We start from the raw sequence: 61,331 nt of genomic DNA, 5'->3' as shown, positions 1-61,331 counted from the left end.
TTGGTTTTTGTTTGTTTATTTTTTATGTCAAATGTGTTTTGGATTTGTATGAGGGTTATTTAACTTGAGTTTATTGGTTGTAAATATAAACGGTAGCTGTTGAGTTACTTTTTAAAAAATCATACCTATATTCTGTGCTATAAACCTCTGCATGTTATGGGCACAAACCTGCTGTTCCTATGTTCCAGAAGTGAGCACAGTAATAATAAGTACATGGATGGACTAAATATATTTGCATTGAATGTAGACCACCACCTTGATCATACTGTGTGTTTCTATATACGGGTGATTTTCTCACTTGCACAAATCTTGCAGCTGATCCATTTGTGTCTCTGTGTAATTATGGAGAACAGCAACAGCTGTGATGTATTAACATCTGAATAAATTCTCAATGTCATCGGCAATTACTGACACTTTATCCAGAATCATCCAGTTACTCTGAAATTCTTAAATGTATTGTTTCTCATACACAGTATATGTGAAGTAATTCCAGTGAACTGTAAGCATCGTTTTCAGTTGTTTTTCTTTTGGTGGATGTCGCCCGCCCCCGCCGCCCCCACACACACAAAAATGCAGTCTTAGTCTTTTGACCAAAAGTGATTTCTGAATTTACAATGAGATGTGAAGGCATTTTCTTTAGTTGTAAACTCTCTGTGAACTCTCGCTATGTTTTGTCTGTCTTTCTCTGCCTGAAGCACTGCACGCACTTCTTTGGCAAGTGTGTATTTTTGAGATAATAATGCCGTTCTCATGGGAATACCACCCATGTTTTAACTTTTTTTAAATATCAAAAGTAGAATTATTATAATAAAAATAAATGAATAAAAAAAATGGATATGAAACTGTACAAGTTGTGTTAGGGGTCTTGAGGGGTCTCTTTGTAGTCTTTCTATTTCAGACCTTACTTTAGCCAATGAAATACAGGAACACAATGCTACTACTAGTCATGTATGTGAGGTGTCGGACCAAAGACATTCCCTTTTTCATTTACATGTCAATTCACTGTCCCGCACACACACACATTACATGTGCACACACACACTACATGTACACACACAGCAAAACTTTAAGCATGGGAATCTATGGTTATAACGGAAGCAATGTTACAGAAGGGTATTCGGGCTAAGTGAAGAGTAAAAAATAATAAACGGCAACGGGTGGTGGTACTTGGATAATAATTTTCTGCATGAAATGTAGAGAAGTACTCTGTATGTAACCACGTTTCCTCCTTATGAAAATAATCTGTGGCACAACCTTTTTGAGGTCCTAATTCTTCTTGTTATATGTGCTAAAAGAGAGGATATCCTTGTTACTGAAGCCAATTCTAAAGTATAGTTTCACAGGGTCATCTAACTGCAGGCTTTTCATTGGTGGCGCGCACAGCAACAGGGAGTCAGGGAGACATGCTATTAACCAAATCTCCTACTTTAATCTTGAAATTTAACTCCACATTTAGACTTTATTCTCAAAATATTTGCACTTTATTCTTTACTATCTTGCAAACAAATGTAGAATCCAAGTACCACCACCCGTCGTCATTATTATATTTTTTTTCTTCACTTGGCCGTAATACTCTTCCGTACAATGTGTGTATATATATGTTCAACGCCACCTGTCTTTTCTTATTTAAATGAATTCTCATAAAGAAAACTTTTAAAAATGTCCTTTTTCCCTGAATGAGAAGTTTGAGCTGCTGCCTTTTTGAATTTGATAAATAACGTTTTTTTTTTTAAGTACGCTGTTGCCTTTCTCTTGAACATACCCAAAAAGCAGGATCAACATAAACACAACTCTAAAATATATATATATATTTATTGTTCATAGGGCTCTGACGCTATCCACCAACGTTTTCCTTCTAATTCTTCTTATGCCTCCAGTCTGTCACCATTTTTCTGTAACCTCGATTCGATCTCTTAAACCGAAAGCCAGAGTAGTTGGTCTAGTTCCAGCAGCTTTAATTGTCAGCTGATACAAATACCATCCTTGGCTTGGTCTTGTGCAAATAAGCAGAGAATGCCTTCTCTACTGAATGCTGTCGCTTTATCTCGCGATTGCGTTTTCATCTCGCTCGTGCGTGTAGCCTTACCAATACACTGCAAATTATTAAACAAGTCAAATTTGTCTTTGCAGCAGGAGGAGCAGTTGTGCATCAGGGGGAAATGCATGCAAAAGGACAACCTAAAAGTAAAGGAAAACTGGTCTGGTGACCATGTAAACAAAGCTTCATATAGACAGGCAGCTATGTTTTTCAGGGCAAGAACAAGAACCCGTCATTATTCATGGACAAGCTGAGGTAGTTGAATGTTCAGCCCAGACTGGTGACGTGAGATGGTGAAGTACATTTGAGTTCTCAGAGGACAGGGCACTGCTTTGACAGAGAACCAAGGGCCTAATTGCTGAAGTAATGCCTAGCTGTAAAGCAGAAGGCAGATGACTGAGAGCGAGATTCCAGGTGGGGCTTCCTGCACCCCGTGACAAAGTCGATGCTCACAAATGACCTATTCCTGAGGTATTCAGAAAAACGAGTCAAGAACAGTCCTAAAAGTTTTTTAAAAGTGTGCCTGATTGATAACTTTTACATTCCCTAAAGTAACTAATCAAATGGGTTATTTTTCAGTGTCTTTTCTTGCTCATCAGGCTTTATGGATCACAAAGCGCAAAGGTTAATACTACTGAGAGACTCAAAATGTTTGTCCTCATCAGGCATCTTTCTCAGCTAGGGGGCACTTGAGATCTGTGCATTGTGCCTTCTGGGTGAATCAGACCCCAGTCTTTGATGGTGGGGTTGTATGACCACAAAATACATCTCCATGTTAGACCCTTACAGGATCCTCAGAATAGTGCATAACATTGGGAGACATTTCTGTCTGGTCACTTGAACGGACTGCAGGGAATACTACTTTCGTTTTTGAAAGCATTTTATTCTATTTTGGAGATAATAAAATAGACTTTTGGCTCAGAAAACATGGGAAAAGAGGGACGACTACAACCAATTTTGATAAAGTCGTAAGTTCAAAGGAAAGTGTTTTGGCTTTGAAAAAGTATGGATGGGGGGTGACACACCCTAACCCTTAGGGGCGATGACAATTCTGCCTCCAGAACATTCCAATGATTCTCTTTTGATCGCACTTTAGTATAGCTTCTTGGAGTGGAGTAATTTACACTGATTTACAGGGTGATTTTGTACAGTCTGTACAAGAAACATTAGCTTATACCTAAAAATGTTATTTCAGTAGGTAGCATGTCTTGGATTTTAAATTCAGTAGGAAATATTCTCTCACACACACACACACAGCTGATTTAGGGTGTATTGGAAGCCTGTCTGGCCCTCAGGTAGGGGTTCACAGTCAGGTTCTACATTTACCCCCAGGGTTACAGACATGAAAGACAGTCCCAGTAAGCAAAATTACGTTAAAAAGATGTCTAAAATGAGATATTTTAGGTTCTAAAATGTAAGGTGAAAAGACGTCTTTTCCGGATGTTGAAGTCAGGTATATTTTCAGTTCTGAATGAAAGTTAGACATCTAATAAAATAACTAAAACTACAATTATATTCTCAGTAACGCTTACAGATTTTTAGTTTATTTTTATGACTGTGATATGTTGTTTATCAACCTTAGTCGCTCTGGACAAGTGCATCTGCTTAATGATCTAAATGTAATGTGTACATTTTACTACTTAAAAAATATATTATTCAAAACAAGCTGTTCAGTTACGTACTAGTCTGTGACTGCCAGGCAGCTCCATCTCCGTGGGTGCATAGGCCATGTTTTCCAGCTATTTGCTGAGGAGGGAACTGCCCCAATGAAATCGCAGGATTTTATAGCATAAATTATAACCGCACAAAGTAAATGCACTCAAATGTGCATTCAATCAACCTATTCTCCTCTTCCCATTTTTTATTACATTACAATTTACAGGAGCAATTAGGATTAAGGGCTTTGCTCAAAGGCACATTGGCAGATTTCTCACCTTGTCGGCCCGGGGATTCAAACCAGCAAACCTTTCGGTTACTCGCCCAACCCTCTTAACCCAGTTTCAACTGACCTGAGCCCTAGGACCATGCCCCAGAACTACCTGACATGATGACTCCTTGCTGTCCCCAGTCCACCTGACCGTGCTGCTGCTCCAGTTTCAACTGTTCTGCCTAATTATTATTCGACCATGCTGGTCATTTATGAACATTTGAACATCTTGGCCATGTTCTGTTATAATCTCCACCCGGCACAGCCAGAAGAGGACTGGCCACCCCACATAGCCTGGTTCCTCTCTAGGTTTCTTCCTAGGTTTTGGCCTTTCTAGGGAGTTTTTCCTAGCCACCGTGCTTCTACACCTGCATTGCTTGCTGTTTGGGGTTTTAGGCTGGGTTTCTGTATAGCACTTTGAGATATCAGCTGATGTACGAAGGGCTATATAAATACATTTGATTTGATTTAACCGCTAGTTTATCTGCTGCCCAATGAGTCTATCATGCCAGAAGGCTCACTTCTGCACGTGAGACTAGATCTGCTCAGTACAGACGACGCTAAAGCAAAAATAATCATACCAATCATGGGAGCCTGGGACCTAATAAACCATACACCTACATCCAACAAGAACTGAAGGACAGAGAGATACACTAGTTAGAACCTTCTCATGCCGGATCTGGTAGAACAAAAAAAACATGGCCAATTGTTTCCCCCTATGTTGTTAATCAGGTTCTACTGTAGGTGACAGGGCGACATGGATCACAAAGCATTATCAAGTTAATTAGCCAGCTACAGTCATTTTGATAAACATTGAGAAATAGTTTGGTAGATTTTTGGGGGGGTAAAATTAACCAGTTATCTACCCTTGATGAGCAGCTAGCTGGCCATATTTATTTATAAATCAATTTATAAATTGGGAGGTGCCGGAATAAAAAGTGAGAATGAGAGGGGTGTGAACTGGGGGGCTCTGAGGTACCGGAACGCATGAAAGCGTGTCGACATTAAGGGCAGACCTTACGGGGCCTGGCCTGCTCTACTGTACCTCCTTGCCCGTACTAATAAAATATTGAAATATTGATAATTTATTTGACCGAGACGAGCCCCGACAGAAAGATGCGTCAATCTCAGATAAAGCATCAGATCAAGCAAAACAGCGCCCCTCTGTCTCAGTATGTGTAGACCATGTATCTGATGCTGTCTGGACAAAAAGAGTATGGCATGTCATACTATTTCTGGCCAGACAGGATCAGATACATAGGCTACAAACAGTGGATTCAGAAAGTATTTAGACCCCTTGACTTTTTCCACATTTTGCTACGTTGCAGTCTTATTCTAAAATTGTTTTTTTTTTTAAGTGAAAACAGGTTTTTAGACATTTTTGCAAATGTATTAAAAATAAAAAACAGAAATACCTTATTTACGTAAGAATTCAGACCCTTTGCTATGAGATTTGAAACTTAGCTCAGGTGCATCCTGTTTCCTATTATCAACCTTGAGATATTATTACAACTTGATTGGAGTCCATCTGTGGTAAATTCAATTGATTGGGCATGATTTGGAAAGGCACACACCTGTCTATATAAGGTCCCACAGTTGACAGTGCATGTCAGAGCAAAAACCAAGCCATGAGGTCGAAGGAATTGTCCGTAAAGCTCCGAGACAGGATTGTGTCGAGTCACAGATCTGGGGAAGTGTACCAAAAAAATGTCTACAGCATTAAAGGTCCAGAGAACACAGTGTCCTCCATCATTCTTAAATGGAAGAAGTTTGGAATCACTAAGACTCTTCCTAGAGCTGGCTTCCCAGCCAAACTGATCAATCGGGGGAGAATGGCCTTGGTCAGAGGGGTGACCAAGAACCCTCTTTGGAGATGGAAGGAAGGACAACCATATCTGCTGCACTCCACCAATCAGGCCTTTATGGTAGAGTGGCTCGACAGAAGCCAGTCCTCAGTAAAAAGGCACGTGACAGCCTGTTGGAGTTTGGCAAAAGGCACCTAAAGACTCTCAGACCATGAGAAACAAGATTCTCTGGTCTGTTGAAATCAAGATTTAACTCTTTGGCCTGAATGCCAAGCATCACGTCTGGAGGAAACCTGGTACCATTCCTACTGTGAAGCATTGTGGTAGCAGCATCATGGGAGACTGGTCAGGATCAAGGGAAAGATAAACAGAGAAAAGTACACAGAGATCCTTGATGAAAACCTGCTCCAGAGCACTCAGGACCTCAGACTGGGGCCAAAGATTCACCTTCCAACAGGACAACGACCCTAAGCACACAGCCAAGACAACTCTGGAATGGCTTTGGGACAAGTCTCTGAATGTCCTTGAGTGGCCCAGCAGGAGCCTGGACGCTCCCCATCCAACCTGACATCACTTGAGAGGATCTTTGTTTTATTTTTATTATTTTTTCATTTTTAATTTCACCTTCATTTAACCAGGTAGGCAAGTTGAGAACAAGTTCTCATTTACAACTACGACCTGGCCAAGATAAAGCAAAGCAGTGCGACAAAAACAACAACAACAACGGAGTTACACATGAGATAAACAAATATACAGTCAATAACACAATAGAAAAATCTGTGTACAGTGTGTGCTAATGAAGTAAGGACATAAGGCAATAAATAGGCCATAGTGGCGAAGTAATTACCATTTAGCAATTAACACTGGAGTGATAGATGTGCAGATGAGGATGTGCAAGTATAAATACTGGTGTGCGAAAGAGCAGAAAAACAAATATGGGGATGAGGCAGGTAGTTGAATGGGCTATTTACAGATGGGCTGTGTACAGCAGTAAGCTGCTCTGACAGCTGATGAATAAAGTTAGTGAGGGAGATATAAGTCTCCAACTTCAGTGATTTTTGCAATTCGTTCCAATCTTTGACCAGTGAAATATACCTGCTGGAGCGCGTGCTATGGGTGGGTGCTGCTATGGTGACCAGTGAGTTGAGATAAGGCGGGCCATTACCCCGCATTTAAGAGCAGTTGGAGGCCATGGAAGGAGTGTTGTATGAAGCTCGTTTAGAGGTTTGTTAACACAGTGTCCAAAGAATGGCCAGATGTATACAGAATGATGGTGTCGTCTGCGTAGAGGTGGATCAAAGAATCACCCTCAGCATGAGCAACATCATTGATATATACAGAGAAAAGAGTCGGCCCGAGAATTGAACCCTGTGGCACCCCCATAGAGACTGCCAGAGACTAACAGGCCCTTCAATTTGACACACTGAACTCTATCTGAGAAGTAGTTGGTGTTCCAGGTGAGGCAGTCATTAGAAAAACCAAGGCTGTTGAGTCTGTCGATAAGAATACGGTGATTGACAGAGTCGAAAGCCTTGGCCAGGTCGATGAAGACGGCTGCACAGTACTGTCTTTTATCGATGGTGGTTGTGATATCGTTTAGGACCATGACCAGCTCGGAAACCGGATTGCATAGTGGAGAAGGTACGGTGGGATTCTAAATGGTCGGTGATCTGTTTGTTAACTTGGCTTTCAAAGACTTTAGAAAGGCAGGGCAGGATGGATATAGGTCTAGAGTGTCTCCCCCTTTGAAGATGGGGATGACCGTGTCCGATTTCCAATCTTTCGGAATCTCAGATGGGGGCTTGGGCCAGTTGCTGCGGGGGTTGCAGAGCTGTTGGCCGGGGTTGGGGTAGCCAGGTGGAAAGCATGGCCAGCCGTAGAGGAATGCTTATTGAAATTCTCGATTATTGTGGATTTATCGGTGGTGACAGTGTTTCCTAACCTCAGTGCAGTGGGCAGCTGGGAGGAGGTGCTCTTATTCTCCATGGACTTTACAGTGTCCCAAAGCTTTTTGGAATTGGTGCTGTAGGATACAACTTTCTGTTTGAAAAAGCTAGCCTTTGCTATCCTAACTAATTGTGTATATTGGTTCCTGACTTCCCTGAAATGTTGCATATCACTGGGACTATTTGATGCTAATGCAGTACACCACAGGATCTGCAAAGAAGAATGGGAAAAACTCCCCAAATGCAGGTGTGCCAAGCTTGTAGCATCATACCCAAGAAGACACGAGGCTGTAATCGCTGCCAAAGGTGCTTCAAAGTACTGAGTAAAGGGTCTGAATACTTATGTAAATATGATATTTCAGTCATTTAAAAAAATGTTTTTGCAGAAAAAAAATGTGTTTTTGCTTTGTCATTGTTGGGTATTGTGTGTAGATTGATGAGGGAAAAAATATAGTTAATACATTCTAGAATATTGCTGTAACGTTACAAAATGTGGAAAAGTCAAGGGGTCTGAAGACTTTCCAAATGCTCTGTATACTGAGACAGTGGGGCACTGTTTGGCCCGCACGGATACTTTCTCCGATGATGGTTTCAGCAGAGAGGAAGAGGCGAAGCGAGAGGGCTCACTCTTGCCAAAATCTGCTCAGAATACGCCCGGTGCGTTTTTATGGGCATATTATGTAGACCTAAGCTTGTTGCCGGCCTTCCTGCCTTTGGGACAACGACTCCCATTGTTTGGGCGGAGACATGAGCATCTCATCATTATATACAGATCTCTGGTTTTAGCTTCTTGCGAATTGGAAGGGAAATATCCAAATCTGAACCAATCATAGACGTCTATGTTTGGGCTAAATAAAGGCCGGTCCATCCTAATATTGAGTAGCACCCCCTTTTGTACAGCCTCAGTTTGTTGGGGATGGACTCTACAAGGTGTTGAAAGTGTACCACAGGGATGCTGGCCCATGTTGACTCCAATGCTTCCTACAGTTGTGTTAAGTTGGCTGGATGTCCTTTGGGTGGTGGACCATTCTTGATACACATGGGAAGCTGCTGAGCGTGGAAAAATCCAGCAGCAGCTGTTCTTGACACACTCAAACCATTGCCTGGCTACCATACCCCGTTCAAAGGCAGTTCAATCTTTTGTCTTGCCCAGTCACCCTCTGAATGGCACACATACACAATCCATGTTTCAATTGTCATGACATGAATAAGGGATCATAGCTTTTTCCTGGATTCACCTGGTCATTTTATGTCACGGAAAGAGCCGTTGTTCCTAATGTTTTGCACACTCAGTGTAGACGTCTATGTTTGGGTCAAATCAAGGCCAGTCCAGACCAAAAATGTACGTCCGTGGACGTTGGTATCGAAGCCGGACAGGACCAAAAAAAGACGTCCAAAATACGTCAGTGTCGCTCCGTGCGCACTTCTGCCCTCTGGTGCCCATGCTTTACATTGAAACGGGTCAGATGTAAAGCATTCTGCAGACACGAAAATCTAGTAGTGAGCAATCCATCCCTAACAATGATTTTGTTCCTCAGAGAACCCAGGGGATCCAAGGCTTTTCTCAATGGAAGATGGTTCTTCCATTGACATTTTAAGTTAATGCGTCAACAAGTCTGCAAAGTCGCACAAAACTGTTATGGACATTTAAGTTAATGACCACTTCAAGAACAAAATCTCTGCAGAGAGAAAGAAGGCAGGGATAGAAAATGTACACCCCATCCCTCAGTACTTTGGCAGGAGTTACACATAACCAGTGTCATGCCAACACAGCCATGAGAGAGACAGAGATGAAGCTCAAGAGTGGACTGTAAATGATCATGATAATATCAGAGATGGAAACTCATTAGTAAGTTTGCTTAACACGAGTAAAGTCCCCATGATATCATTTCCTTATTTTGTGGTCCTGACAGATGATATCATTTCAAATATATTACTGTCCCGTTTTTTTTATAATACAGTAATAAGGGTTATTTTTTTCTACTTGGGTATTTCTTTCCTTTTTAATATTTTTCTTTTCTGGCATACAAGGAAAAATACTCTTTTTTTGTAATCGATTGCTGATGACAGACTATTGTGTGTGTACGGGAACGCTTCTCGTTCTCTCCCACTGTTTTACGACAGTGTCCAGTAATTATCTTATTGCTGCTGAAACAATCTCAGTGGGCTCTTCAAACTCTTTTGATCTTCTCATTCAAACACACACATGCAAACCTGCAAATAGATTCTCTCTCTCACACACACACACACACACACACACACACACACACACACACAAGTTTGTGAAGCTTATTGCAAACCATTTGTACAATGACCAAGAATGGGCTAAAGTTACCCATTCAAATACACACCTATTAAATATCTAGAGCTGCTGCAATGTGGGTGAGGGAAATATAGACCCATAACAATAACAGTGGGTCCCGGGCACAAATAGCTTTCATGTCAAGGTGGTGATAAAGTCCAACCACCCGGAACACCCTCTGCTTGTAAACACGCCAACCGGCTGGCTAAACGTGTGAATATGTTTGTGTGTCCAGGCATGTATAGTGTGCTTGTGTTTATGCAGATGTGTGTGTCCAGGCATGTATTGTGTGCTTGTGTTTATCCAGTTGTGTGTCCAGGCATGTACATCTGTTTACTTGTGTTTACATTGTCTCCATGTGGTGTTGAGCAAGTGTCAGGGCATGGACAATGGTTTATCTTTGTGTGCTGTGTATCTACCTGCATTTCTCTCTCTCTCTCTCTCCACCGTCCTGAGCGAAGACGAGTTTGTAGATGTGTTCTTACGCTTTAGCATGGGGGTTATGTCATTCTCTATTCACAGCATTCTGCGCTGTCTTTATAAGCGCAGACCGGAAAGACCTACATACGGTATATTAAGCTCTGTGCTCGTTTAGCCTGTTTCAACATGTAGCATGTTTAGGTCTGTCTAACCTGCCCCCCAAAAAATCGACACGCTCCAGTCATTTTATTCAATTGAGCTTCATTTCACTTTTATTTGACTGGGTCTGGTTGGCTTGGGCTACAGCAGTGGAAACTCTCCATTTATGTAAAGCTGGCTTCCTGATTTACGACTGGCGGTCCAACTTGGCCTGTGTGCGCTGACAGACAGTGTGCAGGAGAGGCACTGTCAGTGTGTGTATGTACAGTGGGGTTTGAAATTATTGACACCCTTTGATAAAGATTAACAATAATGTCTCTATAAAATAAAAAGTTGAAATACTGAGCTATATGGTATGCTCAAAACAGGGGAGACATTCTGTTAGTACAGTTGCTCAGAGAAAGAGACTTTGTTTAGCAAGTCATTTTCTTTCTTCAAAACTAATTTAGGGGTCAAGATTGACACCGCTAAAAGACTAAATAAAGTAGTTAAAAGTTCCATAATTCCAGCACACAATGACATCAAGCTTGTGAATCTACTTGTTGGAAGTATTTGCAGTTTGTTTTGGTTGTGTTTCAGATTATTTTGTGCTCAATAGAAATGAATGGTAAATCATGTATTGTGTGATTTTTGGAGTTACTTTTATTACAAATAAGAATATAATAGGTTTCTCACCATTACCAATAACAGGGGAGGTTAGCATGTTTGATATTTGACCCTCTATAACTTTCTCACTCATCGTTATTCACGATTCATTCAGGATAACAATGGTAGCATCCAAGTGTCTTCTGGTCATTGCGTGCTAGGAATATATGGGACCAAATACTCAACTTTTGACTACTTTGTTGATAAGAATCTTTAGGGGTGTCAATAATTTTGACACCTACCTTTTTGAGAGAAAAAAGATGACTTGTTAAACAAAATCTATTTCTCTGAGCAATTGTATGAGTATAAAGTCATTTTTTGCAGTCAATATAGCTCAGCATTTGAATGATTTATTTTATACAGTCATTATTGCTCGTCTTCATCAAGGGTGTCAATCATTTCGGACCCCCCTGTGTGTGTGTGTGCGTGCAGGGCCCACGTGTGAGGGGACACACAAACCTCTTGAAAGGCAGAGTCTAGATTTACGCCACCTTGTCCAAGCTGGTGAGTGTGATTTATGCTGTGCGTGCATGAGCCAGTAGTATGAGCACTGAAACAGCACATGTGCTCACTGTTTATATGGGCAGGGAATATGTCCTTGCTTTGTTGTTAAGTGTTGAGCACATGCCCTGGGCATATGTCTGCCCTTTGTGAGCCTACACCGCTTTGTGGGAATGAACATATTCCACACAATAACAGATTGAGTGCTAATGAACATGCAGAGCGTAAAGGATAGCCAAGCCTTCTCCCCGCTGGATGTATAATTCTCCACTGACCCCTGTTAAATGCGGTTTATCATCTCTCACTTGAACATGTGACAGTTATAACCAATTTTAAGGACAGCAGAGTTTAAGATGGCTGTTAAATGTCTCTACGTGTTCACAGCGGCTGTGGAAACAAGGCTACCGCTTGTGTCCTCTGTTGACTTTGACATTTCAGGTCATTTTCTCGACATAACACCTTGTATCTGAGCCAGCCCACTACACTGGAATACAGTGGCAACAAGCCTGCACAATACGACCATTGGCACTGTATTCATGTCACCAGCTCCCGGCTAAAAGCCATTAACGGTCTCAGGAACAATGCGGTTAAATGAACGTCCATAAATGTTTATTTAACATGTTTGGTATGTGTTGGGAGATGTTATGGAGAAATACGTGTAGGATCATTGTTTTCATCAGAGTTGGTTACTCAGGCGAGCTCATCTTGCAATGGTTTGGCTGCAATGGGTTTTATGTACACTCTGTGGCCAATATGCTACCTTCACGGAAGCTACCTCACATCAGCTCTTTGCCCGAGGGCCCGATGCATCAGCCGCCCCAGACGAGCTTTGACCCATAAATCTGTGTATATGTTCTAACTTCAAGCCACAGGTCTGCGCATAATCAAAGCAGTGTGAAGACCACTACCTAACTGCGAGTTAGGAGGGAGCGAGAGAGTGCAACTGTATTCTGACACGTGTGTACATAGATCCATGTTGTGTGCATCTGACGTGGATGTGGTAAATGTGTTTTTGATAGGGCTTGACTCCGTAACGCTTGTACAGTAGGAACTGACTGCAGAAGACTCAAGACTAGTAACGTTACGTACATACTGCTCGGATCGAAGTAAGGTAGTGTTGTGCGAGAGAGCCGAAACGGCTCATAGGAACTAGAGCCTATCTCCTTATTCTGTGGCGTGAGGTAGCTTGATGTGCAAGTACACCCCCTGGACAGGACGCTAGTCTATCGGAGCTTGGATCGAAGACTGCATCTGAATTTATCATTGACATAAAAGGGTTTTGGTTACAGTTGTACATGCATTCAAGCGTCAAATATGTATATTTGTGTGTGCGTGCGAAAAATAATATGCAATATATATGTAATGGATTTAGGCATGCTTGTGTGTTTCATGTCTTTTACTTTGTACTTCATTCACCTCGTGTCTTAACTCAAACCTCAGATTTAAAAAAGTTATTGACCGGCGCCAATGGTCCCAAATCCGGGAGTCCCGGGTCTACAGGCAGCCGATAATATTAAGAGAGAGCCTTCCTCTCGCTGTCTGGGTATTGTCTCTTCGTCTGTCTCTGTCTGTCATTCAATTTTACCATCAAGAATCTATTTAACGTCAAAGCAATGAGTTAGATATTATAGCATTATTCTCATCAGTCGAATCAAAACATGTGGCTTGGATTTACTTTGTTCACTTTTTTTTTAATCTGTTCTGGCCTGTTTGGTTCTGTCCTCCTCCTAGAACCATTCATTTCCTTCATTGGGTGTCCATGTCCCGGCCTTTTTGCCTCTTTCTCTATTTCCTGAATGATAGACACATTTACGTGCCACCATTTTGGCTCCAAAGTAATAACCGTCAACTGGGGCTGCTTTGAAAGTGAGACGGACATAGTCAGTTCTGTTTCACGGAATGTGTGTGTGCATGTATATACCTGAGTCTGGAGAGCTGGAAATTAGGCAGAGGCTGCTAGGTCCAGGAACCATGCTGGCTCTATTTAAATGGCTCTGCATGGAGACTATGGCAGTAGGCATGTGTCCATCTTGGCTCTAGCGCTTCACGTGTTTTATGTCTTTCCCTGCAGTGGAAAAAGAGCGAGCAGGGGACACAGGGAGGAAGAGAGAGTTACTATAATTGTCCGTTTGGACAATTCAAGCCCAACTTCTAGGGCAATGCCACCTCAGACTATTCAGCCTTCTTACCGGGGGGACATTTTTTTTTTTTACTTGAAGATTTGCAGAAAAATATTAGCAAAATGGTCATGGTGATAGCGAGAGAGTAAACCAGACAGGGAAATAGAGAAAGAAAAGGATGAGCACTCTTTTACAGGAACTGTGTGTCAATGCGTTGGTCTTGATTTATGACCTTTAAGTGTTTTGGCAAAGATGGAATATTGCTGTTATAGCCATAAAGTCACTTTTTGAATTTTTGAGAGAGAGAGTAGTGGGAGGGAGAAAACGGATAGAGCGGGTGGAGGGCAGACGAGCCTGCAAAGAGTCGGCACACTGAACGTGTGCTCGAGTCAAGATGATAAAGAAACTGGAACAAGCCTTTGAATTCATCCAAAATGTTACACTCCATGAGGGCATTTCATTGGACGGATGGTCCTAAAAATATTGACGGTTGCTTTTGAGCTTTGAAAAGAGCAGAGGCAGGGAAAGAGAAAAGGATAACAAATGACAGTGCGAGTGGACACAATATAAACGTCAATCTACGTTCTGCTGGTCAGTCGTTTTTCAAACTTCAGACAGCGGGTGCCATCAACTCTGTGGAAAGCATTGGGTGGGAGGAAGAGAGGAGGAATTTGGCTGGTAGGCTACAACGAGCTATGTCACCATCTGAAACCATAACATCCAGGCCTTTATTGATTCCATAACTTTGCCTTCCGGGTATAATCATTTTCTGATATGTGCAAATCAACTGTCCCACAAGCCAACATTCCATCTCTAGATTTTTGCTACCATGTAACTTTCTGGAATGGAGAAAGTATGAAAGGCCCACACCTGCCAGAGTTAGGACAAGTACATGAGGAACTGAGAACGGAGGATGAAAAGGAAGTGAAGTGAAATAATTGGTGAGCTACATATCTCACCGTTGCTGTCACTCCATTGCTCTGCCGTAACCTCAGCATAATGCAGGAAGGTCAAAGGGTAAAAAATTATAATTTAATAAAAAAGGGTAAAACATTTTTTTACAAAAAAATTCCCTATGACAATGACCTGTTAAAAAAGGGGGCTAAAGCTCCATGGCACATCAAAACGCCTCAGATTGCTGGACTTTATGGTAATTCGATTGAAGAAAATATATTTTACGATTGAAAAACAAATGTTTCTCTGTACGAGCCCCTGTTGATTTTGAGGTTATATTAGACAAGAAGGATGGTCTGATCAGATATCCACATCCTCAGCCTGAAGGGGACCAAAGTGTCAGTAACAATTGACATAAAACATAATATGTGAACTCCAGGTCTGCAACATGGGCACTCTACAGGTTCAGTGTGCCATATTGCCAGTAATAAAATGTTTGAGCTTCACTGCAATGGGAACAAAATGCATTCATAGACTGTGTCCATGGATGTGTTCATGGAAATTCGGTGACTGGCCGAGTAAACGTAAAGTATCTAAGTACTATTTTGCATCACGGGACGGGATTCATAACCCAAAGAGCGGCTTTCATCTTATAGCAATTTGTGTTTATGCAACAGCGCAAAGTTTGCAACTCATTTTTGCAGAACAACACCTTAAAAACATGAAACGATTGTCTATAGTTACTTTACTGTATTGTCTTAATATTTATTTGAACATCTTTTGGGATCTTTTTGTTCTGCCAGTGCCTGTTTCCCTTTAAGTTTTTGAAAAGCATCTATCTGAATTAAATATAAGTACTACATTGATTCTTTGCTAGGTTGCTAAGAACTTAAATGGGAATAGCTTTGTATCCATCATTGTTATTCATTGTCACCTTCTCTGCTTCTGTGTTGACCAACTTTCAAATGATTTATCAGGCCGGGACGGAATGTTGATGATGTCATTAAGATCTCGGGCAGTTCGCCGAACGCTGACTATAAACCACACTTGTCTTATTGTAACCTCTAGATGTGAATCTGTCCGCACTGTAAGATAGTAGACTGATTGGAAGTGTTTTCCCCATAGGGAATCATCAGCTGGGATGCTCAACCTTCGGAGTGCATCTATTGGGCAACTTAATCCTGGAACCACCTGACGAGGGTTAGTGGTGCGTCTGTCTCATAACTACCTTGCCTCTACACCGTCACCCACAGAGCAATGCACGGCTGAGTGCGTCTGGGATGGAGGAACCTGCAGGCCCTTGGGTCCCCCAGGGGCCATTCACAGCCTGGTAATGTGGAGATAAGACGGACTGGTTCCAATGTCAACAAGGCTACCGCCGAGAGAGACATATGTAAATGACATGTCAAACGAATGTGGAAATGACGGTGTCATATCGGACTACAGAGAGAACTGCAGAGTGATGAATTAGCAACTGGCGCTCTCGCCAGCAGGGGAGGAGACGGGAAGAGACTGTGTATAAATATAGACGCCTTCACCCTTTCTACAGAAGCTCAGGCGGGCCATTATAAACTCAACACTCGCACAGAGAGACGGGAAGCAAAAGAGAGGGAGAAAGAGACACACCTGGAAACCATTAACCTGACAGCTGCGTCTCCAAGGGGGAGGGACTTTGGGGGATGCGTGCAGTCATGTGTCCCCAATAAAAAGGTTTCCCTCCATGGCCAGATGTTTTGCACTGATGGGTTTAACAGCTGCTGTGAAATATGCATCGATAATGTAACACAGGCACACACTTAGCTAAAAAACAATGTGTGGGAGCTCACAATCAGACAACGGATATTAATTGATATATCTCAAACACATTCTACGATGCTGATTTCTAGGGTTTATCATTAGCTCACAATGAAAATACAAAACATCTGAAATGGATCGATGTTATTCGATAATTGCAACTACCTTTGCCCTACTTGGCAAAGGGTCCCATGTGGCTCAGTTAGTAGAGCATGGCATTTGCAATGCAAGGGTTGTGGGTTTGATTCCCACGGGGGACCAGTATGAAAATGTATACTCTCACTACTGTAAGTGGCTCTGGATAAGAGTGTCTGGTAAATGCTAAGAAAATTGCTTGGTGTTTTACCTACTACAATGTAGAGATGAAGTAGGCACATACACCCATTACAATGTAAAAAAAACAACATCTATATTCTTAATTCAATCACTGCTACGTGATAGCTACAGTATGTTTGGCCAAGGAAACGTCCTTGGATGGAGATACTTTGGCAGGGTTGTTTCTGTTGTGAGTGACGGCTACATAGTCTCAGGAGATGGTGCATGTCACAGTTAGAGGGAGTAAACCAGGAGTGAAATACTTTGCCTCTGGGTCAGTGGCATCCAGCAGCCTTTGCTCTCCACTACAGTGACGAACCAATAATATATGCTAGCTAGGCCACACAGAAACGCAAATACATGTATATGCCAATAAAAACACAAACACATTTACAGTTTGAACAAAGATATATACATGATCAAAACACATTCTCAAATGCTACATGCTCTCTAGCTTGCTATTAAATGCTTATTAATGAAACACACGGAAACACTTTTCCAAGGACACATTCTGTTATGTCTCTTACGAGACAAAATTCCTTTTTGGTCAAGTCGCTCATCAAAATTTGACCAACTTTAGGAGTGTATTTTCTGTTAATTATTTTTGTAATTTTTGTCGTTTACTTTTTGGCCAACAATACTGAAGTACCAGTACTGACTCATGCGCCCCCTCAGATGCAAATCGTTGTGGCATAGAGGTCGGCAAGTGTCAACAAGTGTCAAGTGTCAACAGAGATTGGTTGTGACCTACAGTAGCCACAATAGAGCTACTTATAAGGAGCTTGCTGTAACTCACCGGATTGGGTTCAATTCATCAGCTTCACATACAAGCACTGTGTGTTGCAACATCCCTAACAGTCAGGAACAGGAAACGACTTGTTAAGGGCCTTTCTATGTTCTGTTACTACTTCAGTGAAATTAGCATGTTCAAGTTTTTGGGACCAAAGTAACTGGTGGGACAAACACTAGGTGTAGGTGCATAATGAACATAGACAGGGTGAGGAGTGAAGGTAGAAGAGGAGTGCAGGTGGGAGAAAGGGTGAATTACAGTGGGGCAAAAAAAGTATTTAGTCAGCCACCAATTGTGCAAGTTCTCCCACTTAAAAAGATGGGAGAGGCCTGTCATTTTCATCATAGGTACACTTCAACTATGACAGACAAAATGAGAAAAAAATATATTTTTAATTAATTTCTTTGCAAATTATGGTGGAAAATAAGTATTTGGTCAATCACAAAAGTGTATCTCAATACTTTGTTAGATACCCTTTGTTGGCAATGACAGAGGTCAAACGTTTTCTGTAAGTCTTCACAACTGTTGCTGGTATTTTGACCCATTCCTCCATGCAGATCTCCTCTAGAGCAGTGATGTTTTGGGGCTGTTGCTGGGCAACACAGACTTTCAACTCCCTCCAAAGATTGTCTATGGGGTTGAGATCTGGAGACTGGCTAGGCCACTCCAGGACCTCGAAATGCTTCTTACGAAGCCACTCCTTTGTTGCCCGGGCGGTGTGTTTGGGATCATTGTCATGCTGAAAGACCCAGCCACGTTTCATCTTCAATGCCCTTGCTGATGGAAGGAGGTTTTCACTCAAAGTCTCACGATACATGGCCCCATTCATTCTTTCCTTTACACGGATCAGTCGTCCTGGTCCCTTTGCAGAAAAACAAAGCATGATGTTTCCACCCCCATGCTTCACAGTAGGTATGGTGTTCTTTGGATGCAACTCAGCATTCTTTGTCATCCAAACACGACGAGTTGAGTTTTTACCAAAAAGTTATATTTTGGTTTCATCTGACCATATGACATTCTCCCAATCTTCTTCTGGATCATCTAAATGCTCTCTAGCAAACTTCAGACGGGCCTGGACATGTACTGGCTTAAGCAAGGGGACACGTCTGGCACTGCAGGATTTGAGTCCCTGGCGGCGTAGTGTGTTACTGATGTTAGGCTTTGTTACTTTGGTCCCGGCTCTCTGCAGGTCATTCACTAGGTCCCCCCGTGTGGTTCTGGGATTTTTGCTCACCGTTCTTGTGATCATTTTGACCCCGCGGGGTGAGATCTTGCGTGGAGCCCCAGATCGAGGGAGATTATCAGTGGTCTTGTATGTCTTCCATTTCCTAATAATTGCTCCCCCAGTTGATTCTTCAAACCAAGCTGCTTACCTATTGCAGATTCAGTCTTCCCAGCCTGGTGTAGGTCTACAATTTTGTTTCTGGTGTCCTTTGACAGCTCTTTAGTCTTGGCCATAGTGGAGGTTGGAGTGTGACTGTTTGAGGTTATGGACAGGTGTCTTTTATACTGATAACAAGTTCAAACAGGTGCCATTAATACAGGTAACGAGTGGAGGACAGAGGAGCCTCTTAAAGAAGAAGTTACAGGTCTGTGAGAGCCAGAAATCTTGCTTGTTTGTAGGTGACCAAATACTTATTTTCCACCATAATTTGCAAATAAATTCATTAAAAATCCTACAATGTGATTTTCTGGATTTTTATTTCTCATTTTGTTTGTCATAGTTGAAGTGTACCTATGATGAAAATTACAGGCCTCTCTCATCTTTTTAAGTGGGAAAACTTGCACAATTGGTGGCTGACTAAATACTTTTTTGCCCCACTGTATATTATTTTAATGCCAGTGGGAGTTGGAGTGGGGCTCCAATACAAGCATGGTCCAACAGCACAGCTTCAATGGCCCTACTGTGTCTAACATCATGTTAACCCTGTCATTAGCTCCGAGTCAACAGCCAGGTAAACCATCCTCCTCCAAAGCACTGATGTTCAAAAAAGTTCAAATAAACGCTCCCCCTCTCTTGTCTCATTTTTCCTGCCCCAGCTCTGATATTTATTTAATGTTTCTGCATCCCTTGATTTACCCTCTCTCTCTCACAGCATTACTCAGATTCTTCAGTTCCTTTTTTCTGAATGGTCCGCTTTGAGTTTGTGAAGAAAAAAATCTCACTTTTCCTCTATTCCTTGTTACAATGGTGCCCTTTCAGGTCCCGGAGAGACAGAAATGTATTTTTCAAGGACATTTTTTCCAAATTTCCCTTTGCCAAAATGCCCAACCTCTGCCACCTTGTCTGTTTTATGACAATGATAGTCGCCAATTATTGCCCATACTGTATGTCATGTGAATAATATCTAGTGAGCTTTCCCAGAGTCTTAGTCAGCTGAAACATATTCCATTCCTGGCTTACATCCAATTGCGAAGACACGCCTAAATCAATGGGAAACTTTTACCCTTTAAGATGCTAATGAAATGCTTCCTCAAGAGCCAGTCCACTGACAAATCCATGCTCTGAGCTAGACCAGTTGCAAATTCCAGGGTGGCTTGGAGAGACGAGAGAAATTACCAGAGATCTTGAGCTTCTTAGGCAAAGACATGGATTTGAATCATAAATCCGAACCCTATCCCTATGGTGAGGTCATAGAATAGGTGCCTTAATAATGTGGTTTCTACACCAATATTAGTGTCCGGTTAGCGAAGCAGATACAGATGCAGGATCTTAATTTGATCACCCTGTTACAGGAGAACTTTCCTGCAATGCAGGAAATGTAACACTTGTAGTATATTTGAGGTTTACAAAGGCTTCAGAAGTTTGTAATTTCCACTTAGAAATTTGACTTGATTTCCCCTACGAAAAATGTATCAACCCTTACAAAAATGTCCGTTAATTATAATCAAAATAATATTTTTTTAAAAATTTGATTTAACTAGGCAAGTCATTGAAGAGCAAATTCTTATTTACAATGACGGCCTACAGGATTGCAGGATTATTTTCCTGCTGTAGCAAACTGGCTCCAATTAAGGTCCTACATCTGAAGCAAGGTATTATAGTATCTAATAGAAATGTTTGAAAAGGATATTCAGTAGGCCTGGCAAAGCCTAAAATCCAGTAAATCCAGTAGTTACCTCACAGTCTCGAGTTCTGTTGAACATTAATGCAAAAACCCAGTAAATCCAGTAGTGACTTCATAGTCTCTTGTTCTGTTGAACACGATGGCAAACAAATCACTGGTAAAAAGGATTCAGTCAGAGGGGAACTTAACACACTTGACACCATTCTAAAACTCAGTGAGTAGCCTTGGTGTAAGAGCTAGGCCCCTTTCAGACTGTCTGCTCTTTCTCTTACAGATGTAGGATCTTGGTTTCTTCCCTCTTTTCTTGCTGAGAATTTTACTGCACAGCAGGAAATGCAAAGTTGTAGTGTATTTCCTGTTTAAAAAAGCTTCGAAAGTTGGTAATTTCTACATACATTTTGTTGACTTGATTTGCCGTTTTCTTTATCAACACCTACAAAAACTTTCCATTAATTATAATCCACATAATAATTCACATGTCCTGCTGTATCAATCTGGCTCAAATTAAGATCCTACATCTGTAAAATCACAGATTATGACTTAAATATAGAGATGTTTTAACCCCACCACAGTGTGAATGTCTCAAGACTCACTTCTATTTGTAAAAGGACCATGTTTTCCTGCTCACTCCATGTTCCCTGTCCTCGAGGCTTTCATAGGAGAAAGAGCACCATATGCCAATTAAAAAAAACTCTGAATGAGAGAGATAGTGGCTTGTCTTGTAGTCTGCCTCCATGTCTCTCTCCCCCTCTCTCTTTCTCTCTCTCCCCCTTCGATCCCTCTCTGAGGAGTGATAGCTGTCTCAGTTTCTTGATGTTCTTCCAGTCCCTGCTCTGACTTCTGAAGATGGACAAAACAGAATTTTCCTACCAAACCCCCTCTTAGTGTAACATATGGGATTCACTGTTCAGTTTGGATTTCCATAGTAGGGAGCATCCCGATTGCCCCGTAAAATGTATACAGCACTTCTTGTGTGCATCTGTTTCTGTATCCAACAGTGTATTACGTGTGCAACAGCCAATCATTATAATTCAAGGCAAGTCTTCCATTTGTGAACAACAATCAGAATTCATGGTGACTTGAAGTCACAAAGCTCTACGATTGACTCTCACATCACAGCTGCTTGAAGCTTCAGGATGTGTGTGCAGGCAGTGTTTGTGTATGTGCACTCACATTCCGTTTACCTACCTGGAGCGGTGCAAGTTTGGATTGCGCCAGTGGAAAGTCTGAGTCGGGGACACAGCGGATGGAGCTTCCATCTCTATGTGTGGCCAGTAAGCTCTGACCCCTGAAAAGAGCCTGGGTATATCGGATCACAGAGGGCAGGCAGGTCACGTCTGTATGGCACGTGTGGACGGATATGTGGATGTTTTGTCAGTGCTTGCACAGGTGGGAGCCCATTTCTTTCAGAAAAGGGGTGCTACAATGAGTGTCCAGTAATGCAAACACAAAGTAGTGCTACAAGTACCAAACGACCAGCTCTAATATTTCGACTCGGCCTTAGAGACCAGTGGGCCATGAAGTCAATGGACTGACCCGCCATTGTGTCAATCAGCAATATTACTGCCCGTGAGTAGAGAGCTCGTAGAGAGCACGTAGAGAGCGCGTAGAGAGCGCGTAGGGAGAGGGTAGAGAGCGCTTGCCTGGTAAAGGAGTCCTACTATTAAGGGTTTCACGTGGGCTCAAGACAAGACAGCCAAGTCCTGATAGTACAGTGAAACAGAAAAGTAACACACATATAAAAATATAATCCTCTGTGACGTAAGGCATCCAGTCACTTGTTATTTACATGAGACCCCAATCCAGAAAACAGCATGGATGGCCATTATGCGATACGTGCTGAGAATACTTCAACAGATGGTACCAGTAAACCTTCTGAATATGAAACTCGCAACTATAAATTCCTTAAATGGTATGTGATAATGCATTTTTGAACTATGGGTAAACTCGTAGAGCCTGATACACCCGGCGTTATTACATTCCCTTCATGGTCACCTCACATTTGAGTGATTTCTGAAGAAGAAAAAAAAGTCACCTTCACCTATTGTTTGGGGGAACTGGATAAAAGCTTGTCCGGGGGAAGACAAGGTGAGCGCTACCATCAGTCCTGTGTCATGCCAACAGTAAAGCATCCTGAGTCCATTCATGTGTGGGGCTGCTTCTCAGCCAAGGGAGTGGGCTCACTCAGAATTTTGCCTAAGAACACAGCCATGAATAAAGAATGGTACTAACACATCCTCCGAGAGCAACTTCTCCCAACCATCCAGGAAGAGTTTGGTGATGAACAATGGCTTTTCCAGCATGATGGAGCACCTTGCCATAGGGCAAAACTGATAACTAAGTGGCTCGGGGAACAAAACATCGATATTTGGGTACATGGCCAGGAAACTCCCCAGACCTTAATCCCATTGAGAACTTGAGGTCAATCCTCAAGAGGCGGGTGGACAAACAAAAACCCACAAATTCTGACAAACTCCAAGTATTGATTATGCAAGAATGGGCTGCCATGTAGCCCAGAAGTGAATTGACAGCATGCCAGGGTGGATTGCAGAGGTCTTGAAAAAGAAGGGTCAACACTGCAAATATTGACTCTTTGCATCAACTTCATGTAATTGTCAATAAAAGCCGTTGACACTTATGAAATACTTGTATATACTTCAGTATTCCATAGTACATAGTAAATAACATAGTACATATCTAAAGACACTGAAGCAGCAAACTTTGTGACAATTTATGTAATTCTCAAAACTTTTGGCCACGACTGTACAGTATGTGTGGCCCAATGCCCATTGCATAAATATGTATGGCGTTAATGTGCCTGCCAATCATTGATGGGGCATCATGCTAATGGAATCATGCTCCTCCTGTATGTATTAGCATGGAAAACTGTAAAAACAGAGTGAGCTTAATTTACCATTGACCTGGAGGCTCTGTGATGTGGTTTTTGCGGGACGGGTGGAAGTGGCAGTTTCATGTGGCCTGAGACTCACTGCCATAGGTGAACAACGTCACAGAGGCACATCTATGACACCCCCAAGACGTCTAGGACTGCCGCCCCACTCAGAGTCAGCCACAGAGTCGCCTTTCAGTTACACTAGGCCACAAGCTTTCAGGCCACAAGCTCTATTCTGATGAATGGAAGTGAGACTGATCTAGGATCAGTAAGTTTATCTGTGCTAATGTCAAAAAAAGACCATGTTTTTCATGACGTTCATTTCTAAATCTCTAACCGTTCACCGTCCATGGTAGACTCACTGTAAAATGCAATGGAAGGATGCGTAGCACATGGTCCAATTGTGAAACTGTTCCATTACAGATGCTCTGATTATTTGGAGTAATACGGTCGTTGAAGTTGGAGACTTTTATTTCCCTCAACCAACTTTAAACATCAACTATCTGAGCAGCTAACCGAGCGCTGCAGCTACACATAGTCCATCTGTAAATAGCCCAGCCAATCTACCTACCTCATCCCCATACTGTTTTTATTTGATTTACTTTTCTGCTCTTTTGCACACCAGTATCTCTACTTGCACATCATCATCTGCTCATTTATCACTCCAGTGTTAATCTGCTAAATTGTAATCATTCGCTCCTCTGGCCTCTTTATAGCCTACCTCCTCATGCCTTTTGCACACACTGTATATAATACTTTCTTTTTTCTACTGTCATTGACTTGTTTATTGTTTACTCCTCCATGTGTAACTCTGTGTTGTTGTCTGTGTCACACTGCTTTGCTTTATCTTGGCCAGGTCGCAGTTGCAAATGAGAACTTGTTCTCAACTAGCCTACCTGGTTAAATAAAGGTGAAATAAAAATAATATGTAAAAAAAAAAATACTATGAATAAAGAGCACAAATGCTAGATGCAGATGTCATTGATGTGATAGACATGAACGCAGAGGTTGACGGACAACCACTGATAAACCAACAGGATGCTCTGTACAGCTCAGCCAGACACATTCATACAGGCCAGCCAGACACATTCATACAGGCCAGCCAGGACACATTCATACAGGCCAGCCAGACACATTCATACAGGCCAGCCAGGACACATTCATACAGGCCAGCCAGACACATTCATACAGGCCAGCCAGGACACATTCATACAGGCCAGCCAGGACACATTCATGCAGGCCAGCCAGACACATTCATACAGGCCAGCCAGACACATTCATACAGGCCAGCCAGGACACATTCATACAGGCCAGCCAGGACACATTCATACAGGCCAGCCAGACACATTCATACAGGCCAGCCAGGACACATTCATACAGGCCAGCCAGAACACATCCATACAGCTCAGCCAGACACATTCATACAGGCCAGCCAGGACACATTCATACAGGCCAGCCAGGACACATTCATACAGGCCAGCCAGACACATTCATACAGGCCAGCCAGACACATTCATACAGGCCAGCCAGACACATTCATACAGGCCAGCCAGACACATTCATACAGGCCAGCCAGGACACATTCATACAGGCCAGCCAGGACACATTCATACAGGCCAGCCAGACACATTCATACAGGCCAGCCAGACACATTCATACAGGCCAGCCAGACACATTCATACAGGCCAGCCAGACACATTCATACAGGCCAGCCAGACACATTCATACAGGCCAGCCAGACACATTCATACAGGCCAGCCAGGACACATTCATACAGGCCAGCCAGGACACATTCATACAGGCCAGCCAGACACATTCATACAGGCCAGCCAGACACATTCATACAGGCCAGCCAGGACACATTCATACAGGCCAGCCAGGACACATTCATACAGGCCAGCCAGGACACATTCATACAGGCCAGCCAGACACATTCATACAGGCCAGCCAGACACATTCATACAGGCCAGCCAGGACACATTCAAACAGGCCAGCCAGGACACATTCATACAGGCCAGCCAGGACACATTCATACAGGCCAGCCAGACACATTCATACAGGCCAGCCAGGACACATTCATACAGGCCAGCCAGACACATTCATACAGGCCAGCCAGACACATTCATACAGGCCAGCCAGGACACATTCATACAGGCCAGCCAGGACACATTCATACAGGCCAGCCAGACACATTCATACAGGCCAGCCAGACACATTCATACAGGCCAGCCAGACACATTCATACAGGCCAGCCAGGACACATTCATACAGGCCAGCCAGGACACATTCATACAGGCCAGCCAGGACACAGAGATTCAGGATTTCTCAAACCTCCTGAGCATACTGTCTTCAGTGCCTTACCTGCAGTCGATTGACACACCCTGTGGTCAACCACAGCAAAAACATTCAATGACACATTGCCCACAACAAGCCATGCTGAAAACTTCAAAAGATATGCACCCGATTAGTGTGAGTAACCTAAGTCCCTCTTTACATGCACCACGGCCGCCTTGTCTTACGGTCCAACCCTTCGAGTCTAAACAGAGGGGCTGTTTACAATGTGTTCGAATCGTTTCACTTGATTGATAGCCCTCGCCAATGGTGCTCACACATACGGTACATTCATCAAAAGCTGGCCAGGACAGCTGAACATGAAACGAGCGTAACAGACCCCCCCCCCCCCCACCCCCATCTCCTAAATTTTGCTTCTCTGTGACGAAGTAAAAACATGCAGGGTTTGGTTTTTGCCATTAACAGGACCCTGGGGAAATAGCCTGGAGGGAAACATGTTTTGAAAATACAGGAAACAGACTGGTAGTGAGGGTGAAAAAGAAAAGAAAAATACGTTTGGCTGCTGAAAATACTTAAGAGGACTACATCTGTGCATTAGTGGTGTATTAGCTGACCTGTTTTGACTATGAGCAGCACTGAGCGGATCTCTGTGCATTGCTGGAAAACATCAGGAGCACCTCTCCTTCCTTCCTCTGATCCCTGGCTCTTGAACTGGACGATTTCAGCTTGTGACGGTAGTCTGTTGAGGAAACTACACTGAACAAAAATATGCAACGCAACATGCAACAGTTTCAAAGATTTGCTGTTTAATCAGCTTCTTGATATGCCAAACCTGTCAGGTGGATGGATTCATTTGGCAAAGGAGAAATGCTCACGAACAGAGATGTAAACACGTTTGTGCAAAACATTTGAGAGAAGTAAGCTTTTTTTTGCACATGGGAACCTTTCTGGAATATTTTCTTTCAGCTCATGAAACATGGGACCAACACTTTACATGTTGTGTTTATATTTTTGTTCAGTATACTTCCGTTAGAAGTAGAGTTGAGCTGAACCAGAATGTATCCCTGTGTCCCTTCACTCAGCCACACAGCTGGCCATTTGTAGGTCAAATCATTGAGAAGAAAATTCATGATACAATTAAAGGTGCAGTTATAAAATGTGATTCCACACTATGTGATTAATGATAATTCCACACTATGAGGTTGAAATGACACTTTGAAAATGAGAAAATTATGATAATTCCCACATCATGATATCACAATGTGATGTGATTATAATAGACCAATGACTGTTCATCTCAGTAAGGGAGTGGGCTCTAGACCATCCTAACAACCAATCAGGGCTGTGTTTGTAAATATCTTCAAATTTGTGTCCTAATGTCCACATGATCAGACTGAGCATTTGAAGGGCCAAAGGAAGCTCAGGGAAATAAATGACAAAATATATATTTTGGAGTTATTTTCATTGAATAAACAAGTTTTGAGGGAGCGATTGCAATTGGCATGTTGACTGCAGGAATGTCCACCGGAGCTGTTGTCAAAGAATTTAATGTCAATTTCTCTATCATAATTCTCCAACTTCATTTGAGAGAATTTGGAAGTACGTCCAAAAGGAACACCTGTGCCGATGACATAACAGTGGTAGGCCTGATCACCAACAACAAGACAGCATATAGGGAAGAGGTCAGAGATCTGGCCGTGTGGTGCCAGGACAACAACCTCTTCCTCAACGTGATCAAGACAAAGGAGATGATTGTGGACTACAGGAAAAGGAGGACCGAGCACGCCCCCATTCTCATCGACGCGGCTGTAATGGAGCAGGTTGAGAGCTTCAAGTTCTATGGTGTTCACATCACCAAAAAACTAACATGGTCCAAGGACACCAAGACAGTCATGAAGAGGGCACGACAAAACCTATTCCCCATCAGGAGACTGAAAAGATTTGGCATGGGTCCTCAGATCCTCAAAAGGTTCTACAACTGCACCATTGAGAGCATCCTGGTTGCATCACTGCCTGGTATGGCAACTGCTCGGCCTCCGACTGCAAGGCACTACAGAGGGTAGTGCGTACGACCAAGTACATCACTGGGGCCAAGCTTTCTGTCATCCAGGACCTCTATACCAGGCGGTGTCAGAGGAAAAATTGTTGAAGACTTAGCAAACTATTCCCTCTGCTACCGCACAGCAAGCGGTACCGGAGTGCCAAGTCTAGGTCCAAGAGGCTTCTAAACAGCTTCTACCCCCAAGCCATAAGACTCCTGAACATTTAATCAAATCGCTACCCAGACCCCTCTTTTACGCTGCTGCTACTCTCTGTTTAATATCTATGCATAGTCACTTTCATAACTCTACCCACATGTATATATTACCTCAATTACCTCGACTAACCGGTGCCCCCCGCACATCGACTCTGTACCGATACCCCCTGTATATAGACTCGCTATTGTTATTTTACTGCTGCTCTTTAATTAGTTGTTACTTGATTTCTTCTTTATTTTTTAGGTATTTTTCTTAAAACCGCATTGTTGGTTAAGGGCTTGTAAGTAAGCATTTCACTGTAAGGTCTACTACTCCTGTTGTATTCGGTGCATGTGACAAATACAATTTGATTTGATACATTGATTTACAAAAAAGAAGGAAGGGAAATGCTCCAAGGTTGCAATAGTGGGTCTTTGTAGATAGAAGGTGCTCTTTGTTAAAAGAAAGGAGGACCAAGGCTCTCTTTATTATAATTCATTAAAATGCCTTTATTTGTATGGCATGTTCAATGGAACAGATTTTAATACTCCAATGCGTTTCGGCCGCATGGCCTTCGTCAGGGAGAACAAAGATAGTATTTTTTTCAACAAAGCATTTTCCAATCAAACCTGATTGAAGAGGGAATGGTTACAGAATAGTTAATAGTCAAGATTCATTGGTCAACACCTAGTAAACAATACCATACATTCAGAAGTGAAATAGATATGTCATCAAAATGCATATTAAGATAAAAAGTTTTCAAACGATTAGAAAATACAAACTAGTTTTGAATAGGAGTGGGCAAAATGGCGAGAGTAGGAGAGCACACTAGATCACAGCAAACATATATTGATTTATTACACATACAGTGATGATTTAAAAATGCCATTAGAAAGACTGCATGGGTGGTTTTTAAAAAGCCACGTGTTTCCTTTTTTCACACATTTAACAGATCCAGTTTTGTCATTGATAGTGACCATAAAGAAGTGTTGAGGACCAACCATCCGTTTGAGCTCAATAATAAACTTAATTGCCCCTAAGCCTGTATCACTAGGCCTAAAACGACTCAAACTTCTATCCCACGCCAAATATGCAGTGGCCTGTAAACATCTTCAGTACTTATAATCCATGGACTAAAAGGTGCCAATTCGACACATACTGAGTTTGATCCAATGGAATGAATATGCACACTATGAACCAAAATAGACTTAGTGCCATGTAAATTGTGTTTTTGTGACTACTTGTCACTCTTTGTCCCCATTATCGATGTACAAACATGGCTGGTGAATGGGTTGCCATGGTGACTCCAGAAAACTGACATGAATATCAAAGGAACATCTGTAACTCTTCTGGTACACTTGACACAGTATGCCTGTTATAAGCTTTTGAACAAAGGGCACTGCGTGCCTTCGATCAGCCTGATGCCTGTGCATTTGAAAAGGTCTTCAAATGACAGAGGATGGTGAATTATGTGAGGTAAGGGATCTGAAGTGAAACAATTGAAAAGCAGATGAAAGATGAAGAGGCCTGACCATGTAGACGCAAGAAAGGTCTGACCACCATGGCTACGTTTAGACAGGCAGTCCAGTTTAGATTTTTTTTTTATACACATTTTTCAGTAATACATTTTGACCAATCAGATCAGCTCTGAAAATGTGAAAAGATCTGATGCGATTGGTCAAACGACCAATTAGTGGGAAAAAAATATCAGAATTGGGCTGTTTGTGTTAAACGCAGCCCATGAATGATACTGTATAATGTATCCAGATGGAAAATGAGAAACATGGGTGTCATTCATCAGAGACCAATTAGAAAGTGAAGGATGACTGTCAGAGGATGATCATGTTGATAATGATCATGAGTGGTGGTATTGGATAATATTGATGATTAGGATAACAACAAAAAGACTGTATGATGATATTGAGGGGAAGATATGTTTATGCCTACTTTCTTTTCTAAATGATGGAACAAGGTGAATAGATGACAAATTGAGAAACGTGTTTTGTTAAGGAAATGTTGAACAGGTCACAACGAACACAATTTAGCTGTGCTACAGTAGCTCTTGCTTTTGTCACATGCTAACACGCTGGCAACGAGTTGTTGTTGTTTTCCCAAACATTGTCAACTCACTATCAGCACTTCATTCCTCATCTCTTGCCTCATCTATTGAGCTGTTTTCATCATTAAACAGAAATGTCACCTGCAAAGTTGAGCTTTTCTATCAGCTGTTCTATACTTGCATAAAGTATATCAATTGACTCAAATTAGACTTCTGTACCTGAGTGGGACGCCCAAATTAAATTACATTTAAATTAAATGTCCATTCCATCCTAAACTCAACCATAAATTGAGGTGAAACACCACGGGTTCCACTGGAACACACCTCTGACATAACCACTTTGATTGGCTGCCTGGCACCCTCTGGTGTTGTCAAAGATGATTGATTATATAGACGAGTGACCGCTCTAACAATGGAAATACATGTCCTCAAAGATGGAAGGCAGGCGGGAGGAGGTCAGATCAGGTGGGACTATTCTAGCCAATGAGAGGGCAGATACGCGTGTGAACAACAGTCACATCTCCGATATAAAGTTGTTTTTTTCTAAGTATCAGAAATGCCATATGCTTCCACTTATATCAGTGCATTCATAACAACCTAACCATTACAAAACTTATATTTGTTCAAATAAGCCTCATATAGCAAATGAGCAATTACATTTTTTCGTTGACCACATTCTAAGCTCTCATTGAACTCCACTTGTTTTCATGAGCAGATTTTGGGTGGAGTAAACCCTCTTGCTTTGCCTCTTCCTCTCTGGTTTTGTGTCCCAGGGTGCCCTTCGACCCCAGTCTTCAGTCTCTGTGAACTTGATGGGTCAGGCGAGGCGGGGAGGGTGGGCCAGGCGGGGAGCAGGAGGAGGAAGGATGGGAAAGAGACAAACACCCAAATACATTTCTAATTCAATTCAATTGATTGCTACAATTCAAAAATGTTAAAAAGGAATGACCCCTACCCTGGTAGATGGTTTTAACCACAACAGAATAGCTTGCCAATGGAGATCTTCAATTGTAGGCTACTCAGATAGCAAGGGAACATTTATCACATGGGAGTGGTAACAACAAGTGAGAAAAACGGCATCTCTAAAAACTAGAAGCTACTTTGGGGTGAGAATGTGGACGATACTGCAGGTGGGAAAGTATGGAGGACAATGATGAATGGATGGATGAAGAGTTGCACTATTGTCAAATTGAATTTGATTGGTCACATACACATATTTAGCAGATGTTATTGTGGGTGTAGTGAAATGCTTCTGTTCCTCTCTCCAACAGCGCAGTAGCATCTAACAATTCACAATAAAAACATAAATATAAAAGTATAAGAATGGAATTAAGAAATATATAAATATTAGGACAAGCATTGTTGGAGTAGCATTGACTAAAATATAGTAGAATAGAATACAGTATATACATATGAGATGAGTAAAGTAGTATGTAAACATTATTAAAGTGACTAGTGTTCCATTATTAAAGTGCCCAGATTCCATGTCTATGTATATAGGGCAGCAGCCTCTAAGGTGCTGGGTTGAGTATCCGTATGGTAGCCAGCTTGTGATTACTATTTAACAGTCTGATGGCCTTGAGATAGAAGCTGTTTTTCAGTCTCTCTGTCCCAGCTTTGATACACCTGTACTCAAATCAAATCAAATGGTATTGGTCACATACACATGGTTGCAGATGTTATTGTGAGTGTAGCGAAATGCTTATGCTTATGCTTCTAGATCCGACAGTTCAGCAGTATCTACAACAAAAACTAATATCTAACAAAACCTAATACACACAATCGAGTAAAGGAATGGGATAAGAATAATATAAATATATGGATGAGCAGTAACAGAGCGGCGAAGATGCAATAGATAGTGTAGTTTACTGTATACAGTATATACATATGAGATGAGTAATGCGAGATATGTAAACATTCTTAAAGTGGCATTATTAAAGTGACTAGTGTTCCATTTATTAAAGAGTACTGACCTCGCCTTCTGGATGATTGCGGGGTGAACAGGTAGTGGCTCGGGTGGTTGATGTCCTTCCTGTGACTTCGGGTGCTGTAGGTGTCCTTGAAAGCAGGCAGTGTGACCCCGGTGATGCGTTGGGCAGACCACGCCACCCTCTGGAGAGCCCTGCGGTTGTGGGCAGGGCAGTTACCATACCAGGCCATACAGTCTAACAGGATGCTCTCAATTTTGCATCTGTAAAAGTTTGTGAGGGTCTTAGGGGCCAAACCGAATTCCTTCAGCCTGTTGCGCCTTCTTCACCACACTGTCTGTGTGGGCGGATAATTTCAGATCGTCAGTGATGTGTACGCTGAGGAACTTGAAGCTTTCCGCCTTCTCCATTGTGGTCCCATCGATGTGGATAGGGGGGTGCTCCCTCTGCTGTTTCCTGAAGTCCACGATCAGCTCCTTTGTTTTGTTGACGTTGAGGGAGGGTTATTTTCCTGGCACCACTCCACCATGGCCCTCACCTCCTCCCTGTAGGCTGTCTCATCATTGTTGGTAATCAGGCCTATCACTGTTGTGTCATCTGCGAACTTGATGATTGAGTTGGAGACGTGCGTGGCCATGAACAGGGAGTACAGGAGGGGGCTGAGCACGCACCCTTGTGGGGCCCCTGTGTTGATGATTAGCGAAGTGGAGGTGTTGTTTCCTACCTTCACCACCTGGGGGCAGCCCGTCAGGAAGTCCAGGACCCAGTTGCACAGGGCGGGGTTCCGACCCAGGGCCCTGAGATTAATGATGAGCTTGGTGGGTACTATGGCATTGAACACTGACCTATAGTCAATGAACAGCATTATTACATAGGTATTCCTCTTGGGATAGGGCAGTGTGCAGTGCAATTGCATCATCTGTAGATCTATTGGGGCGGTAAGCAAATTGAAGTGGGTCTAGTTTGCCAGGTAAGGTAGAGTGGATCTGATCCTTAACTTGCCTCTCAAAGCACTTCATGATGACAGAAGTGAGTGCGGCGGTAAGGCCTATTGTGGGACTAAAGATGCGTTTCAATGGTTTCGGAGTTGGAAAAGAGGGTAGTCTACTATGCGAGGGTAGGGCTGGATACTAGCCCAGCTAGGGTGAGATACTTTTGTAAGACGAGAGTGCTTATAACAGAAGGAAGTTAGGGATGTGCTATGGGTTGGTAGATAGACGCTTCATGGTGCTATCTGTAAATGCCATCTGACTTGACTTTCCCATGAGCTTTTCATACATTTAACAATGCATCTATAAAATACATCAAGTTAGAGATGGCTTCCCCTTTTCTCACAACAGATATCAGACAATTCCATATTTTCACTTCCCAGAATCCCTCAATACCCCAAAAGCCTAAAACCGCATTTCATCCACAGCACAAATGTAATATATTACTGTTACTGTTTTTATTACGGCCATACAGGGTACAGAGAATACAGCGACGATGCATATTGCAAAAGTCTGAGAAAAATATGCACTCACAAGCCCTACATGCAAATATGGTGTCTGAAAAAACAAATATGACTGATATGTAACTGTATATTTTGTCAACTGTCAAAAAAAGGACAAAGGGAAGATAATGAGGAACGTCTCACTAACATCTCATAAAGCGTCTAAGGAGAGGACAAAGATGAGTTCAAAAGATATTGAGGATCGGTCCCAGTCGTTCAAAACATCAAACAATTCAGATGTTTTCCACCGAAATCCACCGCCCAAAAGGGACCCGTAAAGCACATAGAATTACATCAGAGAAAAAGAGGTAGAAGAGAGAAAGAGAGAGAAGTGAGAGAGAGAGAGGGAAAATTCTTGAAGTATGAGAAAATGTTACTTGCTCTCCTCCTCTCTCTCTCTCTCTCTCTCTCTCTCTCTCTCTCTTTCCTTCTCTCTCCCACTCTCCTATCCCCCCTCCCTTTCTCTTGGTCAGTCAAATCAGAGGTTTCCAAGAGCAGGGAGAGGGAGCTTTGGACTGACTGACAGACATTGGTCAGGGAGAGGGGTACAGTCTAGCCAGGTAAGCCTTATGCATTTGTATTTTCATTGCCAGTTCTTTAATTCTAAAATTAATATTGACAATAAATGCCTATCAATAAGAATAAATCAATAAATAATGAGTTATATTAATAAAAAGTAGAGCAGAGTACATTATTATCTGATCATCCTATATGTACATTTGTACAGTTGTAAGCGATGCATATTCGTGTAAGTACTGAATAATGGTTGTAAATATGTTATAGGTAGGATAGAATCCAAATGACCTTGGCCTGTAAACATTTTATATATATGTACTGAATTTCACAGTTTCTATGGAGACATCAATGGAAGATTGTGCGGGACTAGTACCAATATACAAAATAATGCAATCCCCATCCATTATACAATCCAAAACCAATACAATACCCTGGTGTATTGACAGGCATTTAAAAATATATATTTCATTGTACATTTTAATGTGTGTATGAGTGTGCTTTAATGTGAGAGAGCTAGAGAGGGGAGGGAGGTGGGTTGTGGGAAGATGGTGCAAAATCCCAAAAAGGACGCAAAGCAACTGGAAAACACTTGACAGTGCATTTGACACAGATTTCTGCAGACAGAAGTCCTATAAAATATATTGCTTTATTTTGTGACTATAGTGTTATTACCAGCTGTGACAGGTATTAATAAGGAAACTGTTGGCTGATGTCAGGATTTTGAGTCTACTACCGAGTTTCAGACCAGGATGGAAATCCCAGAGAGTTGGAAACAGCAGCTTCACTGTTAAAATCACCATTATACCTATCACTCAGAGAGATCGTAGTAGTAGCTGACTAAACTCAACTCCATAGTGAAGGACATTTCTGATGAACTCCACCAATGGAGTTGAGCAGTGACGAGGCATTATGGAATTCAGCTCCGGCTACATCGATTCGCCACCGTCAAATTCTGAAAATGATGAAATGCTTACCTTGTACCTACGTTTGTCCTCTGTAGTTTTGTGCCTTTCTTTGTTTTCTGAAATCCATACTTTTCCAATAAACGTTCATCAAATACAACCACAGACTGTTTGCTCCTTTCTGTTTCTCGAAGATGGCAACTCAGTGTGAATGTGCATGTGCCAATTTAACCTCAGATGATTTAGGCCTAGATTGTGTGATTTGATTTTGACAATGGGTATTTGGAGATCTTGGCATTTGCGCTGAGTTGCCATCTTTGATAAACAGAAACAAGCAAACAGTCTGTGGTTGTATTTGATGAACGTTTATTGAAAAAGTATGGATTTCAGCAAACAAAGAAAGGCACAAAACTACAGAGGACAAACATAGACACAAGGTAAGCGTTTCATAAATGAAATGTTTTGAAGTATTGACCTTGGGCCGATGTAGTCGGAGCTGAATTCCACAAAGCCTGGTCTCTGCTCAACTCTGTTGGTGGAGTTCATCAGAACTTCCTTCACCATGGAGTTGAGTTTAATCAACTAGCGCAGTAGCAACCCTCACCGTAGAACCTAGGTGCACTTCAGTGTTTTTTCCTCTGCCTAATCCTCTTCTTCCTACCTTCCTTCCTCCCTCCTTCTGTGATGTTAGCCATATGTTGTGACCGTGAGTAAGGCTGTTGTGAAGTTTTGGTATTCCCGTGCCAAAGATATTATACGATTGTAAACCCTGAGATTCATAGCCTCGTGGGATTGGAGGCAGTGTAGCTCTGAGGGACTGAGTGAATCTATCCCTGAGTGATGAGTGTCTGCGAGTCTCCTCATGCTGACAAGATACTTGCCCTCCGAGGGCCTCGATTTATGAGGTTTTTGCAGGCTGCCGAAAATGGAATAACCTGTTGTCGTTTCCCGCTGCTACTTTGTTTCCTATTCTCCTTTACTACCATTTCACCCCCTTCATTTTTTTGTCTCTATATATTTATCTTTATCCCTCGCTCAACTCTCTAGGTGCTATGACGTTATGCTGCACTTGAATGGTCCTGCATTCCCAGGTTGAGAAAGGCAGGGCCTGGTTTATGCATTGAGAGGAATGTAACTTGGGCTGTACTGTTTGTGCACATAGATCATTTGAACAGGATCCACTTTTGTGCTTATCAATTCTGGGGAATTGAACATAATACATAGTAAAGGTTACTGGACATACAGTAGGTCGAGGCATTAGGCTGGCGATAGGGCAGCCATGGCTTTCCTTATTGTGATACACAGAAGGTATGAAAATTGCCATTGCTGAGAGGACTGAGGATAGGCTGGTTAGGGTTCAGTCAGGTGAGAGAGGGAGGGATTGTGGGTACACTGTCTCTGGCCTACGTGGCACGGATTGAGACTCTGGTTCCAGTTCAGACCATTGCATCCAAACCCCCTACTGGAATGAGGATAGTGACCTTATTGGGTCCCACCGGTAAACCACATTATCCTGCATGGCTGTACATTGTCCAAACACAAGCCTAACCCACACCAACTGGGCCTTGGGATGAATCCCATCCTTATAATGGGCTGTTAGTGAATGGCAAACTGTTCAGAACCGGTCCGTGGTTCGACACGTGCCACAACCACGTTGCTGTAGGAAAATAGGAACGCTGGTCGCAGAGTATATTGAATTAGTCTTCAAGACAAACATGTTTTGACAGGGCCATAAACAACTACAATTACATTCCAGCTCATTATAGCCACGGTGAAAGTTGTTGTTCTTACATAAATTCAGGGGAATGTTTATTCTTAACTGTCTTGTTTCCTAGGGAAATTCTTTGAGTCTTTGAATATCCTCCACTTTGAGGCAACGGTTCTACAGATTCCCATGAATAAGACAACCTCTTGATAAGAAAACCCCTTGACCTGTAGGCACCGCCATAGCAGAGAGTTCATGCGTCTGCCCCGGCCTTTCCTTGAAAACTGTCATTTTTTGAAGTGATCTACTCTCAGTTTCTCATCAACCAACAAAGACAATTGCCCTTCCCCTCCACCTGAAGGCAGCTTCCAGCCAAAAATGCCTCTTGTCCCATCCTTCCTCATCCTGCTCCTCACCTGCCCTGCCCTCCTGACCCCATCAGCTTCCCAGGGCCTGCAGCCTGGGGGTCAAAGGGCACCCAGGGACACAAAGCCAGAGGGTGGTGGGCAGCCAATCAAAGTAGTGATCTCTGAGGCGTGTGTTCAGGGGGACTCCAGTCAGACCCAGGGCAAGGAACTGGACCTTGAGCCTGGTTCTGCTCTAGTCCTTACCCATCGGATCCGACTGGTTCCGGGGTCGTGCGCAGGCGGGTGTGAGGCCGAGTTTGCTGCTCTGCGAGACCGTCTGGAGAGGCTGGAGAAGGAGGTGTCATCATTGAGGGAGAAGTGTGGAGGCCCAGAGGGGGGCTGCTGCACGTCCCAGCAGAGTAAAGGTACAGTAGTACTGCTGCCAGGTGACTCACTGATCAACTGGGTCTGGTTTTGACCATCACACGGCATCACCTCATAGCTCCTCCCATCTCACTGAATCACCCAACTTTTTCTCATTTGAGCACACACACATACGCAGGTTGCACACACACACAGCTCTCACGTGAATATAACAAACTATCAACCACTTGCCTCAATAATGATCACATTTTGAACTGGCAGACTACCTCCATGCTCATATGATCTAACTAACCTGAGTAATGAGGACTCTGCTAACAGGCTCAACCAATCAAAGCAAGTATAGGACAAGGTCCAGCTCTAACTTGCTGCCCAATGTGATCTCAGACAATCCTCCTTATCTAGCTCTCCACCCTCCTCTCAATGCGGGACACTTTCAGCGGCAGCACCAATAGTGTATCCACTAATCAGTTCAAAATATCAATACGCTGTAGTGTCTTACCGCTTTACTCTGCGTCTGTCCGAACCACCTCTCTAGGTGCAGAGTGCTCCATCAAGCCGGAGGGAGACGAGTGTCCTAATGAGTGCAGTGACCAGGGACGCTGTGAAGACGGCAAGTGTGTCTGCTTCCCAGGGTTCAGTGGGCCCGACTGCAGTTTGTCTGACTGCCCCGGCAACTGCAATGACAAGGGGAAGTGTGTGAACGGCCAGTGTGTGTGCGACCCAGGTTTCACAGGGCCAGACTGCTCTTCTGAGTCCTGTCCTGGAAATTGTAACAACAAGGGGCGATGTGTGAATGGGCAGTGTGTGTGCGACTCAGGTTTCACGGGGCCAGACTGCTCTTCAGAGTCCTGTCCTGGAAATTGTAACAACAAGGGGCGATGTGTGAACGGGCAGTGTGTGTGCGACTCAGGTTTCACGGGGCCAGACTGCTCTTCAGAGTCCTGTCCTGGAAACTGTAACAACAAGGGGCGATGTGTGAACGGGCAGTGTGTGTGCGACCCAGGTTTCACAGGGCCAGACTGCTCCACCAAGGCATGTCCTGGAAACTGCAAAAACGGGGGGAAATGTGTGAACGGTAAGTGTGTGTGTGATAGCAGTTTTACAGGCCCAGACTGCTCCACCAAGTCCTGCCCTGGCAACTGCAGCAACCGTGGAAAGTGTGTGAACGGCCAATGTGTCTGCGATAGCGGCTTTACGGGGCCGGACTGTTCCGCCAAAGCATGTCCCAATAACTGCAGCAACAAGGGAAGGTGCGTGAACGGGAAGTGCGTGTGTGAAGTGGGCTTCAGCGGACAGGACTGCGCCGCTAAGGGCTGTCCCAATAACTGCAGCAACAAAGGGCGCTGCGTGAAGGGGAGGTGTGTGTGTCGCCGTGGTTTCGCCCCCCCGGACTGCAGCCAGTGTGAAGATGGGTTCACTGGAGCTGACTGTGGCACCGGTGAGTCATCCAAATATTCTCTATAAAACTCTCTCAAGGCTGCAATAGCCTTTTATATTGTCCAGTGAAAAGGAGTGCGTACTGTATTAGCCACAGGGCAGTGTTAATATATCATAGTGTGTGGAATATAGTATTCCCTTCTATCCAGTTCCACATACTGTTATATTTGCCATGCTATGCTTTCAAGTACCGTATGGACTTACAGTGTATGGACCACTACCATGTGTTGCAGCTTGAGACGCTGGGTAAAAGGGTAAATCCCTTTAGCTAATGCAAGGAAACATTGTATGGCATTGCTGGCTCGAATGACTGGAATTAAGCACAAAACCCCTCCCCTGTCTCTAGCCATGTCTGGTGTGTCCCAGCTCAACACCAAGGACATCACTGAATCCTCTGTTACCCTCTACTGGACACCACCTCCAGTCCAGTATGACACCTACCACGTCACCTTCGCCAGCCAGGTAACGACACCCGACACACCCTACTCACAATTTCTTAAGAGGTTGTGAGTTGTGAATCGGGGTCCTAACGAAAGCACAAAGTAAACTGAAATTGAGAAACAACTGTTAGACAACAGATGTACATTATTGGGGCAGTGACATATGTTTTGTTGGTTTTGGCTCTGTTCTCAAGCACTTTGGATTTGAAATGATACAATGACTATTGAGGTTAAAGTACAGACTGTCAGCTGTTATCCATTTCGTGTGAACCGTTTAGAAATGACAGCACTTTTTGTAGATAGTCCCCCCAATATTAGGGGATCAAAGGAATTGGGACAAATTCACTTATATACACACTAAACTTTTGACTACTTTAAGGCTGAGATCCCACTAACGGGATCGATATGGCAACAGCCAGTGAAAGTGCAGGGCGCCAAATTCAAAACAACAGAAATCTCATAATTACAATTCCTCACACATATAAGTATTTTACACCATTTTAAAGATAAACTTGTTGTTAATCCAACCACAGTGTCCGATTTCAAAAAGGCTTTACGACAAAAGCACACCAAACAATTATGTTAGGTCTGCACCTAGTCACAGAAGAACACAGCCATTTTTCCAGCCAAAGAGAGGAGTCACAAAAGCAGAAATAGGGATAAAATGAATCACTAAGCTTTGATGATCTTCATCAGATGACACTCATAGGACTTCATGTTACACAATACATGTATGTTTTGTTCGATAAAGTTCATATTTATATCCAAACATCTGAGTTTACATTGGCTCGTTATGTTCAGTAGTTCCAAAACATCCGGTGATTTTGCAGAGAGCCACATCAATTTACAGAAATACTCATCACAAATGTTGATGAAAATACAAGTGTTATGTATGGAACTTTAGATAAACTTCTCCTTAATGCAACTGCTGTGTCAGATTTCATAAAAGCTTTACCTAAAAAGCACACCATGCAATAATCTGAGTACAGCGCTCAGACAACAAAACAAGCCATACAGATATCCGCCATGTTGTGGAGTCAACAGAAGTCAGAAATAGGATTATAAATATTTGCTTACCTTTGATGATCTTCATCAGAATGCACTCCCAGGAATCCCAGTTCCACAATAAATGTTTGATTTGTTCGGTAAAGTCCATCATTTACATCCAAATACCTCCTTTTGGTTAGCGCGTTTAGTACACATTCCAAACTCACGACGGGCGGGCAAGTCCAGGCGAAAACTAACTCTTATGTGAGCGCGCATGACCAGCTCATGCCACTCTGGCAAACCTCTGACTCATTCAGCTCCCAATCCCCCCTCCTTCACAGTAGAAGCATCAAACAAGGTTCTAAAGACTGTTGACATCTAGTGGAAGCCTTAGGAAGTGCAATATGACCCCATAGAAACTGTATATTCGATAGGCAAAGAGTTGAAAAACTACAAACCTCAGATTTCCCACTTCCTGGTTGAATTTTTCTCAGGTTTTTGCCTGCCATATGAGCTCTGTTATACTCACAGACATCATTCAAACAGTTTTAGAACCTTCAGAGTGTTCTCTATCAAAATCAACTAATACTATGCATATATTCGCAACTTGGCCTGAGTAGTAGGCAGATTACTCTGGGAACCTTATTCATTCAAGCTAAACAATACTGCCCCCAGCCCTAACAAGTTAATAAACACAAGTGATTTTTTTTTATTCGTAGCACGCAATGATTACATCAAGCGTGTGACTCTACGAACTTGTTGGATCCATTTGCTGTTTCTTTTGGATGTGTTTTAGACGATTTTGTGCCCAATAGAAATGAATGGTAAATAATGTATTGTGTGTCATTTTGGAGTCAATTTTATTGTAAATAAGAACATAATATGTTTTTAAGAACTTCTACATTAATGTGGATGCTACCATGATTGCGGATAGTCCTGAATTAATCTGAAAATCTTATTTACAACGGCCTAGGAACAGTGGGTTAACTGCCTTGTTCAGGGGCAGAATTACAGAATTTTACCTTGTCAGCTCAGGAAAATCGATCTAGCAACAGTTACTGGTCCAACGCTCTAACCATTAGGCTACCTGCCACCCCAACTCCCCCAAAATGGGGGGACTGTGCACAAAAAGTTATGTCCTTTCTAAACGGTTCATCCGATACGGATGAAAATACCCTCAAAAGTGCTGGAGTACAGAGTCAAAACAAAAACAAATGTGTCATTGTTCCAATACTTTTGGAGCTCACTATATTAGCTGAGAATGGTCTCATGGCATGAAGCCCAGTTCTCATTCCAGGTTTTTTAAGACTTGTTTTGGGGGCAAATTTAAGGTCATGTTGAAAAGTCATGGTGCTGCGTTATTTCCATTACAAATCCCCAAAATGTTTGCCTAACATTTCCCTGAGAGACCAAGGCAATTCAATGATGACATACAGTAGATTAAAACATGCCATGTAAAAAAAACATGGACTCCTTTGCGTTCAAAACAAATCAAATGTATTTGTTGCATGCTTCATGAACAACAGGTGTCGACTAACAGTGAAATGCTAACCTGTGCGGCCTTCCCAGCAACGCAGAGAGAAAAAAAGAGAAATCATAGAAAAAAATAACACAAGGAATAAATACACAATGAGTAATGTTAACTTGGCTATATACACACATGGGCTAACAGTACCGAGTCGATGTGCAGGGGTACGAGGTAATTGAGGTAGATATGTACATATACAGGGCATTTGGAAAGTATTCATACCCCTTGACTTTTCCCACATTTTGTTACATTACAGCCTTATTCTAAAATATATTAAATAAAACATTTTCCTCATCAATCTACACACAATACCCTATAATAACCAAGCGAAAAATATAGAGTGTACAATTTTTTATAAAATACCTTATTTACACAAGTATTCAGACCCTTTGCTATGAGACTCGAAATTGAGCTCAGGTGCATCCTGTTTCTATTGATCATCCTTGAGATGTTTCTACATTTTGATTGGAGTCCCCCTGTTGTAAATTCAATTGATTGGACATTATTTGGAAAGGCACACACCTGTCTATATAAGGTCCCACAGTTGAAAGAGCATATCAGAGCAAAAGCCAAGCCATGATGTCTAATGAATTGTTCATAGAGCTCCGAGACAGGATTGTGTCAAGGCACAAATCAGGGGAAGGGAACCAAAACATTTCTGTAGCATTGAAGGTCCCCAAGAACACAGTGGCTTCCATCATTCTGAAAAATGGAAGAAGTTTGGAACCACCAAGACCCTTCCTAGAGCTGGCTGCCCCCCCAAACTGAGCAATCGGGGGAGAAGGGCTTAGGTCAGGGAGGTGAGCAAGAACCCAATGGTCACTCTGACAGAGCTCCAGAGTTCCTCTTTGGAGATGGGAGAACCTTCCAGAAGGACAACCATCTCTGCAGCACTCCACCAATCAGGCCTTCATGGTAGAATGGACAGACGGAAGCCACTCCTCAGTAAAAGGCACATGACAGCCCACTTGGACTTTGCCAAAAGGCACCCTAAGGACTCAGATCATGAGAAACAAGATTCTCTGGTCTGATGAAACCAAGATTGAACTATTTGGCCTGAATGCCAAGCAGTCTGGAGATAACCTGGCACCATCCCTACAGTGAATCATGGTGGTAGCAACATCATGCTGTGGGGATGTTTTTCAGCGGCAGGGACTGGGAGACTAGGCAGGATCGAGGGAAAGATGAGCGGAGCAAAGTACAGAGAGATCCTTGATGAAAACCTGCTCCAGAGTGCTCAGAATGGTGCAACAGGACAATTACCCTAAGCACACAACTAAGACAAAGCAGGAGTGGCTTCCCGGACAGATCCCTGAATGTCCTTGAGTGGCCCAGCCAGAGCCCGGACTTGAACCCGATCAAACATCTCTGGAGAGACCTAAAAATAGCTGACAGAGCTTATAGCATCATACCCAAGAAGACTTGAGGCTGTAATCGCTGCCAAAGGTGCTTCAACAAAGTACAGAGTAAAGGGTCTGAATGCTTATGTAAATGTGATATTTCATTATGGTGTATTGTGTGTAGATTGATGAGAAAAACAAACAATTTAATCCATTTTAGAATAAGGCTGTAACATAAAATCTTGAAAAAGTCAAAGGGTCTGAATACTTTCCGAATGCACAAAACATTAAGAACACCTTCCGAATACACCTTCCAATTCAGTGGGGCATGGACTCTATAAGATGTTGAAAGTGTTGGTGCTGGTCCATGTTGACTCCAATGCTTCCCACAGTTGTCAAGTTGGCTGGATGGTGGACCATTCTTCATACACACGGGAAACTGTTGAGCGTGAAAAAAACTCAGCACTGTTGCAGGTCTTGATTCAAACCAGTGCGCCTGGTACCTACTACCATACCCCGCTCAAAGCCACTTCTTTTGTCTTGCCCATCCACCCTCTGAATGGCACACATACACAATCCATGTCTCATGTGTTTAACCTGTCTCCTCCCCTTCATCTACTCTGATTGAATGGGATTTAACAAGTGACATCAATAAGGGATCATAGCTTTCACCCGGATTCACCTAGTCAGGCTATGTCATGGAAAGAGCTGTCAGTGTGTGCTGCGTTTACTGTGATTGCAGTCTCCGCTAACGGCGGAACATTGCAGAGAAATTATAATCATTTTCTATACCAAAGAGTGGGAAATCATGCCAGAATAAATAAATCCAAAAAGTTTGACCCTGAGAACAGTAGCACACCACAGTTTGACAGCTGAGCAGCAGAGGTCCATCACACAAATGAAAGGTGAGTCCATACGCAACACTTACCAGCAGGGGATCCTCAGGCCATGTCAGAAACAGATGATTATGTTTTTCAATTTCAATTCAGTCATTCATTTCACTAAGCCTTTGAAGGCTTTCAAATGGCAAAACACGAGTTTCACTGAGCAAAACCCATTAGTGGACTATTGGAGTACATAACATGGTTTATAGATGCTGTAAATGTGCAGATATTCAAACGCTTTGCCAAAAGAATTAGCAGTGGAGATTTTTGGCAGTTTCTACTTAATGACGTTTGGCGTTAACAAACGGTCACCTCAGTAAATACTGGTTTGCTTCTACTGGTTCAACTTATATCATTATATACTGGTTCAACTTATATAATTATATACTGGATCAACTTATATCATTATATACTGGTTCAACTTATATAATTATATACTGGATCAACTTATATCATTATATATTGGTTCAACTGGAGTACATAACATGGTTTATAGATGCTGTAAATGTGCAGATATTCAAACGCTTTGCCAAAAGAATTAGCAGTGGAGATTTTTGGCAGTTTCTACTTAATGACGTTTAATTATATACTGGCAACTTATATCATTATATACTGGTTCAACTTATATAATTATATACTGGATCAACGTATATCATTATATACTGGTTCAACTTATATAATTATATACTGGATCAACGTATATCATTATATACTGGTTCAACTTATATAATTATATACTGGATCAACGTATATCATTATATACTGGTTCAACTTATATAATTATATACTGGTTCAACTTATATCATTATATATTGGTTCAACTGTATATGGTTGGATTCACAGCCATAGTAACCACAGAATGGAGGACATCATATTTTAAGTGTGTTGTTGCATTCAATTTGTTCAGCAGCTCATGGTATCAATAAGTGGATTGAAGAGATCAAATCCAGTTTCCAATATCAAAGGTAGCTCATGGATGAAGTAAATGAATTCCAGTGAATTCAGAGACATATGCTACCAATTGCATTCAAAGCTGCCTTTGTACTCTTTATTTTGAGTATAGGATGTTTGTAGTGTTTCAATGATTTGCACTACATGAATGATGTAATGTAGTACTGAACGCTTTACTTCCTATTGAGTTCCAGTTCAGTTAACAGACAGGAGCCTGGACACTGTGTATTTAAAAAAAGCGTACATTCTTATGATCTAATAGAATATCCGGGACATGTGTGCAAATGTCCCACTGTAATTGTCCCTTAAAGGCCTAGTGTAGTCAAAAACGTGATATTCCTGTGTTTTATAGACTGTTTATTTCCACACTATGAGGTTGGTATAATAATAATGATGATAATGCTCTTTTAGTGTAAGAGCTGTTTGAAAAAACTGCCTTAAATTTCAACCTGTTTTTGGTCCTCCTGTGTGGCTCAGTTGGTAGAGCATGGTGCTTGCAATGCTAAGATCGTGGGTTTGATTCCCACGGGGGACCAGCATGAAAAAGTACAAAACTGTATGTGCTCACTACTTACTGTAAGTCGCTCTGGGTAAGAATGTCTGCTAAATTACTCAAATGTGGGATGGAGTTTGAGATATCACCTGGCGGTAAATTAGTTAATATACCAATAAGAAAGAGGTCCAAACCTCTCTGTCATTAACAGCTAGTTCTCAATTCTCCTCAGACAGTCAGAGCAAAATTCTTGCTTGAGAAATTGTATTTTTAACCATGGAAATTGAAAAGAATCACTGAAACAAAGGTACTTAATTGATACCCAGAAATTATTTGATTTGAGATTTAAAAAAGAAAATGGCTGCATTGGAGCTTTAATAAAACATATGCTCCCAATCTGCACAGAGAGGTGACGTCAGACTTACACAATGACAAACTGGATTGGTACTCATCATACACATGTTGTTGGACCTTGCTATTAGAGCAGACACAAGCACTCTGGAGAAGCAGTGTCTATGTCATTAAAAGACAAATCTACAACCCTGTAACAAAGAGAAACAGCTTAATTGCAACCAAAAGGACCAGAGGGAAACGGTAACAAGATTAAACAACCTAGCGCAAATCCCACTCCCCGCTTTTTCCCACTTAATGTAATTATTTCAATGTGTGAATGAGATTATTGTTCTTCATAAAAGGGTTCCAGATGAAAAAGAGAGAGAAAAACAGTAAAGAGAGACTATTGTCGGTTGGTAGAGTGACGTTTGGCCACAGCATCAGCACCAGAACGCATTCCCTAAACTCATCTCAAAACAACAACAGGGGAAACAGCCTATTTTTCCATACGATGACAGGGGTAGGTGTCAGAAGAAATATGGCGTTAGGGAGAACATCCTTGTACAGGGAACGCATAAAACTGAACAGAGGAGAGAAAATTAGGGATGAGGACAATTGAGCAAAGGAGAAAGTCAAGGGAAGGATAATGGGAGAAAGAGCGAGTGGGCAGCAAGGAAGAAGAAAAGATGCAGATGGGGGATGCTTGTTGCTAGGGCAGCCATAAACACTGTCAAAAACATGGCCCTGGCCAGAGAAATGACTTCATTGGTCGGCAGCTGTGACACATAGCAGAAGAGAATGAATAAGGGAGATATACATTCATCTCATGTTTACAGATAACAACACAAGTACACAAAACGGGGAGCAAACCCAACATTGTGCAAGGTAAAGCACAGCAACACACTCATCTCTTGAAATAACTGCTGAAAGAATTAGAGGCGTATGACACACAGACACTGAAGATCAATGCTGGGCAACCTGGCAACCCAGCTGGGTCCGATTTCCCATATGAGAAAATATATTACACAATGGAGAAAAACTTGGAGAACACCCCCACATTGGAGTAATTGGGTAAACCCTTAAAACTACTGCTTTTAAATGAATGGAAATACTGGCGTTTTCCAATACATAGATTGAAGAATAAGAACCTGATACTGTTTTTGTTTTAATAGCATCTTTTATAAGTTGGTTTTTCAAATGATCACACACCAATAAAGGATATTGTGAAAGTTGGAACGGTTGACTATAGTTGAGTGGGGTTGCCAGATGCTTTGTGAGCTACTGGATTTCCCATATATGTTAATAATGAAATAGTTTCACAATACTACTATTACATCATTGGAATATGAGGCTGTTTATCTCATTGCCAAGAAAATAATAATATGAAGAAAAGCTGCCCAACCAAGTTATAATTCCCAACAGAGACATCATTCTATTTTGTCTGATGTTGTTGTACTGCATAGCTGTTGAGTTCTGTAGTAATGTGATTGTGAGGCCCCATTGTGGACAATAAATTTGAGTCCAGTTGCTAATTTAGAGTTGGCTTGGTTGACGTTTCCAAAATATCTGAATATAGGCTTCGGCATGACAGAATATGTAAATTACCTCTCCCCCTGCTGGTAAACATACGGTACATGCACCCATTCAAAATAATATTTAACACAGGTTCTGACTACCATTACTTTAGAAAATTAACTGAAATACCAGTAGACATTTTCATCATAATTATTGATAATCCTCCTGATGTCCGTTCTAACATTAACTTTATCGTTTTCTGTGCCACACAGAAAGAGGGCGATCAACAGATAACATCTCAAGTTGGAGGGAAGCTCACGACCTACACCCAAACAGGACTGGCGGCCGGTCAGGAGTACACGGTGACAATCAAGGGAGAAATAAACAGGAGAATGGGCACTGAGAGCACAGTAGAATTCACAACCCGTGAGTCATGAAACCACATTTTGTATCCCCTTATTAACATATGTTACTTTGGTTATCAATAGATATAAATGCTAAGTCGTCGTCCCCCATTGCTTTTCCCCGACCCACCACCCAGTTATCTCTGGACCCACAAACCTTCGAGTTGTGAAGACAACCACAACATCTGCAGTTGTCCAATGGGAACAATCGCAGGGACACGTCGACAGGTATCGCTTAACTGTTGCACCCAATCAGACAGACGGGACAGCCAAGGGAAGACAAGACCTGACCCTGCCCCCTGAGAGGGACTCTGCCCAGATTGACGGTTTGGACCCGGGACATTTGTATGACATCACACTAGTGGCTGAAAAGGGCGGGATCAAGAGCAAGCCAGCAACAGTCCAAGTCACTCCTGGTGAGTTTAATTGGATGGCTTACTTTAGTTACTACATTGCATATGAAAAAAATCCAGGGATGAGATTGTATAAGAAGCAATCTTGATTCATTAGGCCATATTCTTTATTCGTTTATTTGGAAATGAAGACCATAAAAATAGTAAAATATTTTAAGATAAGAGTTATACAGTCATGAAACAACCAATAAATGGTGAACTAAGCAGAAGAAGCAGGGGAGAAAGAGAAAGTCATCATTATGTTTATAAGAGAGAGAAATCTCTGACACAAATTGGATTCCCTGGCAATGTGAATGAATATGCAAGAGAGGCCAGCCCTGCTCCTGTGAACTGTTATCCCACTAAAGTTAACATGTCTAGACACGTCATTATTCAATAGAGCAGGTCATTGGAAGTTAAATTAAAATAACTTGAAATTAATTGAGGTACCATATTAAAACTGCTCCTGGAGCTAACCTGATCTCTCTTTGTAAAATATATTTTCATTTTCATTTTTCATTCTCTCTTTCTCGACAGTAGCGGCACACACTTAACTCACAACATTGAATATTTCAGCACCCGAACAATGAATGGAAAGGTTGTTTTGATGACCAAATGTAATACTCTTTCCACTTCTCCCTGCAGGTTTGGACAGCACATAGGGCAACTATTTATTGCACTAATGTCAATGCAGGTGTTGTTGGAAAACAGGATAATTCAAAGTGTTCAGTTCAAAGATAATATTTTTTGATTTTCCCATTTGGATCTAACAGTGCTTCCCTCTTGTAGTCGGATCAAAAAAACATATTGTTTTCTTTGGTTCCAAATGATCGCTTCATGCCTTTAGGAAAAGCCACAAAGACAATATCCAGGGTGACCATGGACACTGTGACCATGCAGCTAGCACCAGGAGTAGCAAGCCAGGAAGACCCAGCAGGGAATACAAAGCCTGTGGAAGGCCATCTACTACTCAAAAACCAAGGGTGAAGAACCAGAGAGTGGAAAGAATAGGAGTGGACCGGGCTCTGTAACAGTCAAAGGCTCCAATGGAACCAAAGAGGACCCATCTGTCACAACCAGTACAAGACCACTTGTCAACACAAAATACAGGGTTGTACATAAACCAGGTGATAGAATAACCTTGCCCAGGAAGCCATACATTGGAGACTCTATCCGTTGTAATGGTACAAGTGTAAGTCAGGGTGGGAGCAGAGGGGGTCACAGTCTTCTTAAAAAGACTTCAAGCAGAAACCCATTGGTGGGGCCAAAGGTCACGGATGCCTTAAAAACTGACACTAAAACAGAAAATCCCATCGTTGGGGACTGGACTATAGTTATAACTGTGAAAAACACTAAACTGAAGACATGTCCTCTTGGAGAAAAAGATAGAACTTGGACAAAGACATTCTGTTGGAATCCTTCCTGAAAATGCCACTCCGAGTTCTGGTTCTGAACAACCAAAAGTGATTCCCGGCTTAAAGGACCTACCTGATAGAAACATGGGTACAGAGACTGAAACAAATGAGCCAGGGCAAGGGACTGATGGCTTGGAGCCTACAACCACATCAGAAACAAATACTACTGTTCACCTGAACGCGAAGACATGTGTCGACAAGATTAAATTGACACACAGGAAAGTCAATGTGACCTGTAGAGAGAGAGTCATTGGGGGGAGGGTGAATGGCACAATAGTTCAAAGTAAACCCACAACAGGGCAGGGTTTTGCTGAAAATGAGGACAGTGCCCTAAAAGTGTCTGAAACAGGACATTCAAAAACAGCATACTCATACTCAGATAAAGATAATGTTGCAGAAGTGGGTATCAACAGAGATGGAGAGAAAACAACTGATGTGGGATTGTTTGGAACCAAACAAAACGAGACAAAGACTGAGAGTGGGCGGCTCACCACCTTTTTGCCGCCTCACTCCAAAGGGCCCCAAACCAACACCGCCCATACCTAAATATGAGACCATTCCTAAACAGGACACGTTCACCTTCTTCAGCTTCCACAAAACGAAATGAATCAAAGACCGGTATGGGTCAACCCATAACTGACAAACAAGTGGTGTTTGCAAAGACATTGCCTGTTTCCCAATCCTCAACCCTCCATCCAGATGCTCAGCCAGAGAGGGCACCAAAATCATCCATTGAATCAGAACAGAGTGGCAAAGAAGGCTATTCATCCTCGTCCTCCACTTCAGAGGAATCAGACTCTACTAAAGCAGTAACAGTGGACGGTATGAGCACAGACACAGACAGGGCCACTGACGTGGTGTCGTCTGGAACTGAACGAAACAAGTCAAAGACTCGGACAGTGGGCAGCACACCACCACCCTTTTGCCGTCTACCTCCAAAGGGCACCCAACAACGCCGCTCACACCCAAATATGGGACCATTCCAAAACAGGACACGAACCAACCTGAGACCCCCTCGGCATCCATCAAGAGGTCCCATACGCAGACCTTTACAACCTAAACTGACAAACAGGGACAACGGCATCGTCGTTCACACCACTCAACCGGAGGAGCAGGGCACCTACAGCACCAGCCAGAATGACACAAACACAGACCTTAAGCCCGAAACTCTCATCAAGAGAACAAATAACACAGCTAGTAAAATAGCAGGAGGTCATGCATATATTAGAAATAACGGTAGCTTGAGCCAAAGGAGCCAAGATACAAAAACAGGTCATCGTGACAAAGGGAGCCAAGTGAGTAAGACTGCTGATTCAACAGACAGAGCAAACCAGATAAACGGATCAGATGCCACTACTACTGGAAAAACAGGCCAGCCTCTAAACTCAGTGGGGGTTCAGAGCATAACTTTAATTACAAATTATAAACTGGGTGGTTTGAGCCCTGAATGCTGATTGGCTGAAAGCCGCGGTATATCAGACCGTATACCATGGGTATGACAAAATATAGATTTTTACTGTTGTAATTATGTTGGTAACCCATTTATAATAGCAATAAGGCACCTCTGGGGTTTGTGGTATATGGCCAATATACCACGGCTAATGGCTGTATCCAGACACTGCGTTGCGTCGTGCCAAAGAACAGCCCTTAGCTGTAGTATATTGGCCATATGCACCACACCTCATCAAGCCTTATTGCTTAAATATACAATGATCAAATAAACATGGATCTGTGCTAATCATTTGTATTTCGTGTTAACCCCTTGCTTATACCATGCTGTGCAGTAATTAGTGCAACTGTGATGTGTGTTGTTCATACTGGGTGCAATGTGGAAAAACAGGTATGATTGCCAAAACACCCAGAGAAAATGGGCTGTTGCTAACTGGGAAACTATCTGAAGCGCATCCCATCAACGAAATGTGAGCATGAGTTCATCATCTTCAAAATGTAGGTTATGCTGAGGGATACTCTCTAATATATAATCATTACAGTGCTAAATCTTACACAATAAACCCGGGATTACATAGCCTCCCTGGTCTATATACGACATGTCATATACAGCCTGTTGTTTTCCATTTTGTACATGGACATGTCAACCCAAACACATCCATGTGTTAAGCACGTACAGTGCCTTCAGAAAGTATTCCTACCCCTTGACTCATTCCACATGTTGTGTTACAGCCTGAATTCAAAATGGATTCAATATTTGTTTTTAGAAACCTCAGTTTTCTCACCATTAACCTCTAACTGTTTTAAAATCACCATTGGCCTCATGATCAAATCCCTTCCTCTCCGGCAACTGAGTTAGGAAGGACGCCTGTATCTTTGTGGTGACTGGGTGTATTGATACTCCATCCAAAGCCTAATTAATAATGCCACCATGCACAAAGGGATATATACAGTGCCTTTGGAATGTAATTCAGACCGCTTGACCTTTTCCACATTTTGTTAGGTTACAGCCTTATTCTAAAATGGATGAAATCATTTTTGTCCCTCGTCAATCAACACACAATACCCCATAAAGACAAAGCAAAAACAGGTTTTTAGATTTTTTTTTCTAATTTATTAAAAATAAAAACTGAAATATAAAATGTACAACTATTCAGACCCTCTATTCAGTACTTTGTTGAAGTACCTTCGGCAGTGATTACAGCCAGGTCTTCTTGGGTATGATGCTACAAGCTTGGCACACCTGTATTTGGGGAGTTTCTCCCATTCTTCTCTGCAGATCCTCTCAAGCTCTGTCAGACTGGATGGAGAGCGTTGCTGCACAGCTATTTTCAGGTCTCTCCAGAGATGTTCGATCAATTTTAAGTCCGGGCTCTGACTGGGCCACTCAAGAACATTCAGAGACTTGTCCCGAAGCCACTCCTGTGTTGTCTTGGCTGTGTGCTTAGGGTCATTGTCCTGTTGGAAGGTGAACCTTCACCCCAGTCTGAGCTCTGGAGCAGGTTTTCATCAAGGATCTCCCTGTACTTTGCTACAGTGCCTTTCGAAAGTATTCGGCCCCCTTGAACTTTGCGACCTTTTGCCACATTTCAGGCTTCAAACATAAAGATATAAAACTGTATTTTTTTGTGAAGAATCAACAACAAGTGGGACACAATCATGAAGTGGAACGACATTTATTGGATATTTCAAACTTTTTAACAAATCAAAAACTGAAAAATTGGGCGTGCAAAATTATTCAGCCCCCTTAAGTTAATACTTTGTAGCGCCACCTTTGCTGCGATTACAGCTGTAAGTCGCTTGGGGTATGTCTCTATCAGTTTTGCACATCGAGAGACTGACATTTTTTCCCATTCCTCCTTGCAAAACAGCTCGAGCTCAGTGAGGTTGGATGGAGAGCATTTGTGAACAGCAGTTTTCAGTTCTTTCCACAGATTCTCAATTGGATTCAGGTCTGGACTTTGACTTGGCCATTCTAACACCTGGATATGTTTATTTTTGAACCATTCCATTGTAGATTTTGCTTTATGTTTTGGATCATTGTCTTGTTGGAAGACAAATCTCCGTCCCAGTCTCAGGTCTTTTGCAGACTCCATCAGGTTTTCTTACAGAATGGTCCTGTATTTGGCTCCATCCATCTTCCCATCAATTTTAACCATCTTCCCTGTCCCTGCTGAAGAAAAGCAGGCCCAAACCATGATGCTGCCACCACCATGTTTGACAGTGGGGATGGTGTGTTCAGGGTGATGAGCTGTGTTGTTTTTATGCCAAACATAACGTTTTGCATTGTTGCCAAAAAGTTCAATTTCGGTTTCATCTGACCAGAGCACCTTCTTCCACATCTTTGGTGTGTCTCGTGGCAAACTTTAAACAACACTTTTTATGGATATCTTTAAGAAATGGCTTTCTTCTTGCCACTCTTCCATAAAGGCCATATTTGTGCAATATACGACTGATTGTTGTCCTATGGACAGAGTCTCCCACCTCAGCTGTAGATCTCTGCAGTTCATCCAGAGTGATCATGGGCCTCTTGGCTGCATCTCCGCTCTTGACTGCATTGTCGGAACTTGAAGCACAAGCATTTCGCTACACTCGCATTAACATCTGCTAACCATGTGTATGTGACAAATAAAATTAGATTTGATTTGCATCTCTGATCAGTCTTCTCCTTGTATGAGCTGAAAGTTTAGAGGGACGGCCAGGTCTTGGTAGATTTGCAGTGGTCTGATACTCCTTCCATTTCAATATTATCGCTTGCACAGTGCTCCTTGGGATGTTTAAAGCTTGGGGAATCTTTTTGTATCCAAATCCGGCTTTAAACTTCTTCACAACAGTATCTCGGACCTGCCTGGTGTGTTCCTTGTTCTTCATGATGCTCTCTGCGCTTTTAACGGACCTCTGAGACTATCACAGTGCAGGTGCATTTATACGGAGACTTGATTACACACAGGTGGATTGTATTTATCATCATTAGTCATTTAGGTCAACATTGGATCATTCAGAGATCCTCACTGAACTTCTGGAGAGAGTTTGCTGCACTGAAAGTAAAGGGGCTGAATAATTTTGCACGCACAATTTTTAAGTTTTTGATTTGTTAAAAAAGTTTGAAATATCCAATAAATGTCGTTCCACTTCATGATTGTGTCCCACTTGTTATTGAGTCTTCACAAAAAAATACAGTTTTATATCTTTATGTTTGAAGCCTGAAATGTGGCAAAAGGTCGCAAAGTTCAAGGGGGCCGAATACTTTCGCAAGGCACTGTATATATATATATATTATTTTTTTTTTTTATACATTTACAAACATTTCTAAAAACCTGTTTTTGCTTTGTCATAGATTGCTGATAATATTTGTTTTTATTTAATCAATTTTAGAATAAGGCTGTAACGTAACAAAATGTGGAAAAAGTCAAATACTTTCCATAGATATATTTTTTTACACATCTACCAATCGGTGCCCTGCTTTGTGTGGTTGAATCTGTGCTTAAAATTCACTACTTGATTGAGGGACCTTATAGATAATTATATGTGTGGAGTACAGCAATTGAACACGGAATGAGTCCATGCAACTTTTTATGTGATGTGTTAAGCACATTATTTAAGCTTGCCATAACAACGGGGTTGAATACTTATTAACTCAAGACATTTCAGATTATTTATTTTTTAATCAATTTCAAAGATTTTCTACAAACAAAATTCCACTTTGACATTATTGTGTGTAGATCAGTGACACAAAATCTCAATTTAAATCAATACAAATCCACACTGTAACACAACAAAATGTGGAAAAAGTAAAGGGGTATGAAAACTTTCTGAAGGCGCTGTACTCATGAAATTTACTATGATATTCATGAGACCATTCAGCTACAACCGCCATTCACTGCTGGTCTGATCTTCTCTCACTTAGGGTAAGCTTTAAGTCAGCAACCTTCATTGGCTCCCTTCATCACTCACAAATCCCAGGGTAAGACCACGGTTGGTCCCTATGGTTTTTCCTGATCTTAAGCGTGAAATGTACAGATTTTAATCCTATGAGTCTTGTTTAAATGTATTTGTAAAAAAATAATAAAGAACAAAATTCTACAAGGTTTTAACGATTAGCTAGTTTTTTATTTTATTTTTTTACAGAGGGCGAGGTCTCAAATGGTATTTGGAATCATTATGGCAGGATTCTGCTCACTCATGGTTGAAAATCTGTTGGTCAACACATTTCTTATTCCTTAGAAATTATATTTCTCTTGCTTTATCTCTCCTATTCTTGTATTAAAATTATTTGGGGTATGTATTTGTTATCAACATCTCTTCGATTTTTCCTGTCTTCTGTTATAACCATTTAAACGTTTCTCTTTCCTGCCAACCTTCTTTTTTTTCAGGATCAAAAGACCAGCTCAACATTAATATCTCATCCTTTTCCCTTGCTGCTTTCCAGGGTCCAACATCTGCATTTAACAGTGACACCTTTGTCTGTTTTAGTATATGCTGTACTGTGTATACTGTATATATGGTTGCACTGTACATATATACCCAAACTCAATGGGAGCACTAATAATAACAGCGTGAGTAAACAAGAAAAGTATGAGTGCACCTACATTTTAAGGTATATTGATCTTTCTTCTCCTCACATGTAGTATGACTTACCTCAAGTCTCCATTTTCTCTTTCTCAAATATATTCTAGCTCTGTTTCCATGTCCATCATTTTTCTCTCTTGATACTTTTTTCTTTCTTTCTTACAGTTTTTATTTGTTTTAATGCGTCTTTCAGTCTATGTTCGTCTTTCCATCTTTTGTTTCTCTTTTTCGCTCTCAATCACACTTAATATTCCCGTGTCATACCCAGGTCCAGAGCCTCCCTCAGGTCTTGTCTTCAGTGAAGTGACTGAGACGTCTTTCTCTGTGTCCTGGACCAAGCCAAAAGGTCCCGTGAGTGGCTTCAAGGTCACCTACACTAACACACAGGAAGGTAGGTGCTTACACTAAGGTTCTGGGGGTCAAAATCCTGGCTGTTGAGTCACGTCAGTTCATTGTGCATTCACATCGCAAGTTGCCCGTTCTATTCCAGGGGAGCCTCTCTCCGCAACAGTGGACTCTGGGGATTCCACTCTGGCACTGTCAAAGCTCTCTCCAGGGTCCTCCTATGAGGTCAGTGTGATATCCGTCCTTGGACTGGACGAGAGCGATGCAATCAAAGACCTGGTTATGACACGTACGTTTACTTCAGTCATACTGTTGACTTTCAGTTTTAGGATGAATACTAATTTACAGGAAGTTGTCAGATTGTAAATGATAGGAAGTTAGACTATCAACAGACCCTTTTTTTCGGTCCTTGGTGGTGTCTTAGTCAACGAAATTAAGTTAAGCATTCAAAACCACATGTATTTTTTGTTTTGTTTCTTACTGTCGTGTGTATAGTGTTTTCTCTGCATTTATATGGGTTCGGTGTTCATAATTGTTCTAGCAGGTGCAGGATCTGGGAAAGATCTGTGCATTTTCAAATTTTCTCAAAGGGTCTATTCTGGAGCTGTTTCAACTTCAATTTTTTTTAGCAAGAATGAGATTCAAATCTAATGATGTATCGAAAGGATTTGATTTCACGTTGTGATAACTAATGCTCCCTTTCTCTTGCCTTCATTTTTTTCAAACCCAAACCGATCTCAGTCCCTGACCCGCCGAGGGATCTCCGGGCCATTAATGTCACAGACACCAAGGCCTTGCTGCTATGGCGACCAGCACTGGCAACAGTCGACCGTTACGTCATAGTTTATGGCTCTGAAAAAGGTAAAGGGGTATCAGAAGTTGGATATCCATTACAACAATACCCCGTGGGGCTTTTAAAAGCCCGAGCCGTATTAGAGCTTTTCCTTTCCAGTTGGAGCTTTCACACAGGCCACAGGCAAGATGAGATCATAGTATTTGTATTGGACAGTCAGTTTATGACCACCCCAACAGCATTACAATATAAACACTGAGAAATAAATTAAATCCTGCTGCCTACCTCTCTCCACTGCCAATCACCTGCTCTCTCTTTCCGCTGCTTACTTGTTTCTGTGTCAACCAAGGGTCAGATGATGCCAAGATCACTGTATCGGGCAATGCGGCGGAGCAGCAGCTGAAAGGCCTACAGGGCTCCACTAGGTACACCGTCACAGTCACCAGTCAGCTGGGCAACCTGGACAGCTCTGCCGCCATCACCGTCTTCACCACCACCGGTGGTCAGTCCGCACAGACACCTTCTCAAACTACCTGAATGCTTAAACCAATCAACTCACCCGAGACCGAGCAGAAAAGGAAGGCTGATGTTTTCATTTAATTTTACAACTGAGCTTCTTGTGATTGTGTCCATGTCCATCTGGCAGGATCCAGGGGAGACGGGGAAGTTCCGCGTGACCTGAAGGCCAGTCAGGTGACTCCTCGCTCAGCGCTGTTGACGTGGAAAGCACCCTCTGCCGCCGTGGGAAGCTACAAGCTGACCTATCAAACGGAGGGACAGGAGTTGCAGGTGAGGAACACTGATTAAAAGGTGGAGACAGACACACATACTATTTTATTCAGGACAGTAAATTCGGACAAAATGCAACAAACTCTGGTCTAGAAAAATGACCTATTTCTTCTCAACAGGAGGTTACCATTGACTCCACAGTGACAGAGTTCAAATTGACTAGGCTGCATCCCATGTCCAAGTACACCGTGCATCTACAGGGGGAGAGGGGAGGGAGCTATACTGCTACAATTTCCACTGAGTTCACCACAGGTAAGTGGTCAAATATATTTGACTTTATAAAGAAACTTAACCAAACAAAATATATACATCGAAAGCACAGTTTCATAAAGTTAGGCTCTCTCTTTGATTTTGTCTGTCAGGGAATCTCCGATACCCCTTCCCAAGTGACTGTTCCCAGGAGCTGCTAAACGGGATACACGAGTCTGGAGAGGTGGAGATCTTCCCCAGGGGAAGGCAGGGGAAACCAGTGTTGGTCTACTGCGACCAGGTGACTGATGGAGGCGGCTGGACGGTAAGAGAAGATGACTGTGTGAGGGACCATGTGTCTATACTGTTGGTGAAGAGAGAGATTGTCATTTAAAATGTATTCAGATGTAGACAATAGATTTAGCATAAGTAGTGGCAAATGTAATACATTTGACTGCATAATAACTATGTCCCTTAAAGGAAAATACCACTCAAAAACTATCTTTTGTTATTTGGTATTTCATTAGTCAACAGTTGATACAGACCCAAAATGTTTTGCATGTCAGCAATCAAGTTTTCAAGATATGGAACTTTCAACATAAGTTTATCTTGAAGACATGATTGCTGACATGCAAAACATTTTGGGACTGGATCAACATTGGACTAATCAAATACCAAATACCAAAATAGTTTTGGAGTGGTATTTTCCTTTAACTGACATGAGAGGGAGTTAACAGTTGATTAAGGATGGTATATGTCCGCGGTATGAGCGTGTGTGCTTTACAGGTTTTCCAGAGAAGGATGGATGGGAAAACGGATTTCTTCAGAGGCTGGAAAAACTACAGCAAAGGTTTTGGAGAACTGAGTGGGGAATTTTGGCTGGGTGAGAGTCATTCGTCACGCTGTTTGTTTTCAACCACTTCAGCAGCAGTGCATCAGCATTACATCAAACAGAACTGCTATATTGACGACGCAAAAGCTAAACTATCTCACTTTTACGTAAACAGTGCAAGCCCTCGTGACAGATCAACTCTGTAAATAGACCCGTTGCTGGGCAGATAAATTAAACAGTATAACGCCAGATGAGAAGGATCAATTTAATGTGGAAATTTATGGCAAGACGGTAGAAAAAGTGACTCCTGGCACTATTGGTGCACAAACAGAAGGACAACCAAGAGCAGTAGCAGAGGGCCTATCACTCTTCAAAACCCTTTAACTTTTTTGGAGCGATTGGCTGAGCATTAACGCCAGTAGCGCACTATCCACTATTCATTCTAACATTGAGGCGCATCATGCTCATTTCTACTGTGTAGATCTGGTGAAAATAAGTCTTCAGCGCCCCCTAGAGCCAGTACATATAGTTTACTTCAGGAGCTCGGGCAGTAAGCAGTTTTTTGTGTGCTATAACACCTTGTTTCCCACTCATCTCTGTCCATATATAGGTAATGAGAACCTACACAATCTAACCAGCATGGCACCAATGACCCTACGTGTGGACCTCCGTGCAGGGGACGAATCAGTGTTTGCCAAGTACTCTGCATTCACAGTGGACACTGTTAGAAGGAACTATGCTCTCAAAGTGTCTGGGTACAGCGGTACAGCAGGTATGGACAGATTCTGTCCACGTAAAATGATGGACCTCTTATTGTGCATACTTCCACATAATCATTAAACCCGTCGCTTATTGTGTTCTCATTATCCCTCTATTCCACACCTACTGTTTCCCTCCTCACGCCTGCCATCTGCCTTTCCACTCTACTTCCCTTTTCCCCTTCCCTCTTGACTTTTTCGTCCCGGTAGGTGACTCTATGAGTTACCACAACGCGCGCATGTTCTCTACCAGAGACAGAGACCCCACACCTTTCATCACCCGCTGCGCCATGTCCTATAGGGGGGGTTGGTGGTACAAGAACTGCCACGAGGCCAACCTTAATGGCCTCTACGACACCAGTGTCAATCACCAGGTAGTACCAGCCGACTTCATACCTCATTTCACTATTTCAGAGTCTATATCACCAAAGTAATCCAAGGCAACTAATTCCAGAACAATCAATTACATGTTCGGGGTGGTTTGCTAACTGAATCGTCTCTGTGTCTCAGGGTGTGATCTGGACTGCCTGGAAAGGCAAGGACTTGTCCATCCCTTTCACCGAGATGAAGCTCCGACCAACATCTTTCACCCCTCCAACTCAGGGATAATGACAAAGTGGTGGACGGAAAATGAGAAAGGGGGAGAGGCACAGTTTATGAACACACACACATCCAGGTAACTGCTGAAATAAAGGAAACACCAACATAAAGTGTCTCGATAGGGCGTTGGGTCACCACGAACCAGAACAGCTTCAATGCACCTTCGCGTAGATTCTACCAGTGTCTGAAACTCTATTGGAGGGAGGCGACACCATTCTTCCATGATAAATTCCATAATTTGGTGTTTTGTTGATGGTGGTGGAATCTCCCATCTCCCCAAGTGTTCAATTGGGTTGAGATCTGGTGACAGACACACACACACACACACCCTTTAAACCCACTATTCTCCTTTGAGACCCCTCTTTCAAAGTCACTGAGATCTCTTCTTCTAGCAATGGTCGCCAAAATAATGGGCAACTGGCTATTTTTATACATGTCCCTAAGCATGATGGGATGTTAATTGCTTAATTAACTCAGGAACCATACCTGTGTGGAAGTACTTACTTTCAATATACTTTGTATCCCTCATTTACTCAAGTGTTTGCTTTATTTTGGTAGTTACCTGTACATAAGCACACATGCAAACCCACGCCCAGTCATGCATGCATACACAGTACATGCACCTATTAGCTACAGTTTGAAAATGTCCCAATGCCTTGCTCTCCAGACTAAAGCCATTCGATTTTTTCAAATGTATAGAGGACAGTTATCTGTATGTTATATTGTACAGTTCCTAGATTATCTTTGAGATTTCCCTTTTCTTTTTTTACTCCAAGTGTTGTGGCACCCCTTGCGTAAGCTGTAAAAATGTATGCACTGTCCCCTGGCTATGAGGTACAAGCGTGGAAATGAGCGGTGAATAACGGAGATTTCTGTTTGTACTTGACTGGCAATTATCGAGTTTTGGTGTTTGTCCTTTGTTTGTCTTATTTGTGGTTATATGTCCTGTATTTTCGGTTGCCCCAATTCTCAAATTGTAGTTGCTACAATAATAAAATAATGGTGGAACATGGGCGGCAGAAGCACTGAGTGTTCCGTTGTATGAGCAAGTACATGTACGTGAGTGAGGTTTTCACTGATATAAGCTAGGTGATAGATTTGGAGGCCTTGAAGATAAACTGTGCAGTGACAAGGAGTGACAATAGAGAGTTATTTTTGATGTTGAATACCCAACACTCTACCAAACTCCCCAAATAGATTTCTGGCTCTCACAGACCTGTAACTTCTTCTTTAAGAAGCTCCTCTGTCCTCTACTCGTTACCTATATTAATGGCACCTGTTTGAACTTGTTATCAGTATAAAAGACACCTGTCCACAACCTCAAACAGTCACACTCCAAACTTCACTATGGCCAAGACCAAAGAGCTGTCAAAGGACACCAGAAACAAAATTGTAGACCTGCACCAGGC

General features: G+C 42.3%; 1 protein-coding gene and 1 pseudogene across 2 annotated transcripts; both read left to right on the top strand.

Annotated features, from left to right (window-relative positions):
* The first annotated feature begins 29,976 nt into the window (after positions 1 to 29,976).
* LOC118398168 (tenascin-X-like) lies at positions 29,977 to 60,935 on the top strand. Of its 2 annotated transcripts, XM_052470424.1 has the most exons (18): positions 29,977 to 34,185; positions 36,879 to 37,520; positions 38,015 to 38,296; positions 38,390 to 38,917; positions 39,263 to 39,378; positions 47,660 to 47,813; positions 47,929 to 48,207; positions 55,885 to 56,007; positions 56,107 to 56,250; positions 56,703 to 56,822; positions 57,104 to 57,256; positions 57,401 to 57,543; positions 57,663 to 57,795; positions 57,906 to 58,057; positions 58,519 to 58,615; positions 59,175 to 59,336; positions 59,533 to 59,696; positions 59,833 to 60,935. In XM_052470424.1, the coding sequence occupies exons 2-18, from the start codon at positions 37,127 to 37,129 to the stop codon at positions 59,929 to 59,931; spliced, it is 3,243 nt and encodes a 1,080-aa protein (XP_052326384.1). In that variant the 5' UTR covers positions 29,977 to 34,185; positions 36,879 to 37,126; the 3' UTR covers positions 59,932 to 60,935. The 2 variants fall into 2 exon arrangements, with proteins under 2 accessions (XP_052326384.1, XP_035649133.1); XM_035793240.2 differs by having other exon boundaries at positions 38,015 to 38,917.
* On the top strand, positions 48,397 to 50,335 carry LOC127909381 (uncharacterized; annotated as a pseudogene).
* Positions 60,936 to 61,331: the final 396 nt, after the last annotated feature.

Source organism: Oncorhynchus keta, chromosome 19 (assembly GCF_023373465.1).
Source record: "Oncorhynchus keta strain PuntledgeMale-10-30-2019 chromosome 19, Oket_V2, whole genome shotgun sequence".
NCBI lineage: Eukaryota > Metazoa > Chordata > Actinopteri > Salmoniformes > Salmonidae > Oncorhynchus > Oncorhynchus keta.
The sequence above is the reverse complement of the archived record's forward strand: the minus strand, read 5'-3'. Positions and strand labels throughout refer to the sequence as shown.

What these genes read in the sequence shown, in the direction of transcription:
- LOC118398168 (XM_035793240.2), top strand. Translation starts at nt 37,127, where the DNA reads ATGCCTCTTGTCCCATCCTTCCTCATCCTGCTCCTCACCTGCCCTGCC. An exon ending in AGTTTATGGCTCTGAAAAAG is followed by an intron (nt 56,823 to 57,103) that starts GTAAAGGGGTAT and finishes GTGTCAACCAAG; the next exon opens with GGTCAGATGATGCCAAGATC. An exon ending in CGTCTTCACCACCACCGGTG is followed by an intron (nt 57,257 to 57,400) that starts GTCAGTCCGCAC and finishes TCCATCTGGCAG; the next exon opens with GATCCAGGGGAGACGGGGAA.